The 72,089-nt window shown below is 35.4% G+C and overlaps 1 protein-coding gene and 1 pseudogene across 1 annotated transcript; one reads left to right on the top strand and one right to left on the bottom strand.

Moving 5' to 3' along the window:
- Window positions 1-20,522: 20,522 nt before the first annotated feature.
- LOC118605915 lies at window positions 20,523-20,640 on the bottom strand (annotated as a pseudogene).
- Window positions 20,641-39,411: 18,771 nt separating this feature from the next.
- Window positions 39,412-40,350, top strand: LOC107500357 (olfactory receptor 2T27-like). The gene has a single exon (XM_016125479.2). It carries the CDS (start codon window positions 39,412-39,414, stop codon window positions 40,348-40,350), a length of 939 nt encoding a protein of 312 aa, XP_015980965.1.
- The last annotated feature ends 31,739 nt before the right edge of the window (window positions 40,351-72,089 follow it).

Genomic DNA, 72,089 nt, shown 5'->3' with positions numbered 1-72,089 from the left:
TGGTGCCCTCAACTGGGGTCCTTGTATGGTCTGGGACCCCTCTCTTTTCATGGGAAACCTCTGCAGCTAAAATACCTCTCCCAATTTTTAACAACCACATGTGGGTGTGGGACCATTTTTTTCCATGTCTTTTCCATTTTTACCAGTATCTACATGGCTTCTTCTATATGTCTTTAGTAATAAATAGGACTTCTGTTCAGCTAGAATTTAGGTGGTTCTCAATAATAGCTGTTCCGTAGTTTAGTTGTAATTTTGGGGTGGTCATTGAAGGAGATGAGCACAGTATTTACCTACTTCACCAATTTGACTGAAAATCCTCTTTAAGAGTTTGTTTATTATTTTATTTTTGCATTTAAATGATCAGACACCTCATCAAATCTTTACTAGTTGTCTTCTGGTGGGAGATATATTTTGTATGTTCATATATTTGAGATTTTCTTCAACTCACCTCCTCCATATCTATTACTTTCTGTTGTGGCAGAATTTTGAAGCTTATATTACTTCTCTGGTTCTTACAACTCACCAGGCTGGCACTGGAAACCACTCTTTTATTTTCCAGAAGTAACACTATAGCTCAAGTTAAATGTTTCTCTCTTAATTAGAGAATACGGCCTGGTTTTCTGAGCACTTTTCATTTTTAGCAGTAGTTATTCTCCATGCTCTACTCAGGAATGTGCAGCAGGAACTTCCCATAGAGTGGGGTGGTCATGTGGGTTCAGCGCCTAAGGCATTGGAGATGCTGATGGCCAGGCAGAATGATCCTTGCATGAGATTCTCCTATTATCTCACAGACAGGTTTCCTGTTGGAATCCTGAGCTCACTCAGTAGGAACTGCTTCCTTTCAATGTCCTTTAATATTTTTATTTTCCTATTTTTTGATCACCTCCCTTCCTCTAGCTATGTAGGTCTTACCTCCACACTCTGAGTGCTATGAAAAAATGGGTCTCTCCAGCAGTGTTCCACAAAGCTGCTTAAGCTAAGCACTCACATACTGCTCCCCCTTTCGCCATGAGAAAAGTTGCCACTGACTAGTTTAGCCTCATGCTGTGCCACCTTAGGGGAAAGGTAGTGCTGGCAAAGTTTACCTTATCCTCTCCAATGTGTCAAAACTTGCATTTTAATTTATACTCCAAAACTGTTCTGGAACCTCTCCTTAGTAAACCTGTACTTCTGCAAGGGCTCTCTCATCCACAGGTATCTGCCCAATGTAGTACTTTCCACGTGTCCCACAACTGTGGCCAGAAAGGGCTGAGTCCCATTTATAGGCTTCTGCTGATTCCACAGCCCATACTGAGGTCTGTCTGTCTGTCACCCAACGTATAGATAAGTGCAACTACCAGAGTATCTTGGTATATAGTGCTATGTCCCACAAATCTCACAGAGGCACTCCTTTGCATAAATAGATGCTCAAATTTATCTGTTAAAAGGTGATAATTAAAGGGGAAAGAGGGATGTCATATGATGGGCCATGATGGTGATGACACTCTGCCTCCTTTCCAAGTTTGACATTTTTTTATTCTGTATGGAAATATACCATATCAGTCTTTTTGTGTCTGGATTATTTTACCAAGCATAAAATCTTGTAGGTTCAAATAGTAGGATTTCTATTTTTTTGTAGCTGAATAATAATCTATTGTGCGTATCATTTTTAAAAATTTATTTATTTGTTGATTAACACTTTGATTATTTCCATGTCTTGGCTATTTTGAATAATGTTCCGATAAACATTAGGGTTCATATTGAGATCCTGACTTTATTTCCTTTGGATATTATAAGTTATTTTGATTCCAACTAATTCCTACATGAGGCAGGGTTTACCAGACCAATAAGCAATGCTCCAACATCAGCTTGGGTAACCTGCAATTTAACTTAATTCTGACACCATATACTCAGAAAGAGAAACAGGTTAAGGATTTGTACCAACAAGAACTAACTCCCCTCCCCCCCACCACCACCCACCCACCACACATACCAAATACCATTTGCAAGCCCAGGTTATCATTGTGCTTCTGACTGGCTATAGATTGGATGTTCCAATGACCCTATCCCTGGGTTTGACTCATTTTAAAGTAGTTCGCAGAACTCTGAGAAACATTTTACTTAATAGATTCCTAATTTGTTATATAAGAATATAAGTGAAGAACAGACAGCTGGAAGAGATAAATAGGCAAGGTATGAGGAAATGACATAAAGTTTCATGCCCTTTCCAGGTGGCCAGTCTCCCACCACCTCCACATATTCACCAGCCCAGAAGCTCCCTGAACTTCATCCTTTAGGGTTTTTATGGAGACTCCACTTCATGAGCCTGACTGAGTAACTCCTTGGCCATGGTGATTGATTCAGCCTCTAACTTCTCTCCCCTTCCAAGACATCAGGGCTACAATTGAAAGTTCCATCCCTTTATTTATGGTTGGCTTTCTGATATCCAGCTGCCATCCTTAGGTGCTTTCTAAGTCACCTCATTCACATAAACCAAATTGTGGTGAAAAAATAGCTTGTTATTTATAATCTACTTCACCTTTATGGCTCTGAAGGAATTTCAGAAACTGAGGACAAAAGACCAAAGATGTTTCCATTGTTCCAAGAGGTTGGGGATTTGTTTGCCAGAAAGCACATGAGGAATATATTTTGGCCACCTGAATAATCAAATATATATTTCTTATGAATCACAATATTGCAGATGTATACCAAAAGTGGAATTATTGAATCTTATGTTAGCCTTATTTTTAATATTATGAGAAAACATATTACTGTTTTTGATAGTGGTTCTACCAATAGACATTCCCACAGTGTACAAAGGTTCGTATTTTATACACTCCACCAACACTTCTAATCTCACTCTTTTTAACAATAGCACTCTAAAATGTATGAGGTGATATCTATTTAGTACACTTTGCATCTACATGATGGCTAGTGACGTTGAATGCCATTTTATACACCTGTTGGCCATTTGTGTGTATTTTTTTGTTTTTTAAAATTAAGTTTATTGGGGTAACATTGGTTAATACAATTATGTAATTTTCAGGTGTACGCTATAATTTGACATCTATATATTCTATTGTGTGTTTACTACCCAAAGTCCAATTTTCTTCAGCTATAATATTTGATCCTCTTTACCTACATTACCCTTCTTCTCCCCCCCGCCCCCATATTTGATCCCCTTTACTCATCTTTACCTGCCATCATCCCCCACCCTTTTCCTTTGGTAACCACTAGTTTATAGTCCATGTCCATGAGTCTCTGTTTGTTTATCCTGCTTATTTGTTACTTTTAGGTTATATACCATGTGATTTTCAACTTTTTCTGTTTGGCTTATTTTGCTTAGCTTGATTATCTCGATGTCCATTTGGGTTGATGCAAATGGAAGTATTTCGTCTCTTCTTATGGCTGAATAATATTCCATTGTATATATGTACCACAGCTTCTTTATCCAACAATCTATCGTAGGACACTTTGGCTACTTCCATGTCCTGGCTACTGTGAATAATGCTGCTATGATGCTGCTATAATGCTGCTATAATGCTGCAAATATCTTTTTGAGTATTTTCAAGTCTTTGAGGTAAATACACAGTAGAGGTATTGCTAGATCATATAGTAGATCAATTCTTAGTTTTTTGAGAAACCTCCATACTGTTTTCCATAGTGGCTGTACCAATTTGCATTCCCACCATCAGTGTATTAGGATTCCTTTTTCTCTGTATCATTTCCAAAATTTGTTATTATTTGACCTGTTGATTATAGCTATTCTAACAGGTGTGAGATGATATCTCATTGTGGTTTTGATTTGCATTTCCTTAATAGCTAGTGATGTTGAGCTTCTTTTCATATATTTGTTGGCCATTTGTATGTCCTCCAGGGAGAAGTGTCTCTTCAGGTACTCAGCTCATTTTTTGATTGGATTATTTGTTTTTTTGTTGTTGTTGTTGTTGTTATTTAATTGTATGAGTCTTTTGTGTATTTTAGATATCAGGTCCTATTGGAGATGTTGCTTCCAAATATATTTTTCCATTCGGATGGTTGTCTCTTTATCAAGCTGATGATTTCTTTTGCTGAGCAGAAGCTTTTTAATTCGACATAGTCCCATTTATTTATTTTTGCTTTTGCTTCCCTTGCCTTTGAGGTCAAGTTTATAAAATCCTCTTTAAGTCCAAGGTTCTCGAGTTTAGTTCATATGTTTTTTTTCTATGCATTTTATTGTTTCAGGTCTTATATTCAGGTCCTTAATCCATTTTGAGTTAATTTTGGTGTGTGGTGATAGACAACAGTTTAGTTTCATTCTCTTACAGGTGGCTTTCCAGTTTTCCCAGCACCATTTATTGAAGAGGCTTTCCTTTCTCCACTGTATGTTTTTGGCTTTTTGTCAAAAATTATTTCTCTATGTAAACATGGGTTTACTTCTGGACTCTCAATTCTGTTCCACTGGTCTGTGTGTCTGTTTTTCTGCCAATACCATGCCATTTTGAATACTGTCTCTTCGTAGTATAATTTGAAATTGGGCAGAATGATGCCTCCGGCCTCATTCTTTTTTCACAGGATGGTTTTGGCAATTTGAATTTTTTTGTGTGTGTTTTCATACAAATCTCATGATTTTTTATTGTATTTCTTTAAAAACACTGATGGGATTTTGATGGGGATTGCATTAAATCTGTACAATGTTTTAGGTAATAATGGTCATTTTAACTATGTAGATTCTTCCAATCCAAGAACCCAGAATATCTTTTCATTTCTTTGTATCTTCTTTGATTTCTTTTAATAGGGTCTTGTAGTTTTCATTGTATAGATCCTTCACATTTCATTAAATTTATTCCTAGGTATTTTATTCTTTTTGTTGTAATTGCAAAAGAAATTATTTTTTTGACTTTTTTTCTGACACTTTATTATTAGAGTATAGAAACACTATGGATTTTTGAATGTTGATTTTGTATCAAGCTTTACTGTATTTGCTTATTGTTTCTAGTAGTGTTCTTGTGCAGTCTTTAGGGTTTTCTATATAGAGAAATATATCATCTGCAAATATTGACAGTTTGACTTCTTTGTTTCCTATTTGGATGCCTTTTGTATCTTTCTCTTGTCTGATCTTACTTGCTAGGACCTCCAATGTTATATTGAATAACAGTGGAGATAGTGGACAGCCTTGCCTTGTTATTGATCTTAGAGGGAAAGTTTTTAGTTTTTCACAGTTAAGTACAATGTTGCCTGAGGGTTTGTCATAGATAGCCGTTATTATGTTAAGGTACTTTTCTTCTATACCAATTTTGTTAAGTGTTTTGATCATAAATGGATGCTGCATCTTGTTAAAGACTTTTTCTGCATCTATCGATAAATTCATATAATTCTTATGTAGTAATCTGTTTGTGTGGTGTATCACATTAATTGATTTGCATATGTTCAACCATCTCTATGTCCCTGGGATGAAGCCCACTTGATCATGGTGTGTAATCTTTTTAACATGTTGCAGTCGGTTCACTAATATTTTATTTAGGATTTTTGCATCTGTGTTCATGAGACATGTTGGTCTGTAATTTTCTTTTTTTGTGTTATCTTTACTAGGTTTTGGTATCAGAGTAATATTGACCTCATAAATGAGTTGAGAAGTATTGTATCCTCTTTGAATTTTTGGAAGAATTTGAGGAGAATAGATAGTAAATCTTTTTCGAATGTTTGTTAGAATTCATTGTACTGGTCCAGTTGTTCTAGATTATTAAATTTGGTGTTATATAATTTTTCATAGTATTCTTGTGTGATCTATTGTATTTCTGAAGTGTCTATTGTAATTTCCCCTCTTTCATTTCTGATTTTGTTTATTTGTGTCCTTTCTCGTTTTTCTTTAGTGAGTCTAGCCAGAGGTTTTCAATTTTATTAACCTACTTAAAGAACTAGCTCTTTATTGCATTTATTTTTTTTTCTATTTTTTTTTGTTTTGATATAAATTTTATTTATTTCTGCTCTAATTTTGATGATTTCTTTTCTTTTGCTGACTTTAGACCTCATTTGTTCTTCCTTTTCTACTTTTTTAAGATGAGGCATTAGGCTGTTTATTTGGGCTTGTTCTTGCTTTTGGAGATAGGCCTGTAATGATATGAACTTTCCTCCTTACCGCTTTGCTGTGTCTTGAAAGTTTTGATATGTTGTACTATCATTATCATTCATTCCTATGTATCTCTTGATCTCTCTTTTTATTTCTTCTCTGACCCAGTTATTCTTCAGTAGCATGTTATTTAATCTCCATGTATTTGTGGTTCTGCCTGCTTTTTTTTTCTTCCAGTTGATCTCTAGTTTCAAAGTGTTATGATCAGAGAATATGGTTGGTATGATTTCAATCCTCTTTTATTTGTTGAAGCTATTTATGTGTCCCAGTATGTGGTCAATTCTTGAGAATGTTCCATGTGCACTAGAGAAAAACGCATAAGCAGCTGTTTTGGGATAGAAAGCTCTGTAAATGTCAATTATATCCAGTTGGTCTAATGTGTCATTTAAGAATGTTATGTCTTTATTGATTTTCTGTTGGATAATCTGTCCATATTCGACAGTGGGGTATTTAGGTTCCCTACTATGACACCGTTTTGGTCTGTTTCTCTCATTAGTTCTGTTAGTAAGTGCTCTATATATTTCTGAGCTTCCTGATTGGGAGCATAGATATTATAAGTGTTATGTCTTCTTGGGGCATGATTTCCTTCATCATTATAAGATGTCCCTCAGTATCTTTCTTTACCTTTTTTATGTTGAAGTCTATTTCATCTGATATTAGTACCACTATTCCTACTTTTTTCTAATGCCATTTGCTTGAAACATCATTTCCCCACCTTTCACTGTGAGTCTATATTTGTCTTTGGAACTGAGATATGTCTCCTGGGGGCCATATATAGTTGGGTTTTGTTTTTTGATCCCCTCTGAAACTCTGTGCCTTTTTATTGGTAAGTTCATTCCATTTACATTTACAGTGGTTATTGATATATGAGGTCTTCTTATAGCCATTTTATCTTTTGCTTTCTGGTAGCTCAGTGTTTCCATTGCTTCCTTTCTTTATGTGTCAATTTTCTTTATTTTGGTTGACTTTCGTGGGGTTTCCTTCTATTTTCTATTTTATGTTATATATTTTAGTTCTGAATCTTTGCTGTGTGGTTAATAGTATGAATATGTAAAGGATAGTTATATATATACAGTCGTCCATTTTCTTCTGTGTATGCCTTATTTTCATTACTCTTATTTCCATTATCCTCCCCTTTTCAGTCATTTTGTCTCAATATGTTCCTATGTATGCTGAACGTTCATTACTGTCTTGCTATAGCAATTCTCTTCGTATTATTTAAGCTTATAATGCCCTGTTCTTTGTAAGGATTGCACTCCTCTGCTTCTATTTGCCTGGTAGTCACTTTATTTGTCTTTTTATTTTAGGTGAGCTGACCCCTTTCAGTATTTCCTCTGCTTCTATTTGCCTGGTAGTCACTTTATTTGTCTTTTTATTTTAGGTGAGCTGACCCCTTTCAGTATTTCCTATAGTGCAGGCCTTGTGGTAGAGAATTCCTTCAATTTTTGTATGTCTGGAAAGATCTTAATTTCTCCTTCATATCTAAAGGAGAGCTTAGCTGGATATATTATTCTACGCTGGTAGTTCCTTTCATTTAATAGTTTAAATATTTGATTCCATTTCTTTCTGGCTTGTAAAGTTTGCACTGAGAAGTCTGTTGATAATCTAATGAGTTTTCTTTTATAAGTTTTTGTTTTCTTCTCTGCGGCTGCCCTGAGATTTCTCTTTGCAGTCAATTTTTGATAATTTTAATACAATATTTCTTGGTGAAGGCCTTTTTGGGTTGAGATAATTGGGTGTTCTGTTGACTTCTTGAATTCCAAACTACATCTTCTTCCTTAGATTTGGAAAATTCTCATCAACTATTTGTCTGAAAGTGCTTTCCAGTCCCTGTTTCTTTTCCTCCCCTTCGAGAATGCCCATTATTCTTATGTTTCTTCTTTTGATGGTGTCAGTTAGTTTTTCTTTTATTTCTCTTTTATTATTTTTCATTCTTAGATTTCTCTCTTCTTCCTTCTGATTTATTTCTAGATTTCTTCTTCGATATCACTGATCCTTTCCTCCATTTGTTCAACTCTATTTCCCAAACTTTCGATTTCATTTTTCATCTCTTGCAGTGTGTTCTTTTCCTCAAGAAGTTCTATTTGGTTCTTTTTGAGGGTTTTGATCTCCTTGCTCTGTTCATCTAGTTATTTTTTCAGTTTATGAAATTGCTGATATAATTTATTTTGGACCTCAGTGAGTTTTTTTCAGAAGTATTATCCTGACTTCTGTCATTTAAGCCTCATATTTCTATGTCTGTAAGCTTAATTTCTGGAGATTTTTTTCTCTTTCTTTCTGAGATGGCTTGTAACCTTGGTTATTCATGGTGTTTAATGGACTATTTCTCTGCCTGGGCATCAATAGAAGTATATTCTGCTGTTTTTCCAGAAAGAAGATTTATTATATAAAGGTCTCTCTTTAGCCTGCTGCAAAGAAGGTGCTTTTCTTTTGGTTTCCAGTAGGTGGCGTCTATGCCTCTTTGACCTCTGCTTTATATAAAGCCTTAATAATGCCTTTTTATTTTCTTGTAGCTATTTACTCACACTCACTATTCTCAGTTTCAGTCCTTGTCAGTGTCAGTGACACTCTCATCAGTGTTTGCTCAGATTCCCCTGGGGCTCTGTGGTGATTGGTCTCAGAAAGTATGGGGTGAGGGGCCCCCTTGGTTAGAAGTTGGGGCTGTGGCTCAGCCTCAATTTTGCAACTGTGGCTGGCAAAAGTCAACTATTGCTCCTCTGCTTCCTGTCGTGCTTCTCTGCTTTCTGCCCTCATGACTGGTCCCTGCCACTGGCTGCGTGGAACTCACAACATTCCCAGACAGGGCTGTTCAGGGAACTAATCACACTTCTACCCTTCTGCTCCTTCTACAGAGAGCTCTGGTGGTTGTGAGAGGCATCTTCTTTCTCTCTCCCAGTCTGCCACCTGACACCCAGGATTCTGACCTGTGGTAGCTCGTATGTGCAGATACCATGCTCTGACGTGCAAGTGTGGAGTTTGGTTGTTTTTTGTTGTTGTTGAGTTTTAAATGTTTAGCTTATTGTTGTTTCAAGGGATGTCTCACTCTGCCATCTTTCTCTACTGTATCTGTATGTATTTTTGAAAAAAGATGTCTATTCAGGTCATTTATCATATTTTATTCAGGTTATTGGTTTTAGTGATATTTGGTTGTATAAATTCCTTTTAGATTTTGGATATTAAATTGCTAATTAGTTTTTTAATGTGTGAATTGTTTTATCCAATTAATATGCTGCTTATTTATTCTATTTATCATTTTCTTTGTTGTGCAGAAATGTTTTAGTGTTATGTTGTCCCATTTTCTAACTCTTGTTTTTTACCTGTGTGTTAGGTGTTATAACTAAATACCAATGTCAAGGAGTTTTCTTCCTAGGAGTTCTATACTTTCAGGTCTTGCATTTAAGTCTTTAAATTCCTTAAAGCTAATTTTGGCACATGATGAAGGTTAAGGTTTTTATTTCCTTATTTCTTTTTGTTTTGCATGTGGATATCTAGTTTTCCCAACACCAATATTGAAGGGACTGTCCTTTACTGATTGTACATTGTTGTCAAAATTAGCTTACTGTACTCTTCAATAAGTGCTGCTGGAAAAATTGGAGAGATATATAAAAAAAAGAAGAAACTGGACCACTTTCTTATACCATGTACAATAATAGCCTCCAAATGGATTAAACACTTAAATGGAAGACCTAAAATCATAAAACTTCTAGAAGAAAACAGAGGCAGTAAACTATTTGATATTGCTAACAGAAAGGTTTTTTTTTGGATATATATCTTCAGGCAAGGAAACAAAATAAAAAATGAAAAAACAAAACTACATCAAACTAAAAAATTTTTGTACAGCAAAGAAAACCATCAACAAAACAAACAAACAAAAAACCCACAACTGATTGAATGGGAGAGGATATTTGCTTATGATACATCTGATAAGAGGTTAATATCCAAAATATATAAAGAACTCATTCAATTCAACAAGAAAAAAAACCAAACAACCCAATTTAAAAATGGGCAGAAGATTTTAACAGATATTTCCCCAAAGATGAAATACAGATGGCCAATAGACATATGAAAAGATGCTCAAGGTCACTAATCATCAAAGAAATGCCAATTAAAACCACAATGGCATATCACCTCACACCTGTCAGAATGGCCATCATCAATAAATCAAAGAACAAGTGTTGGTGAGAATGTGGAGCAAAGGGGACCCTCATACACTGTTGGTGGGATTGCAAATTAATGCAGCCACTGTGGAAAACAATCTGGAGGATTCTCAAAAAAAAAAATGGATATCCTTTTTGACCCAGTAATTGCACTTCTGGGTATTTATTCAAAGAAAACCCAAACAGTAATTTTTAAAGATATGCACACCCCTGTGTTCTTGGCAGCACAATTTACAATAGCCAAAATATGGAAGCAAACTACATGTCCATCATCAGATGATTGGATAAAAAAGTTGTGGTTCATATTTAAAATGAAATAATACCAAGCCATTAAAAAATGAAATCCTACCATTTGCAACAACATGGATGGACCTAGAGGTTATTATGCTGAGTGAAATAAGTCAGACAGAGAAAAATACATACCACATATTTTCACTTATATACAGAATCTAAGGAACAAAAAAAAAACAACCCCAAACTAATCAAAAACAGACTCACAAATATAGAAAACAATCTGGTGATGGCCAGAGGGAAGGGGTGTTGAGGGGCTGGGAGCATGGGCTGAAGGGTTAAAAAAGTACAAATTAGTAGTTGATAAATGGTTGTAGAGATGGGGAGCTTGGTGTAGGGAATATATATATATATATAATGGCTAGGTGGAGAGCCAGAGGAGAGAAAGAGGAATTAGGGGGATCATTTTATAAATTATATAAATGTCTAACCAATGTAACTAATAATAAAATAAGATTAAAAAATAAATAAAATGAGTTGTAAAACCAAAATAATTAGTTTACTGTATATGCTTTTGCTTATTTCTGGGAGGGCTATTGTTTTATTCCTCTATGTGTTTGTTTTTATTACAGTCCCATGCTGTTTTGAATACTATAACTTTTACTATAGTTTGAACTAAGGAATTGTTGTGCCGCCAGCTTTATTATTTTTCAAGATTGCTCTGGTTATTTGGGATTCTCAAAATCTATCTGGCTATTTTGTGGTACCCTGTGAATTTTAGGATGGCTTTTTTATGTCTGTGAAAAATGCAATTGGAATTTTGACAGGGACTACATTGACTCTGGAGATCATTTTTGTCCTATAGCTATATTAAAATTATTATTTCTTATGATACATAAATCTGAGATATTTTTTCATTTATTTGTGTCTTATTCAATGTCTTATAGTTTTCATTGTACAAATATTTATTCTCCTTGGTTAAATTTATTCCAAATATTTTATTTTTGTTGATGCTATTGGAAATAAGACTGTTTTCACAATGTTTTTCAGATAGTTTATTTTTAGAGTATAAAAAACAAATATTTTTGTATATCAATTTTGTATCTTGAAAATTTACCATATTTATTGATTATTTCTCACTTTTTTTTTTGCTGGTGTATTTAGGGTTTTCTATATATAAGATTATGTCATTTGCCAACAGAGAAAATTTTACTTCTACTCTCTTTTTCTTGACTAATTACTCTGAACAGAATTTCAGCACTATGGTGAATAGAAGGAAAGAGTGGCAACCCTTGAAGTTTTCCTGATCTTGGAGAAAAAGCTTTAAACTTGTCATTGTTGAATATGATATTAGTTTTTGTTTTGTTAGATAGGATTTATTTAGTTATATGTTTTCTATACCTAATTTATTGAGAATATTTACATAATAAAAAAGCCATTGAATTTTGTTAAATGCTTTTTATGCCTCTAATAAGATGACTGTATAAAATTTATTTTTTAATTTGTTAGCAAGGTGTACAATTTTTATTGATTTGTACATAATAAACCATCCTCGCATCACAAGAATAAATTTCACTCTATTCTGTTAATATACTGCTGAATTTTGTTTGCTAGTATGTTGTTGATGATTATTGCATCTATGCTCATCTGAGATATTTTCTTGTAATAATTGTTGTAGTGTCCTCATTCGGTTTTGCCTCAGTATAATGCTCTTTACATAACATAGGTTTGAAAGTGTTTCCTCCTCTTCAATTGTTTTTGAATAATTTGAGAAGGATTGGTAGTAATTCATTTTTAAATGTCTAGTAAACTTACCCATGAAGCCATCTTTTTTGTGTGTGTGCCATTTCTTCACTCTTAGCTTATGTGTACTGTTAAATTTATAGTACATCTCTTGTAGTCAATATATTATTAGATTTTTTTTTAAAATTCCACCACATTGTGTCTTGTATTGAAGGATTTAATCAATTTATATTTAGAATAATTATTGGTAGGTAAAGACTAATGGCATTTTAGGTTGTTTTCTGGCTGTTTTATAGTTATTTTGTTTTTTTTCTTCCTCTATTGCAGTCCTTTGTTATATAATGATCTTCTAAGTAATATTATGCTTTGATTCTTTTTTGTTGTTGTTCTTTTGTGGATATCCTAGATGTTTTTTTTCTTTCTGGTAACTTGAGAATTATTTAAAACACCATATAGTTTAATGGTCTACTTTAGGCTGATAGCAACTTAAATTTATTGGCTATAGAAACTCTACCATTTAGCTTTCTTCCTTCATACTTATGCTATTTATGTTACACTTTTTATCTGTTTATATTGTTTGCATTTACTATATATTTAGCTATCATAATTTTAAATATTTTTTTACCTTTTGTACTAAAGGATAACAAAAGAAAAACCTCTTCTTATCAGCCTGCTAAAGAGAGTACCTCTAAATAATAATTTAAAAATTTAAAACAGAGTACATTCCCATAAATGCTTAGCAGGAAAAACAATCTATCAAATACCATGAACAACCAAGGAACAAGGCAGCTCAGAAAGAAAATTAAAAAATCTCCAGAAAATAAACTTAAAAGAAATAGAAATATGTGATTTAAATGACAGAGAATTCAAAATTGCAGTTTTGAAAAAAACTCAACAATGCAAGAAAATTCAGATAGACAGTTTAATGAAATCAGAAAGAAAATTAATGAATGACAGGTATACTTTACCAGAGAGATTGAAACTTTACCAAAAAAAAGACAAAATAGAACTTCTGGAGCTAACGAACTCAATTAAAAATGAAGAATGAAATAGCGAGCTTTGGAAAAGGAGTTGATGAGTTGGAGAAAAGACTAGTAATATAGAAGACATCTGGAAATGACACACATGGAAGAAAGAGACTTGAGAATGATTAAAAAAACACTTTACAAGAACTATCTGACACTATTAGAAAGAGCTATATCAGAATAATGAGTATACCAGAAAAAAGAGGGAAAAGGGAACAAAGAGCATATTCAAACAGTTGATGAGAATTTCCCAAACCTAGGAAAGAACTGGGTCCTCAAATCCAGCAAGCAAACAGAACACCTAATTATCTCAATATAAGAAGGACTTCTCCAAGACACATTATATTTAAACTATCAAAAATTAATAACAAAGAAAGAATTTTCAAGGCAGCCATGGAAAAGAAGACAGTAACCTATAACGGATATCATTGAACTTTAAAGCAGAAACTTTACAAGCTGGGAGGGTGTGGCATTACTCAAACTATTGAAAGAGAGGGATTTCCAGCCAAGAATAATATATCCAGCGAAGCTCTCCTTTAGATATGAAGGAGAAATAGAAACTCTTCCAGACACTGAAGCTGAGGAATTTTTTGTTTTTCACAGTAGTTATACCAATTGACATTCCCATAAGCAGTGTATGAGGATTTTTTTTTTTTTTTTTTTTGCCTACAAGCTTTCCAACCTTTGTCATTACTTGTCTTGTTGATGATAGCCATTGTAACAGGTGTGAGGTGGTATCTCCTTGTGGTTTTGATTTGCATTTCTCTAATAGCTAGTGAAGTTGAGCAATTTTTCATATGTTTGTTGGTCATTTGTATGTCTTCTAGGGAGAAATGTCTGTTCAGGTCTCCTGCCCATTTTTTAATTGGATTGCATTTTAATTATTGAGTTGTATGAGTTCTTTGTATATTTTGGATATTAGCCCCTTATTCGAGGCATTGTTTGCAAATATCTTTTCCATTCAGGTGGTTATCTCTTGTTATGTTGATGGTTTCTTTTTCTGTGAAGAAGCTTTTTAGTTTGATATAGTCCCATTTATTTATTTATTTTCACTTTTATTTCCATCACCTTTGAGGTCAAATTCATATAACTCTAAGACCAAGTTCAATGATTTTAGTACTCATGTTTTCTTCTATGGAATTTAATGTTTCAGGTCTTATATTTAGGTCTTCGATACATTTGAGTTAATTTTGGGGTATGGTGACAGATAGCAGTATAATTTTATTCTTTTGCATGTGGCTTTACAGTTTTTCCAGCACCGTTTATTGAAGAGGCTTTACTTTTTTCATTGTATTGTTTCTGACACTTTCATTGAAAATTATTTGCCCATACATATGGGAGTTTATTCTGGGATTTCAATTCTGTTTCATTGAGATGTGAGTTTGTTTTTCTGCCAATATCATACTGTTTTGATTATTGTCTCTTTGTAGTATAATTTGAAGTCAGACAGACTAATACCTTTGGCCTTCATATTTTTTCCATCAGGATTCTTTGGCTACTTGAGGTCTTTTATAAATCAGTGCAAATATGTTGATTATTGTTCTATTTCTTTAAAACATGTCATTTAGATTTTGATGGGCATTGCATTAAATCTGTATATTCCTTTGGGTATTATGGCCTTTTAAACTATGTTGAAATAGAAACTATGCTTCCAATTCACGAACATGGAATGTCTCCAATTTTTGTGTCCTCAATTTCTTTTGATAATGTCTTATAGTTTTCAATGTATAAGATCTTCACATGCTTCCTTATATTTCTTCCTAAGTTTTTATCCTTTTCATTGCAATTGGAAAAGGAATGTTTTTTTCATTCTTCTGAAAAATTTTTTTAGTGTATGAGAACACTATGAATTTTTGTATGTTGTTTTAGTATCTTGAAACTTTATTGTATTTGTTTATTTCTAATAGTTTTTTAGTGGAAACCTTAAAGTTTTCAACATAGAGAATCTTGTCACTTACAAAAGTGACAATTAACCTCTTCATTTCCAATGTGAATGTCTTTTACTTTCTTCTTTTCTCTGATTGCTCTAGTTAGGACTTCCAACACTATGTTGAATAAAAGTGGTAAGAGTGGGGAGCCTTGTCTTGTACCTGATCTTGGAATGTTTTTAGTTTTTCACCATTAAGTATGATATTAGCTGAGGGTTTATCATATATGACCTTCATTATGCTGAGGTACTTTCCTTCTACACTCAATTTATTAAGTGTTTTAATCATAAATAGATGCTATATCTTCTCAGGTGCTATTATGTATTTATTGATATGATCATACGGTTTTTATCCTTCATTTTGTTTATGTAGTTTATTATATTACTGAATTTACATATGTTGAACCATCCTTGTGCCCCTGGAATACAGAGATATTGATCTGGGGTGTGTGTGTGTGTGTGTGTGTGTGTGTGTGTGCGCGCGCGCGTGGGCGCGCAAGTGCGCATGCGCCCACGCGCCCACGTGTGTATTCTATTGTTACTAGGTTTACATATCAGGGTAAAGATGGACTCATAAAATGAGTTAGGAAATATTGCCTCTTCTTCAGTTTTTGGAAAAGCTTGAGAAGAACAAGTATTAAATCACCTTTCAATGTTAGGTAAAATTTACTACTGAAGTTATCTTGTTCTGGACTTTTACTATTTGAAAAATTTTTAATAATTGTTTCAATTTCCTTAATATTGATAGGGCTATTTAGCTTTTTCCAATGTTTTGTGATTCAGTCTAAGAAGGCTGTATATTTCTAAAGACTTATCCATTTTTTAAATATTTATTTGGTGGCATAGTCTTTCATATGTTCTTGTATAATCTTTCTAAAAATTGTATGTATGTATGTATGTATGTATGTATGTATGTATGTATGTATGTATTTATTTTGGTGACACTGGTTAATGAACTCCAGTAAGTTTCAAGTGTACAATTTAATAGCATTATGTGTTCCCCTTCCATAGATTTCCATTTATCACCACATATTTGATACCTTTTACCCATCTACTTTCCTCCTCTCGCCTTACTCCCCTACCCTCTGGTAACCAGTAGTCTATTGGCCATGACCATGAATCTTTATTTGTTTGTCCTTTTTGTTTGTTGCTTTTAGGTTTATATCCCACATATAAGTGACATCATGTGATTTTCAACTTTTTCTGTCTGGGTTATTTCACTTAGGACGATTATCTTGAGGTCAATCCATGTTGTCACAAATGGCAGTATTTCATCTCTTCTTATATGTGTACCATACTTCTTTAGTATGGCTGAGTAATATTCTATTGTATATATGTACTACAGCTTCTTTGGCCAATCATCTATTGTAGGACACTTTGGTTACTTCCATGTCCTGGCCACCGCGAATAATGCTGCTATGAACATCGGTATGCAAATATATTTTTGGATGTGAGTTTTCAAGCCTTTGGGGTAAATAACCAGTAGTGGGATTGCTGGATCATATGGTAGATCAATTCTTAGTTTTTTGAGGAAACTCCGTAGTGTTTTTCATAGCGGCTGTACCAATTCTCAGTTCCACCAGCAGTGTATGAGGGTTCCTTTTTCTCAGTATCCTCTCCAACATTTGCTATTATTTGTCTTGTTGATACCAGCTATTCTAAAAGGTGTGAGATAATACCTCATTGTAGTTTTTATTTGCGTTTCTCTAATAGCTAGTGATGATGAACACCTTTTCTTATGCTTGTTGGCCATTCGTATGTCTTCTTGGGAGAAGTGTTTGTTCAGGTACTCTGTCCATTTTTGATTGAGTTGTTTTTGTTGTCGTTGTTGTTATTATTGAGTTGTATGATTTCTTTGTATATTTTGGATATTAGGCCCTTATCGGATGTGTTGCTTGCAAATATATTTTCACATTCAGGTGATTGTCTCTTTATTTTGTCAATGGTTACTTTTGCTGTGCAGAGCTTTCAAGTTTGATGTAGTCCTACTCATTTATTTTTGCTTTTACTCCCCTTGTGTTTGAGGTCAAATTCATAAAATCCTCTTTAAGTCCAAGGTTCCTGAGATTATTTCCTATGTTTTCTTCTATATGCTTTATTATTTCAAGTGTTATATCCAGGTCCTTAATCTATTTTGAGTTAATTCTGGCGTGTGAGGATAAATAACAATCTAGTTGCATTCTTTTGAAGATGAGTTTCCAGTTTTCCCAGGACCTTTTATTGAAGAGGATTTTCTTTTTCCACTATATGTTTTTGACTTTTTTGTCAAAAATTATTTGCCCATATAAACATGGGTTTACTTCTGGACTCTCAATTTATTCCACTGGTCTGGATGTCTGTTTTTCTGCCAATACTATGCCATTTTGAATATTGTCGCTTTGTAGTATAATTTGAAGTCAGATAGAGTGACGCCTCCAGCTTTGTTCTTTTTTTCTCAGGATGACTTTGGCAATTCTGAGTCTTTGGTGCTTCCATACAAAGCTGATGATATTTTGTTCTATTTTTTTAAAAAAATCCCAATGAAATTTGAATGGGAGTACATTAAATCTGTATAATGCTTTAGGTAATATGGTTATTTTAACTATGTTGATTCTTCCAATCCAAGAACTTGGAATATCTTTCCATTTCTTTGTATCTTCTTCAATTTCTTTTAATAGGGTCTTATAGTTTTCATTATATAGGTCCTTCACATGTTTCATTAAGTTTATTCCTAGGTATTTTATTCTTTTTGTTGCAATTACAAAAGGAATGATTTCTTCCACTTCTTTTTCTGACTCTTCGTTATTAGAGTACAGGAATGCTATGGATTTTTGAATATCGATTTTGTATTCAGAAACTTTACTGCATTTGCTTATTGTTTCTAGTAGTGTTCTTGTGGAGTCTTCAGGGTTTTCTATATAATCATGTATTCAGCAAATAGTGACAGTTTGACTTCTTTGTTTCCTATTTGGATGCCTTTTATATCTTTCTCTTGTCTGATTGCACTTGCTAGGATCTTCGATGTCATACTGAAGAATAGTGGCGATAGTGGACAGCCTTGCCTTGTTCCTGTTCACCATTAAGTATAATGTTGGCTGAGGGTTTGTCATATACGGCATTTATTATGTTAAGGTACTTTCCTTCTATACCGATTTTGTTAAGTGTTTTGATCACAAATGGATGCTGTATCTTGTTGAAGGCTTTTTATGCTTCTATTGATATGATCATATGATTCTTATTTTTAAATTTGTTTATGTGGTGTATCACATTAATCGACTTGTGTTTGTTGAACCATCCCTGTGCCCCTGGAATGAAGCTTACTTGATCATGGCGTGTAATCGTTTTAAAATGTTTTTATATTCGGTTTGCTAATATGTTATTTAGGATTTTTGCATGTGTTCACCTTGGTTGTTCATGGTGTTTAAAGGACTATTTCTCTACCTGGTCATTAATGGAAAGTATTCTGCTTTTTTTTTCCCAGAAAGAAGATCTAGCGTATAAAGGTCTCCAGCCTGCTGCAAAAAAAAAGGCATTTTTCTTTTGGTATCTAGTAGATGGTGTCTAAGCTTCTTGGATCCCTGTTTTACATAAAGTATTAATTATGCTTTTTTTTTCTTACAGATATTGTCATGCTCACATTTCTCAGTCTCAGTCCTGTCAGTGTTAGGGACAGTTTTGGTAGTTTTGCTCAGATTCACCTGGAGCTCCGTGGTGTTTGGATATGGTGAGGAGGGGCCCTTTGGATTGGGGATGGAGGCTGCAGCTTAGCCTCACATTTTGCAACCAGGGTGATAATAATCAACTGTTGTTTCTCTTCTGTCCCTGCTTCTCCATCCACAGTTTTCTGCTTTCTGCTTTGAACCTGGGCACTGATGCTGGCCCTGTGGAACTCACAATTCTGCCAGGTAGGGCTATTCAAGGAACCTGCCACACTTTCATCCCTCCCCTCCTTTAGCAGGGAGCTCCAGCTTTGAGAGGCAGCTTTTTTGTTTCTTCCAGTCTACTGCCAGATTTCTGGCGTTCTGACGTGTGGTAGCTCTTATACTCAGACCCCACGCTCAGATGTGCTGGTCTGCAATTTGGGTGTTTTTTTGTTTTAGATGTCCAGCTTATGGTTTCAAAGAGAGAGATCTTGGGATGTCTCACTCTGTTTCTGATGTCACTTCTAGCATAATATTTTGCATTTGAGTGTTATCTGTTTTAACTTCATTCTCATTTCTGATTTTGTTTATTTATGTTCTTTCTCTCTTTTTCTTAATGCATATAGCCAGAAGTTTGTCAATTTTATTGATCTTTTTAAAGAATCAGCTCTTCATCGCATTAATTTTTTTGTCTTGTCTTTTTGTTCTCAATTTCATTGTGTTCTGTTCTAATTTTTATTATTTTCTTCCTACTGATAACCTTGGGGTTTTTTGCTCCTCTTTTTCTAGTTTTTAACATGCAATGTTAGGTTGTAATCTTTGAAGATAGGCTTGTGATGATATAAGCTTTACTCTTTTACAGCTTTTACTATATTTCATAACTTTTTGATAATTATAATTTCATTGTCATTTGTTTCTATGTTTCTTTATTTTTATTTTAAATGTCTTTTAACTTCTAATCGACATACAATATTATATTACTTTCAGCTGTACGAGCACAGTGATTAAATGTTTATATAACTTATAAAGTGATCACCCTGATAAATCCAGTACCCATCTGACCCCATACATAGTTATTACAATACTGCTCACTGTATTGCAAATGCTATATTCTACATCCCCATGACTACTTTGTAATTACCAATTTGTACCTCTTAATCTCATCCCTTTCTTCACCCATCCTTCTGCCCTAATCTGATAACAATCAAAATCTCCTTATAGACGACCTTGTTTCTGTTGCTTGTTTATCCTATTCATCAGATTCACAAATGACACTTGCCTTTCTCTGTCCAAATTACTCCATTCAGCATAATAATCCCTGTGTCCATATTCATGTTATTGCAGGTGGCAAGACTGCATTTTTTTTATGGTTGAGTAATATTCTATTGTATATAACCCACCTCTTTTTTATTCATTCTTCCATTGATGGACACCCAGGATGCCTCCATATCTTGGTTATTATAAATAATATTTCGATAAACATATGGATTCTCATGCCCCATCAAGGTAGTGTTTTGGGTTTCTTCAAATAAATATTCAGAAGTGGGATAACTGAGTTCTTCTTTGTCTCTTATTATAGCCTTTATTTTAAAGTTACAGCTTTTTTTGTCCTATTTTTTCAGGTATAAGTATTGCTACCCCAGCTTTTCTTGTGTGTTTTTCCATTTTCATAAAACAAAAAATTTTTTAAATCATTTATTTCCAGTATGTGTGTCTTTTTTTTTTTTTTTACACTTATAGCACCTGGTCTTCCTAGGTGGTCCTCCATCCAAGTACTACCCAGGCCCAACCCTGCTTAGTTTCCAAGATCAGATGAGATTGGGTGTGTCAGGGCGGCATGGCCATAGACTATGTGTGTCTTTTGATCTGATGTGAGTCTCTTATAGGCAGCATATGTAATGGTCTTGTTTTCTTATTCACTCAGCCACCCTATGTCTTTTAATTGGAACATTTAATTCATTTACATTTACAGTAATTGTTGACAGACAATGGACTAGTGGTTACCATGGGGAAGGGGGAGAGAGGAGGAGAAAAAAGTAAATAAAATAAAATGTTTAAAAAATAAAGAAATTGTCAATAGATATTATTGCTATTTTATTATTTATATTTTTAAATCTTTTTTCTTTTTCTTAAAGAAGTCCCTCTAACAATTACCATAATATTGGCTTTGTGATGATAAACTCAGAATTTTCTTGTCTGTGAAGCTCTTTGTCCTTTGATTCTAAAAGATAGCTTTGCTGTGTACAGTATTCTTGGTTGTAGGTCCTTGCTTTTCATCATTTTGCATATTTCACACCTAGCTCTTTTGGCTTGCAAAGTTTCTCTTGAGAAATCAGCTGACAGTCTTATGAAAGTTCTCCTGCTCCCATTTTGTTTCATTCTTTTTCTGGAGCTTTGCTTTGTTCTTTTATTTGGGACATATTTCTTTGTCTTCCCATTTTGGCTGCCTACTTGTGTTTGTTTCTATGTATTAGGTGGGGCTGCTATTTCTCCTGGCCTAGTAGAGTGGCCTTATATAGTAGGTGTGCTGTGGGACCCAGTGGTACAGACTTTCTGTTCACTGAACTGAACGCTCCCGATATGTCTTTTGTTTGAATTGTTTGTGCCCTCCTGTTGTAGTTGAGACTTGATTGCTGTTTACTCATCAATGGAAGGGATTGACCATTGGGCTGATTGATTGTGATAAGTGGCTGTCACCAGTGGAGGAGCTATTGTGCAGGAAATGATGCTACAGAACAGGATTCACTTTAGCATGACTTTGCTGCCTGCCCTATCTTCCCTTTCGGTGTGTCACTCTCAAATGTGGTCCTGAGTTGTGCTCTGACTCAGACCATATTCAGCCATCAGGCAATACAGTCTGGGGCTCCCTGAGAGGGGCTCAGCCACAGACCAAATTCAGTCATAGCATGTGTCCAGCCCAGGGCCACTTCATATGGTCCACCAAGCAATCCACAAATGGTTATCACCCACACTGGATTCAGAAGTGCCTCATTAGGCCAAGTTGCAAAACAAAGTTGGTTGCCACTAGTGCCCAGCTTGGAGTTGCTCAGCAAGAGGTATGGACACACTGAAGCCAGATGGTGATTGTGATTTGTTATGATTGAGAGGTTTTAGGAAGGTCCACAGCATGAGTGAAGGCAAATTGTTTGTATGGAAAAGCCACTAGAGGCAGCCTGGTTGGTCCTGCACACCGATAAGGGAGGGATCTCAAGAGATCACTAGGGTGAAGTGAATGATTTCAACCAGGTTGATGGAGACTCAGGCTTGGTGCCTACCTGGGTCTGCAAGCCAAGCTCAACAATGGAACAATGGCTTTTGCCAGCACTTCTGTCAGGAACAAAGTTGTCCCTACACTCCTTTTCCTGAAGCTAGATAATTCAGTTCTTCCCTGTATGTCCCTGGTGCCTTTTGAGCTGATACCCCAGAGCTGGAGCTAGGAGTGAGTGAGTTCATCGGTGAGTAAGTCCACATGTGGGCCCCTTAAGAAAAACGTTTGCTTTTCTCTCGGTCCTCTGTTTCATTCAGACACAATCTCTGCTGGTTTTCACAGCCAGAATTTGTTGGGACACCTCTTTCTGGCACTGGAACCCTGGGCTGGGGAGCCCAGTGTGGAGCCAGGACCCCTCGCTTTTCTAACAAAACATCCGCAGCTGAGATATTTCTCCCAACTCTCAATTGCCATACTCTGATGTGGGACCAGCCTGTTTTGTATCTCCACTCTTCCAATCAGTCTTGAGGTGGCCTCTTCTGTGTGTCCCCAGTTATAGGATTTCTCAGGCAAATCTCAATGATGGCTGTCATGTTGCTTAGTTGTGATTTTGATATGGTTGTGAGAGGAGGTGAGCACAGAGTTTACCTACACACTCTGCTATAATGACAGGAATCTCTTGTTGTTGTTTTTTTATCTGAAGTTTGTTTCATCAGATATAAGTATGCCTACACCCACTTTTCTTTGACTGCCATTTGGTTGGAGTATATTTTTCCACTTTTTCACTTTGAGTCTATATTTGTCCTTGCAGCTGAGATGTGTCCCTTGAAGGTTTTTTTTGTTTGTTTGCTTGTTTGTTTGTTTTTGATTTGTTCTGCTACTCTGTGCCTTTTTATTTGTAAGTTAAGTCCATTTACATTTATGGTGTTTATTGAAATATGAAGTTTTTCCACAGCCATTATATTTTTGTTTTCTGGTAGCTTGGTGTTTTATCATTTCTTTACTTTTGTGTTTCTGTGTGTTATTTTAGTTTGGTGGTATTATATCATTTTTCTCTCTGTTCCCTTTCGTTTTATGTTATATGTTTCAGATGAGGATTTTTATTTGTGTGATTACAATTATGTTCATGTAAATGAAAGTTTCATATATATAGTAGTTTTTTTATATTTAGCTTGTATCTCTTTCAAATTCTCTTTCAAATTCAGACCTTTACTCTCTCCTGTTTTCTGTTTTTCTTGGCTCAAATTATTTCAATTATGCTGTGAGTTTACTTCTGAGTTGTAATAGCTATTGTTTTCTCTTTCTCTTTTACAAATGTTTTTGTTTTTTAACCATTATGTAACATTTGAGTTTCTAACACCCTGTTCTTAATAAGGTTTGCAATTTCCTGATTCTGTCTGCCTATTAGCCATCTTACTCACAGTTTTGTATCATTTTGCTTTGTGTTTTAGATAGAATGACCCTTTTCCTATAAGGCAGTCTTTGTGGTAGAAAATTTCTTCAGCTGCTGTGTGTCTGAAAATGCCTTTATTTCTCCTTCACATTTAAAGGAGAACTTTGCTGGATATATCATAATTTTTCCCTTTAAATAGTTTGAATATTTGCCTTCACTTCCTTCTAGTTTGCAAAGTTTCTGCTGAAAAGCCAGAAGATAATCTAATAAGTTTTCTTTATTACTATCTTTTTCTTGGTTGCCTTGAGAATTCTTACTTTCTAATTAATTTTTGACAGTTTTAATATAATGTGCCTTGGAAAAGACCTTCTTGGATTGAGATAATTAGGTGTCCTGTTTGCTTTTTGGAGTCAAGAATCAAGTCCATTTCATATGTTTTGAAAATTCTCAGTTGTTTGAATAGGTTCTCTGGTCTCTTCTCTCTCTTCTATTTTTCCGATATACTCATTATTTTTATACTTTTTTTCTGATGGTGTCAGATAGTTCTTGTAGAGTTCTTTTATTATTTTTTTCACCCTCGTCTCTCTTCTTCCAACTGTGTCATTTCCAGATTTCTGTCTTTGATATCACTAATTCTTTCCTCTACATAGTCAGCTCTATTTCTTAAATTCATTATTTCATTCTTCATTTTTTTTTTATTGAATAATTCAGTTCCATGAGTTGTACCTGGTTTTATTTAGAGTTTCAATATCTTTGGTAAAGTACTTCTGACTTTAGTGATTATGTTTTTGAGTTTATTAAACTGCCTATCAATTTTTTTTTGTATCTCATTGAGTTTTTTTCAGAACTTCAATCTTGCTTTATTTTTCATATAAATCACATATGTTTATACCTTTAAATTTATTTTCTTAACATTTATTTATTTTTTCTGAGATACCTTTTCACCTTGGTTGTTCATGCTAATTTCTTTTTAAAATTAAGTTTATTGGGGTAACATTGGTTAACACTACTATATAATTTTCAGGAATACATTATAATTCGACATCTGTATATCCTATTGTGTTTTTACCATCCAAAGTCCCGTTTCCTTCAGTGACCATATATTTGATCTTCTTTACCTTACTTCATCCTCCCCCCACCTTCCTATATTTGATTCCCTTTAACCATCTACCTACCACCTCCTTCCCCAACCCCTACCCTCTGGTAACCACTAGTCTATAGTCCATGTCCATAAGTCTCTGTTTGTTTGTCTTGTACATTTGTTGCTTTTAGGTTAATATCCCACATATAAGTGATATCATGTGATTTTCTACTTTTTCTGCCTGGATTATTTTGCTTAGCATGATTATCTCGAGGTCCATCCATGTTGTCGCAAATGGCAGTATTTCATCTCTTCCTATGGCTGAGTAATATCCTTTGTATGTACCACAGCTTCTTTAGCCAATCATTTATTGTAGGACACTTCAGTTGCTTCCATGTCCTGGCCACCATGAATAATGCGGCTATGAACAGCATTGTGCAAATATCTTTTTGGATATGGGTTTTTAAGTCTTTGGGGTAAACACCCAGTAGAGAGATTGCTGGATCATATGGTAGATCAATTCTTAGTTTTTTGAGGAAACTCCACACTGTTTTCTGCAGTAGCTGTACCAATTCTCAGTCCCACCAGCAGTGTATGAGGGTTCCTTTTTCTCCACATCCACTCCAGCATTTGTTATTACTTGACCTGTTGATTATTGCTATTCTAACAGGTGTGAGATGGTACCTCATAGTGGTTTTGATTTCCATTTCCCTAATAACTAGCAATGTTGATCATCATTTCAAATATTTGTTGGCCATTTGTATGTCTTCTTGGGAGAAGTGTCTGTTCAGGTACTCTACCGATTTTTTTATTAGATCATTTGTTTTTTTGTTGTTGTTGTTATTGAGTAGTATGAGTTCTTTATATATTGTGGATATTAGATCCTTATTGGAGGTGTTGCTTGCAAATATATTTTGCCATTCAAATGATTTTCTCTTTACCTTGTTGATGATTTCTTTTGCTGAACAGAAGCTTTTTAGTTTGATGTAGTCCCATCTATTTAGTTTAGCTTTTACTCCCCTTGCTTTTGAGGTCAAATTCATAAAATCCTCTTTAAGTACTTGAGTTTAGTTTCTATGTTTTCTTCTATGCACTTTATTGTTTAAGGTCTTATACTCAGGTCCTTAATCCATTTTGAGTTAATTTTGGTGTGTGGTGATAGATAACAGTCCAGTTGAATTCTTTTGCAGGTGGCTTTCCAGTTTTCCCAGCACCATTTATTGAAGAGGCTTTGCTTTCTCCACTGTATGTTTTTGGCTTTTTTGTCAAAAATTATTTGCCCACATAAATATGGCTTTACTTCTGGACTCTTGATTCTGTTCCACTGGTTTGTGTGTCTGTTTTGTTGCCTATTCTATACCGTTTTGATTCCTTTTACTTTATAGTATAATTTGAAGTCAGGCAGAGTGATGCCTCCAGCTGCCCCCCCCCTTTTTTTCCCCTCAAGATGACCTTGGCAATTCAGGGTCTTTCATGCTTCTCTACAAATCTGATGATTTTTTATTGTATTTCTTTAAAAAATGCCAATGAGATTTTGATAGGGATTGCATTAAATCTGTATAATGCTTAGGTAATATGATCATTTTAACTATGTTGACTTTTCCAATCCAAGAACATGGAATATATTTCCATTTCTTTGTATCTTCCTCAATTTCTTTTAATACAATCTTGTAGTTTTCATTATATAGGTCCTTCACATGTTTCATTAAATTTATTCCTAGGTATTTTATTCTTTTTGTGTAATTGCAAAAGTAATTATCTTCCACTTCTTTTTCTGACACTTAATTATTAGAGTATATGAAAGCTATGGATTTTTGAACATTGATTTTGTATCCAGAAACTCCTTTTTTTGCTTATTTTTTTCTAGTAGTTTTCTTGTGAAATCTTTAGGGTTTTCTATATAGAGAATCATGTCATCTGCAAATAATGACAGTTTGACTTCTTTGTTTCCTATTTGGATGACTTTTATATCTTTTTCTTATCTGATTGCACTTGCTAGGACCTCCAATGATATATTGAATAACAGTGGAGATAGTAGACAGTCTTGCCTTGTTCCTGCTCACCATTAAGTATAATGTTGGCTGAGGGTTTGTCATATATGACATTTATTATGTTAAGGTACTTTCTTTCTATACCGATTTTGTTAAGTGTTTTGATCACAAATGGATGCTGTATCTTGTCGAAGGCTTTTTATGCTTCTATTGACATGATCATATAATTCTTATGTAGTAATTTGTTTGTGTGGTGTATCACATTAATCAATTTACGTATGTCAAACCATCCCTTTGCTTCTGGGATGAAGCCCAGTTGATCGTGATGTATAACCTTTTTAATGCGTTGCTGTATTCTGTTCGCTAGTATTTCATTTAGGATATTTGCATGTGTGTTCATGAGAGATATTGGTCTAAAATTTTCTTTTTTTGTGTTATCTTTACCAGGTTTTGCTATCAGAGTGACATTGGCTTCATAAGATCAATTGAAAAGTATTGCCTTCTCTTCAATTTTTTGGAAGAATTTGAGAATAGGTATTAAATGTTCATTGAATGTTAGGTAGAACACACTGGTAAAGCCATCTGGTCCCAGACTTTTACTTTTTGGTAGGTTTTTGATGATTGTTTCAATTTTCATGCTACTGATCGGTCTACTTAGATTTTCCAGATCTTCTTGATTCAGTCAAGGAAGGTTGTATTTTATTATGAACTGGTCCATTTCTTCTAGATTATTAAATTTCATGTTATATACTTTTTCATAGTATTCTTGTATGACCCTTTGTATTTCTGTGATGTCAGTTGTAATTTCCCCTTTTTCTTCCCTGATTTTGTTTATTTGTGTCTTTTCTCTTTTTTCTTTAGTGAGTCTAGCCAGAGGTTTATTAATGGTATTGACCGTCTTAAAAAACTTGCTCTCCTTTGCATTTCTTATATTTTTTTTATTTGTTTGTTTTAAATTTCATTTATTTCTGCTCTATTTGGATTTCTTTCTTTTTGCTGAGTTTAGGCTTCATTTGTTCTTCCTTTTCTAGTATTTAAGTTCTTGTTTCTGGAGATAAGCCTGTAATTATATGAACTTTCCTCTTAGTACTGCTTTGGTGTGTTCCAAAAGTTTTGTTATGTTGTACTATCATAATCATTTGTATCTATGTATCTCTTTATGTCTCTTTTTATTTCTTCCCTGACCCGGATATTCTTCAGGAACATGTTGTTTAATCTCCATGTACTTGTGGTCCCTCCTGCTTTCTTTTTGCAGTTGATCTCTAGTTTTAAAGCATTATGATCAGGGAATGTGTTTGGTATGATTTCACCCCTTGTATATTTGTTGGGGCTATCTCTGTGTCCCAGTATGTGGTCGATTCTTGAGAATGTTCCATGTGCACTAGAGAAGAATGGATAAGCAACTGTTTCGGGATGGAAGGCTTTGTAAATGTCAGTTATATCCAGTTGGTCTAATGTGTCATTTAAGGATATTATGTTCTTATTGATTTTTCCTTTTGGATGATCTGTCCATATCCGACAGTGAGGTATTTAGGTATCCTACTACCATAGTGTTTGGGTCTGTTTCTCCCTTTAGTTCTGTTAGTAATTTCTTTATATATTTTGGGGCTCCCTTATTGGGAGCATAGATATTAATAAGTGTTATGTCTTCTTGATATATGATTCCCTTTATCATTAAGAAGTGTCCCTCCGTATCTTTCTTTACCTTTTTTATTTTGAAGTCAATTTCTTCTGATATTAGTACCATTACTCCTGTAGTAGAAATAAATGGCATTCATTTCTCTGAATGCCATTTGCTTGAAATATCATTTTCCACCCTTTCATTTTGAATCTATGTTTGCCTTTGAAGCTGAAATGTGTCTCCTGGAGGCAGCATGTGGTTGGCTTTTGCTTTTCGATTCATTCTGTAACTTTGTGCCTTTATTAGTGAGTTCAGTCCATTTACATTTAGGGTGATTATTGAAATATGAGGTCTTCTTATAACAATTTTATCATTTGCTTTCTGGTATCTTGGTGTTTCCATTGCTTCCTCATCCTTGTGTTTCTGTTTTTTTAATTTTGGTTGGCTTTTGTAGGTTTTGCCTCTGGTTCTTCTTGTTTCATGTCATAGACTTAAGTTCTGAATCTTCTCTGTGTCATTATTATTACAAATATGTAAAGGATAGTTATATATATACAGTTCTACATTTTCTTTTGCATGTTACTTATCTTCATTTCTCTTTGTGAATTTGGATCTTTCCATTTACCCCTTTTCAGTTATTATTATCTCAAGTTGTCCCTGTGTATGCTGTATGTTCATTGCTATCTTGCTTTATTAATTCTCTTCTTATTATTTAAGCTTAATGCCCTGTTCTTAGTAAGTGTTACTCTCCTCTGATTCTGTTTGCCTGGTAGTCACTTTACTCCTAATTATGTTTTTTTGTTCGTTTGTTTTTTTGTTTTAGGTGAATTGACCCCTTTCAGTATTTCCTGTGGTACATGCCTCATAGTGGAGAATTCCCTCAATTTTTGTATGTCTGGAAAGGTCTAAATTTCTCCTTCATATATAAAGAAGAGCTTAGGTGGATATGTTATTTTAGGCTGGTAGTTCCTTTCACTTAGCAGTTTAAACATTTGATTCCATTTTTTTCTGGCTTGCAAGGTTTGCGTTGAGAAGTTCGAGGATAATCTAATGAGTTTTACTTTACAAGTTACCGGGTTTTTTCTCCCTTGCTGCCCTGAGAATACTGTCTTTTTCATTGATTTTTGATTATTTTAATACAATGGGTCTTGGAGAAGGCCTTTTTGGGTTGAGAAAATTGGGTGTTCTGTTGACTTCTTGAATTCCAAGTTCCAGTTCCTTTCTTAAATTTGGGAAATTCTTGTCCACTATTTGAAAATGCTTTTTAGTCCCTGCTCCTTTTCTTCACCTTTGGTAATGTCCATTATTCTTATGTTTCCTCTCTTGATGATATCTGCTATTTCTTGAATTTCTATTTCATTAATTTTCATTCTTCAGTTTCTCTCTTCTTCCTTTGATTTATTTCTAGATTTCTGTCTTTGATATCACTGATCCTATCCTCCATTTGGTTGACTCTATTCCTAAGCTTGCTATTTCATTTTTCAATTCTTGCAGTGATGTTTCCTCTCCAGAAGTTCTATTTGATTCTTTTTGAGGTTTTCAATCTCCTTTCTCTGCTCATCTAGGTGTTTTTTCAATTCCCGAAATTGTTGCTATGACTCATTTTTGGAGTCACTAAGTTTTTTTAGAAGCACACTATCCTTAATTCTCTGTCATTTTAGTTGCATATTTCTATGTCTGTAAGCTTATTTTCTGGAGATTTTCTCTTTCTTTCTGAGATGCCTTGTCACCTTGGTTATTCATGGTGTTTAATGGACTATATCTCTGCCTGGGCATTAATAGAAGTGTAGTCTGCTGTTTTTCCAGAATGAAGATTTATTATATAAAGGTCTCTCTTTGGCCTGCTGCAAAGAATGCACTTTTCTTTTGGTTTCCAGTATGTGGTGCCTAAGCCTCTTGGATCCCTGCTTTACATAAAGTCTTAAAAATGCTTTTCTATTTTGTTGTAGATATTAAATCACACTTTCTACCCTCACTTTCCGTCCCTGTCAGTATTAGCAACAGTTTCGGTAGTGTTTGCTCGGATTTCCCTGGGGCTCCGCAGTGTTCTGTCTTGGAAGGTATTGGGGGGAAGAGCCCTCAGGGTTGGGTGTCAGGGGTTGTAGCTTAGCCTCAGTTTTGCAGCTGTTGGTGGTAAAAATCAACTTGTTTTTTTGCTGTCCAGCTTCTTCGCGTTCTGTCCTGATAACAGGGCCCTACCACCAGCAGTGGGGAGCTCACAGTTTTTCCAGGTGTGCCTGTTCAGGAAACTCACCATTCATTCTCCCTCCCCCTCCTATAGCTAGCTCTGGTGGCTGTGAGAGGAAACTTCTTTATTTCTCCCAGTCCACCCTCTGACATCCAAGGTTCTGACCTGAGGTAGCTCTTATGCACAGATCCCATGCTCAGACGTGCTGGTGTGCAGTTTGGGTGTTTTTTGTTGAGTTTTATATATTCGGCTTATTTTGTTCGAGGGGAAAAATTTGAGGATGTCTCTCACTCTGCCATGTTTTCAAAGATTCCCCTGTTCATAGTATTTGATATATTATTTATTTGTCTAAGCATTTGTGAAAATTTACTCTGCTTAAAATTTATTTTTATTATTATTAAGAGTGATCCTTTTTAGCAGATTAACAAGAAGAGGTTCTTCTTTTGTTTTCCAGTAAGAATCTCTGCTCATCACTGGTACTGGCTGCAGTGTATGTTTTAGTTATGGTTGCACAGATTCTCTTATGGAGAGCATGGATGTGGAGGGTATGTTCTGGGATGATGGAGGAGGTGGCCAGACTTTATGACTCAGCTTTCTACCTGGCAATAGCTATTGCTAGAGCATAGCTGTCACACCTCTGCATTCTCTTTGTACCTGGTCTTTACCCTGACCACTGGGTTCTGTTGTAGTAAATACTGACCACTCAGGCAAGAATGACAGGGGTACAGAGAGTTCACTCTGTCCCTTAATTTCTTCCATCTTTTTGTGTTTTGCAGGGAGCTCCTGGCTTTGTTTGCAGCACTAATCTCCACTTCTCTCCCTCTCCTCCTCCCTTGCTCACTTGATTCACCGTCTTTCAGATGCTCTGATGCACAGCTCTCTTAGACTTATTTGTGTATTAGGCTGGGCATATTTTGTTGGATTATAGCTTTTTAATTTGTTGAAATTTTAGAGGAGAAATCAAGGGAACCCCACACACCACCGTGCTTCTGATGTCACTCAGGATTTCTTAGTTATAACATTAAAAGTTGATTTATAAAATAAAAAACTAATAAATTTGACTTTTTCAAAATCAAAAATTGCTCTATAGAAGACACATGTTTCCCAGTCATTCCAATCCTAGGTCTTTGCCTAAGAGAAACAAAATCACATGCTTATACTAATTATAGTGATTGATAATTTTATTGGGGAAAACCATCAATTTCTCAAACAGCTAATTTAACAGTTTTAGGTGTAATAGCCCCAACTAGAAACAACTTATATGTTCATCTAGAGTGAAATGGATAAGCACATTGTGGTGTATTGATGCCGTGGAATCCAACTCAGTGTTAAAAAAAAATGAACTATTAATACATACAACAACAAGAATAAATCTTAAAATAATTATTCTTAGTGAATGAAATCAAACAAAAAAGAGTACATACATTATAATTCCATTTATTTAAAATTTTACAAAATAGAAAAGAGTCTAATAACAGAATGCAAATTAGCATTTGCTAGAGAAGGCAGACAGGAAGGAGCAAGAGGGGAAATAGTGTAAAGGCAGGTGAAAACTTCAGGAGCAGTGTGTATAACTCCTTTGATTGCTATGACAGTTTTACAGGGTGGAATTATGTCAAAGCTATCAAGTTGTGCACTTTATAAATATTTGCACTTAGTTGTATATTAATTATATCTCAATAGAGCTATTAAAATAAATTTAGAAATTTAAAGTCTGATGAAGCAGTTTCTTGGTTTAATTTTTGTAATAATGCTGTCTGTCTCAAAGATTAAATCACAAGTGGAGAAAGAAGAGTGAGTGAGAAGGTAAAGGCTGTCAGTTTAGATTTAAATCAATTGAGATCAACATGTAAGAGTCTACGAATTCAGATTTCAGTAGGGTTTGGAAGCATATGGCATATTATTTCTGGAGAATAAAGTTTGAGTCACTGCACTCCTAGAATATCTTGTCTTGGGAAAACTTCTTAGTGATGATTCATTTTATTACTATATAGTGAATTGTTTGTTTTTATTGTACAGACTTATAATTTAAATGGGAAGAAAAGCATTGTGTTCACAAAGCTAATTTCACAGTGTATTAAGGGAATCCATTGGTCTCTTACTCATTAGCAAGTAACAAGACTCTAGAGAATCTGAAAGAGACAACTGGCTTGTAGTCCCAAGGGAGTGAGACAGTAAGCATATTCCAGGGTCCTGTGGGAAGAAGTGGCTGTTCTCCTTTGGAGACACTTTTGAAAAAATTCTGACAGTTCAAGTGAGTGAAAGATTCTGTTAATTAAGTAAAAGGCAAACTTCCCACAGGACATTTGAAATGAGGCTCTGCAGCCCTGCTGTCACTAACATGAGGTGTTTTCCTTTAGAGAGTGCTATCTTTGGTCCCCCAACCGCAGCTCACATTAAGTTTGCAAGTTATATTGGAGCCACACACTGGCCTAAGGGCCTTGCATGCTGAACAGTGAAAGTGAAGCTAGGTTAATTTGTCAATGTCACATAGATACGTGCATTTTCATTCCTTAGAGAGAGTTGCCAGTATCTCCTTGTGAGAATAATCACCATTTACTGAAAAGATTTTTGGAAACCAGCATTTACAAGAAAAACAGATAGGCTGGCCTTGAATAGGCATAAGAGGTTATCAGCTTACCTGAACAATTGCCTAAGGGTGGTTATGTTTTCTCGGAATTTTCTAACCATAGGAAGCATTCTTTGATATGTAAAATTTTAATCACTGAACATAAATGATGGAATTGCGCCTTGGAGACAGAGGTGAGAATGTGTGAATGGTGCAATAGCAGTAAATTCTCCTGGACTTTATTTCCAGCCTTGTCTCTAAGTAACTATACCTTACTCCTCCAAGAAAATAATTGCACTTTCTGTTAGAGCATCTTCAGAAGTAAAGATCTAGAAGACTACAGAGTTCACCTAGCCCATCTTTTTCCTGTGCTTTATTTTATAGCACAGTGACAGTGAGTCATGTGAGGTCACCTTAACAGCAAAAGTAAACTTTGAGCCAAACTTCTGGTCTTTCCATTATCTGTTCACTGTTTTAGAAATAGAGAAGAAACATTGAATCATGACAAAGAATAGACTAGGGGACTAGGATATATCATGTACTTGTGAAAACTCATGCAGTTTTCTGAACATTTCAATATTGGTTTCCCTGTCTGAAAAGTAGAGATAGTATTTTTTTTATAGAGTCATAGTTTATTTTTTAAGTCATTCATAGAACCTTCAGTGTTCCAGGAATAATACTAAATGTGGGGGTTATCAAGATAAATGAGACATGGTTGCAGCACTCAAAAACCCATGGGCTAGCAGTGGAGACAGATGCATCGATAAAAGTTTAAATTCAAAGAGATGAGTATGACAAAACATTACAAAGCACTGCTTAAAAGTTGTTAATATCTTCATAAATGCTAAGTAATTAATGATTCCTCACATCAGCAATCCCAATCACCCTTTCCTCGGCCATTTCTAGAGATCCTTTATCTATATTTCTGTAGTCTCTCTTATTTTACTCCTGTCTCACTTTAGGGCTGTGCTCATTTTCACCTTCCTCTCCCTGCCCTGCCGACCCTGCTCATCACTGTTGATCTCTACTATTTCTAACCAGTCTGTAACACACTCCACCTCAGCACCTCGATTCCTCGCCCTCTTATCTTTAGCATATAGGTGTCTCTACTTATTGTGGGCACTCATGAAAGCAAGTTTTTAGAAGAAAAGCATTCCTAAACTCTACAGAATTTGAAAAGCAGCAGAGCCTGGTTATAGAGCTATACACAGTCCTAGCCGGAAACCTGACTCTGCTCCCTGATAGCCATATGGGGAATTCCATAACCTCGGTGTGCCTCAGTGTCATTTCTGCAGAATGGAGATAATGCAAATATTGTGAATATTTCTTGAATTAATATTTGTAGCATTCTTAGTAAAAGCTACTTAAAATTTGGCAAGTGAATCCTTGTCATTTTCTCTTTTGTGTCTGTTGCTGCAAAAATTATCTTATTTGGTGGGATGACTTACACAATTCCTGGAAATGCTGTATGTCTCATCCATTTTATGTTCCCGTTAGGTCTCTGGAGCACCAGGATCCAGGGGCTCATTCTACGTGATGATATAGTGAAAGGAGTAATCTCCCTTTATCATTCCACTCTGCTTTCCCTCCAGCAGAGATTAAGATGACTTGGAGAAGAATTTATCTCTTAATGAGATTCAGGGTACAATTCTAAATATGTTTTCTTCCAGAAGGAGGAAGGTGACAACTGGCCTAAGATTCTATAGAGAGAACACAAAGGTCACTGATACTAGGAATAACATTTCCTAGTCTTCAGTTTCTGTCAGAGTTTCTGACAGAATTAGGATGCTAGGGGTGGTAAGTGTGGGTGGGTGTAGCAGTGAGAATTCCAAAGAAGCTGCACTTTAAAGCCCACATTCCCCTCCCCACCCTTACCAGCACTGTCATTCCCTTACTCCTCCGTCTTGAACGTGCCCATCCTCATGTTTTCATTTGTCTATAACATCAAATGACCAACAGCACCTAATCTCAATTGAAGAGCAGTGATCCAAGGACAGGAGCTTATTTCGTTTTATATTTGTTGGTAATAAATGACCATTGGTTTCAATAACACATTCTAGTTCTATAAAGATCTGCAAACTAATATCACATCTACTGCTTTTGAAAATACAAAATTCCAAGATTAAGACCAATTTTAGTGCCAAGCTTGGAACCAGACTGCCAGTTGGAATGGAACTGATAAAGTCATAACTATCAGCAAATTTGAAGATTTGACTGTATGTATTTATCTAGCTGAGCACTAGCTTCACCTTTCATAGAAAGCTGAGATTTCTTGGTGAAAAGGCATACTTAGACCATGAAGGGTAGTAAAATTTTGTTGTAGCTTGAGTTCTGATTCTATAACTTAATTACTTTTGTAAATTTGAGAAAATCGCTTATTCTCTAAAACTAGTTCACTCTCATATATAGTAAAAGAAACATGTTTCTTTTTTCCTCTGAATATATTTTTTTTGCCATAAACATAGGTTTTGATTTTTTTTTCTCTTGTGTACTGGGCATGTGATTCCTTAAAAAAGAGTAGATCTCAACACATATTTGTTAAAAAATTATGGACTACTTCTCCTGATGTTCTTTATTTTTATCTTTTCTTGTCTTTTATTACTGTAGATACACATAAGACCTTTTAGAGTTTTATTTCAACCATGACTTGTATGCTATTCTTCTAATTGTTTTTAAATGAGTACTGTACTGGGATGTTGATTGAGCAGTATGTACAAAGATGATATATCAAAAGATATTATTATCAATTTAAATTTAAACAGGGATGAATAATGCTTAGTGTCCTTGTTAAAATAAATTACAAACTTTTTTTTAAAACTATACATTATTGCACTTAGGTTACTTCCATATCTTGGCTATTGTATACAACGCTGCAGTGAACACTGGGGTGAATATGTCTTTTCTAATTAGTGTTTTGGTTTCCTTTGGATACATACCCAGAAGTGCAAACGCTGGAACATAAGGTACTTATCTTTTAAATTTTTTGAGACACCTCCAAATGGTTTTTGGACATTGTGGTCCATATATACAATGGAATATTACTCAGCCATAACAAATAAAATCATACCATTTGTAATGACATGGATAAACCTAAAGGGTATTACGCTGAGTGAAATGAGTCAGACAGAGAAAGACAAATACCATATGATCTTACTTATATGTAGAATTCAAAGAACAGAGTAAATGAACAAACAAAACAGAAACATACTATTAGATACAGAGAATATTTTGATGATTGTCAGATTGGAGGGGAGCTTAGGGGAGTGGGTGAAAATGGTGAAGGTATTAAGAAGTACAAATTGGCAGTTACAAAATAGTCACAGGGATGCGAAGTAAAGCATAAGGAATATAGTCAGTAATATTGTAACAACTATGTGTAATACCAGGTGAATACTAGACTCATCAGATATTCTATAAATGTCTAACCACTATGCTGTACACCTAAGAGTAATATAAAATAATATTGAATGTCAACTCTGATCAAAAAATAAAAATACAAAACTACTTTATTATGACAAAGAACCATAAGAACAGTTTGTTAAAACAAAAAATCAATTATCCAGTTGATTGCTTTACATAAATAATTACTGACAAGTGATCAGAGGAACCTTAGTATTTCAAAGTCTCCAAAGTGGCCCTTACACAGAGCTTTAATAATATTAATATCTATGTGATATGCTGACAATATCATACAAGAATAAAATTGGGAAGCATTTCAGTTGACAATTTTCTTTTTTATTCTCTACTTTTTCTAACATCTTTTTCCTCTTATTCCATCTCCTTTTCTCTGTCCTACCAATTCTCTTTCTCCTCCCAATTCTCAGTTAATTTATGATCTTTCAACTACTTTTTTCATAAATCATTTTAGTACTAGAGTTGAATGACCTCTGATAGCTGGTAGACATAGCTCTGGAGAATTGAGTTTGTCAAAGTAAACAATTCTTTTATTTTGATGAGTCATCTTCACCAAAGTGAATCATAGTAGAGATATAGCAATCTTGAAGTGTCTACATACTGACAATTTCTAATACATTCATCCATTTTATGATGTGCTATACTATACTGAGAGAGAACTATAAAATAGCATTATGAAAAATATATATCATAATTACATTTTGACTAAAAGTGTTGCAATTCAAGGAAAATTAAATATTTAAAGAAGAAGGTAAAATATGTTATGTGCTGATGGTAAGACAAAGTAATATGTGTTGTCAAAATTTAGAGAAAGAAGAGATTAATTTATTATTTTTAATAATAAATTGTTTTTCAATTATATTTGCCATAAAATGTTATATTAGTTTCAGGTGCACTACATAATGATTAGACATTTATATAACTTATGAAATGATCACATCAACAAATCTAGTACCCATTTGACACCATACGTAATTATTAAAATATTATTGACTATATTCCTTGTGCTATAGTTTACATCCTCATGACTATTTTGTAACTACCAATTTGTACTTCTTAATCTCTTCCCTTTCTTTATCCATACTTTCATCTCCCATCCAATCTGGCTATCTTCAAAATGTTTTCTGTATCTATGAGTTTATTTCTGTTTCATTTGTCTATTTTGTTCTTTAGATTCCACATGTAAGGGTTATCATATGGCATTTATCTTTGTCTGATTTATTCCACTCAGCATAACTTTCAGGTTTATTCCTATTGTGGCAAATGACAAGATTTTATTCTTTTTTATGGCTAATATTCTATTGCATATACATACTACCTCTTCTTTATTCAACAGTCTATTGGTTTTTTATTTGGCAGGAAATGGGAAAACTTTTTAGAAGTCTTCAGAAATATGCTGGTGAGATCAGGAAATTAAGTGATGGGTAGGATTTGATAAAGTTTGTATTCAAGAAAGGTTGGTTTAGGTAAAAAGAAAACTGCATAACTAAATATATGGAGAAAGAAAAGCATGGATACCTCTCAGAAGACTGTAGTTTAAGTTGTTATAGGAAAAAAGTTATTGTAATGAAAAAAATCAGCCAGGTAAATTAACAGCAAACTTGTTGTTCAGTAGTTTATGGAGGACATTTAAAAATATTCCCTAGAGAGGAATTTGATTATAGATATGTTTTAAAATGATTGTGGTTTGAAGAATAAGTATACTTGACAATCAGGAGAAGAGATATTAAAATCTTCGAATCGAGTGTAATAATAGGTTTGGAAAGGAGGGACATGTCCAAAAGATATTGATAGTTTAATATGGTTGGGCTGAAGAACCAATTAAATATAGAATGAAAAAAAATCAAAGGTGGCCTCAAGAGTATAAGACTTAATGTTTGTGGTAATGAAGTGGTGATGGTAAAAACAACAAAATGGTAAGAGATGTGCCCTGATTTTGGCATGATAAATTAGAAGTGTTGGCAGGATATCTGGTGAAAGTGTTTAAGATTTTGTTGAACTTTACATACTTGTGACATTTTATAACTACAAATTTATACTTTTTAATTTCCTCACTGTTTTTTACCTTACTCCCTAACCCCTCCCATTTGGTAGTTATTAGTTTGTTCTCTGTATCTATGAGTTTATTGTTTTGTTTGTTCATTATTATTTTTAGATTACACATATAAATGAAATAATGTGGTATTTGTCTTTGACTTATTTTACTTAGCATATAGTCAATGATATTGTAATAACTATAAATAGTGTTGGGGGGTACTAAACTTATTGGGGGGATTACATTTACATGTTATATAAATGTCCAACCAGTATGATGTACACATGAAACCAATAAGATATTACATGTCAACTGTAAGTGAAAAAAAAGTTGTTGGAAATACAGAAATGAGCTCAAAAGAGGCCAGACAGATCAATATATTGCTGTGAAAGATTGAACCCGTGGATTCACTGCTGTCATACGGCATCCTTGTTTAGAGTGCCCCATGACTGGTTTAACACCCTGATGTTACTGTTTTGGAACTTCCAATGATTTTGAACACAGTGACCCATATTTTCATTTGCCATACAAAATATGTGGTTGCTCCTACAAGAGCTATTAAGGAGACAAAGAGAAAATAGACAAGAAGAGAGGGTCTACATGAGACAGTTTGGGGAAATGGTTTCACTGACAAGTCAGTAATTACACAGAGACCAAGAAATATGGAGGCACATTGTCTCAGGAAATTCCAAATGATGGGCTTTAAATTCTTGGGTGAGAATTGTAATTATGTAGATATGAAGCAATTTTTAAATAGCGGAGTAAAATGATCAACATTTATTTATCAAACAAGTATAAGACTTGAAAATTGTAAGATTTTAAAAATTGAATGAGCAGTTTATTATAAAAGAATATAATAAGGGAAACCGATGAACATTCAGATTGAAGAGAGGTTCTATGCCCTCTCCAAGGGTGCCACTTCCCCCTCTTCTCCATAATTTCCCTGACCTGAAAGCTCAAGATGTTTTAAAAGCCACATGGGTCTGCTAAGATGTAGGAAAAAGGATGAATAGGAAAGAGGCAATTCTAAAATAAAAGGCTCATAACTGAACATAAGATTTAACAGGTGCCCTATGTTTTTCTCCAACCACACAATAGCTGCAACAGACAAGGCTGAGATATGGCCAAACGAAATGGCACATCCACTGCAGACTTCATTCTCTTGGGCCTCTTCCCTGAGTTCCAATATACCAGCCTCCTGGTCTACCTCATCCTCCTGGCCTACCTTGTTGCCCTCATAGGGAACACCATCCTCCTCCTTCTGATCTGTGTGGATGCCCACCTGCATACCCCAATGTACTTCTTGCTCAGTCAGCTCTCCCTCATTGATTTATTCTACATCTCCAGCTCAGTCCCTAATATGGTCTTCAACTATGCCTCAGGAAAGCACAGCATCTCCTTCATTGGTTGTGGTGTCCAGATGTTCTTCTGCCTGGCCCTAGGTGGTGCTGAGTGTCTCCTCCTGACCCTTATGTCTTATGATCGAGTTGTGGCTGTTTGTGACCCCCTGCGCTACACAGTCATCATGAACCCCAAGGTTTGCTGGCTAATGGCTGTGGCACCGTGGACTGGGGGTGCTGTAAATTCACTCATCCAAACTATTTACACCATGCATTTCCCTGTATGTGGTCTGAGGGAAATAAATCACTTTTTTTGTGAGATGCCTGCCATCCTGAAGCTCTCCTGTGAGGACACCTCAGAGTATGAGATGGTGGTGTTCATGGTAAGTATCATATTCATCCTCATCCCTTTTAGTCTCATAATGGCGTCCTACAGTAGAATCTTCCTCACTGTGCTCAGGATGAACTCACCTGAGGGGAAGAACAAAGCCCTGGCCACGTGTTCTTCTCACCTGACTGTGGTGAGTCTCTACCTGGGGTCAGGCATCGTGGTGTACATGACACCTGGCTCCTCCCATACTCCGGCACTGGATCAAGGTCTCTCTGTGTTCTACACTGTCCTTGCCCCAATGCTGAACCCCCTCATCTATAGCTTGAGGAACAAGGAGGTGCTGGGGTCTCTGAGGAAAGTCTTGTGGAAAAACCTCTTATTGAAATAGTTTAAGAAATATCCCTGTCCTAAAGATCTAAAACCAGTTCCATGTGAAAAATCAAAGCCCTGGCTTGTATCTTTCTTCCAGAATACAGAATTTCTGTTTAGGAAAAAAGTTGTTTTAGTAATAGATTGTTGAACCCCCAGTTACCTTATTGTGTTTGAAACAAAGGGGTTGAGTTCAGCAAAGAGCTGTTTTTATATTAATGTTAGGAGAAAATGGCTTCGGTAGCATATAAATGAAAGCGTAGCTACTCCTTTTCTAATTCATTCACAAGCAAGATGAGGACTCCTGTCATTTTTTTTTTTTGTCATCATAGAGACAGAGAAAGCTGTGACTGCTTATTCCAGTTTATAACTGAGTATCACTGTGGTCTGAGAGGAAAACAAAACAGGAGACAAGGACATTTATTTTTTTCCAGGAAAACTGTTTTCTCCAGGTTAAAGTGTTTTTGTTTGTGTATTTGCTTTGATTGAGTAAAAACCATATTCATTATTTTAGCAACCATTAAATAACTAATTATCTTTTAATTTTTAAATATTTTTTGTTCAAGCCAATAAAATTTTATTCTGATCTTTACTTACATTAGAATTAGAACAGTTCTGTTGATATCCTACCTAGAGCTTGACTCTATTACTCCTCTGACCTCATCTCCTATTTTTTCACACTTTCCCTCCGCTCCTGCCAAGTGAACACAGGATGCACTAAGTGTATAACACTATCGCACTTCTTTCTGCCTGTGCCCTTATTCTAGAATGCTCTTCCCCTCACCTCCTTTTAATCTGCATTTAAAAGTCCAGGCCACCAAACCTAAAATTTCAATACTTCTCCAATATTTTTACATCTCTATTTCCTGACAATTTTATTCTTCTTAGTAATTATTACCACCTAATAAATATAGTGTTGATGGTTTAGGCATTATATTTATCTGTGTCTCTACTACAAAGCAAGCCCCACCAGGCCAAGGATTTTTTCTGTTTTGTTCATTTTTGTATCCCCAGTGCCTAAAAAAGAGTGTGACACATAGTCTGCACTGTATAAATATATATTAAATGAATGAATAATTACCTGTTATAGACTCAGCCATTTACAGATATACTAGAACTTGGCTTTAGAAGGGTGAATATTTTCTTTCAGTGCAATTTTGCTACTGTTCTGGGCAGTAGGACATCATATGACAGTCTTCAGTTGAACATGAGGGAAGAGAATTCTCATTCGTGATGTGTAGACTGCTTCCACACCCCGCCCCACATTGGTACCACGGCATTATGGAGATGTAAATTGGTCAACACATGCCAATAATGCTGAGATAAAGGATAGAAGTAACCAATATATTTTTGAGAAAGAAGATTTGAGGAGAGATAAATTGGCCATTCTATTTCACCTTTTATGGAAAAATGTTCAAGGTGATAGTGGGGGAGAAACAGAGGAGAGATAAGCAGAGCAGTGTTGCATTAGTAGATTGTACCCTGGAAGGATCTTGTGGATCTAACAATATTACAAAGAAACTGTGTCTTGCTTTGCAGGGAAAAAATTGGCAGTATTTCTTCAAGACCTCAGAAAGAATGAGTATTAAAGTAATGCTTTTTGCCGTAACAGATACTCCACTCAAATCCTGGTGTCTTAACACATTAAACTTTTATATTTTGTTCATAAAAGTCCAACGTGTAGGAAGTAGGTGGGGTATGCGGTCCTGTTTTTTGCAGTGATGCAGATTGACAGAGGTTCTCTATCCCCAACATGTGACTGCTGACATTAGTGGGGCATTGATGGAGCACAGTGTGAGAGGTGATAGTGTCACACCCACTATATACCATTTGTAAGAACTTATGCCACGCCTTACTGAAAGGGAAACTGGGAACCATCATCTAACTCTGCCCCAAGAGGAAAAGAAAACAGGTTTACAGAGCCCTCAGCTAATGGCTTTGTATGTGTCTTGGCACATGTAGTCGATAACACAGTCACTTGCCTGGCAGAAGAGTAAAGCAACAGAATAACATGTACACTCTCGAGTGTTGAGTGCAGCTTCTAAAGGGGACATGGCCACAGGAACAAGATGCAATGGAGGAAATTACATAAACTACCAAAAAACATTTTTATACCCAGTCGGCAACCAGATTTCAACCAATTCATTCATTTCCCATGGGAAAAAAAAATTAAGATGTCAATCAATGTTTACTTTTCCTCAACTATGCTATCATTTCACAAAAGTAATTTTAAAACACGTTATTTGTAGACAGCATAACAGTAATACTCTGTCTTATCCTTGATGTATTTATAAGCTTAGAAAGTTGCAAACTTGCTCTATTTAGAACCCAAATAACATCTAATATGTGGCTCTCTAGAATAGTGACTTGATAGCAAACACTAACCATGTTAATTGCCAGGCTTAAATAAAGATAATGAGGACTAAGATCTATTTATCGCCTAAGCTATTGTTATTTTTAAAGATTTATCATTCCTGGAAAAAGTTTAAAAAATTTTTAAAACTTTATTAAATTTATTGTGGTGGTATTGGTTAATAAAATTATATAGGTTTCAGGTATACAATTCTATAACACGTCATATGTATTTTGCATTCTGTCACCATATACTTGACACCCTTTACCTATGTCTACCCACCTTCCCACCACTTTCCACCTGGTCACCAATAAACTGCTGTCTGTGTCTACGAGTTTTTGATTGCCTTATTTGTTTGTTGCTTTCAGTTTTATACACATGAGTAAAATCATATGGTTCTCAATTTTTTCTGTCTGACATTTTGCTTAGCATGATAATCTCAAGATCCATTCATGTTGTTGCAAATAACAGTACTTCATCTTTTCTTAGGGTTGAGTAATATTCCATTGCATATATGTACCATATGTCCTTTATCCATTATCTATTGAAGGACAGTTTGGTTGTTTCCATGTCTTGGCCATGGTGTGAATGATGCTGCTATGAACATTGAGTGCATATATCTTTACGAATAAATGTTTTCAAATTTTGGGGATAGATATCCAGAAGAAGGATTGCTGAGTCATATGGTAATTTTATTTTTATTTTTATGAGGAAACTCCATACTCTTTTCCACAGTGATTATACAACTTCACCTTCCCACCAGCAATGTATAACCTCTCCAGCACCTGCTACTCCTTGTCCTTCTAACATGTGTGAGATGGTATTTCATTGTGGTTTTGATTTGCAATTCCCTAATAGCTAGTGAAGTTGAACATATTTTCATATATCAGTTGGTCATTTGTATGTCTTCTTGGGAGAAGTGTCTGTTCAGGTCCTCAGACATTTTTTCTTTTTGGCTTTATTGAAATATAATAGAAAATTAGTTGTTTATATTTAATTGTACAGTTCAATGATTTTTTTCAATTATAGTTGGCATACAATAATATATTAGTTTCAGTTGTACAATATAGTGATTACAGATCTATATAATTCACAAGGTGATCACCCACTAAATCTAGTACCCCTCTTTCTCCTTACATATTTATTACATTAACTATTTCCTTATGCTACATTTTATATCTCCAAGTCTATTTTGTAACTACCCATTGTACTTCTTAATCCCTTTGCCCTTTTTCGCCATCCACTCAACCCCCCTCCGACCTAGTAGCCATCAAAATATTCTCTGTATCTATGAGTTTATTTTTATTTTTTTGTTGTCATTGTTTATTTTATTTTTTAGATTCCACATGTACATTAATTATGCAATATTTATCTCTCTAGCTGACTTATTTCATTCAGCATAACACCCTCTAGGTCCATCAAGGCAATATCATTTCCCATTCTCCTCTTCTTAGATTGTGTCTTTTCATCTGGAGTGTCTCATAGGCAGCATAGGTAGGGGTCTTGATTTCTTATCCATTCAGCCACTCTATCTTTTAGTTGGAGCACTTAATTCATTTCCATTTGAGGTACTTGTTGATAGAAATGTAGTTATTATTATTCTTTATTTCTGTTTTTGATACATATTTTTTTCTTCTTAAAGAAGTCACTCCAACATTTCCTATAATACTGGCTTGATGTTGATGAATTCCTTTAGCTTATTTTTGACTGGGAAGCTCTTTATCTGTCCTTTAACTCTAAATGATAGATTTTCTGGATAAAATATTTTTGGTTGTAAATCTGGGGTCTTCATCACATGAAATATTTTGTGCTAAGCCTTTCTGTCCTGAATAGTTTCTTTTGAGGAATCCATTGCTAGTCTTATGAGTGCTCCCTTGTAGGTAACTAACTGTTTTTCTCTTGCTGCTTTTAAAATTCTCTCCTTTGTATTTAACCCTTGGCATTTTAATTATGATGTATCTTGATGTGGGCTTCATTGAGTTCATTTTTTGACAATTCTCTAGGCTTCCTGGGGTTGTATATCTATTTCCTTCAAGAGGTTAGGAAAGTTTTCCATCATTATATCTTCAAATAGCTCATGAACTTCTTGTTTTCCTTTAGGTACCCCTATGACACAGATATTTATACATTTAATTGTGTCCTATAGGTTTCTTAAACTATTATTATAGTCTTGGCTTCTTTTTTCTTATTGGTTTCATCGAGTGTCTTTGACTTCTACATCCTCTATATTAGTGATTCTATCCTCTTCTTTATCTACTCTGTTGATTCCCTCTAATATCTTCTTCATCTCAGATAATGTATTCTTCATTTCTGACTGGTTCCCTTTTATAATTTCCATTTCCACTTTTATGGTTTTTATCTCCTCATTCAAGTTCTCCATGAGTTCATATGCTCTTCCCCTAAGTTCATTGAGTATCATAATAACCAGTGTTTTGAACTCTGAATCTGTTAGATTGCTTGATTCTATTATTTCTGGATCTTTGTTCTGTTCTTTCAGATGGTTTCTGCTTCTTTGTCTTCCCATCTGCTGCCTTTCTGTGTCTGTTTCTAAGTACTAGGCAAAGCTCCTAAGCCTGCTAGTCTTATTAGTGTGGTTTTGTGTAGGAGGTGTCCAGCAGCACAGTCCTGAGAGGGGTTCAGCTGCAGGTCAAGTTTAGCGCTAGCCTGTGTCCCTCTAGGGCCACCTGTTAAGATTCAGCAAGCAATTCACAGATACTTTACTTATAATTGCCTCAAGAAGTCATGCCAGAAACTGAGGTAAGCTGCCACTACTGTGGGCTTTGGGGCTGCTCAGCAAGTGGCACAGGACTTGCCAAGGACACAACTATATGTAGCTTGGGTAGTGCTGCAATTTGAGGGAGGCAAAGTTTCATGGAGTCTTCTAGGTGGAGCAACCTCTGTCATCTTGCCTCCATACATTGCCTATTGTAAACAATGCTGCAATGAATATACGGATTCACATGTCCCTTTGAATCTGAAGTAGTGTTTTGGGTTTTTGGGATAAAAACCCAGAAGTGAGATTATTGGGTTATTCTTTGTCTCTTGTTATAGCCTGTATTTTAAAATCTATTTTATCTGGTATAAGTAATGCTACCATAGCTGTTTGTTTTGTTTTTATTTTCATGAAATGTCTTTTTTTTCCCATCCATTTCCTTTCAGGCTGTGTGTGTCTTTCAATCTGAAATGAATCTCTTGAAGGCAACATATGTTAGGTCTTGTTTCCTTACCCATTCAGCCACCCTAGTTTTTGCTTGGAGGATTTAATCCATTTACATCTAATGTAATTGTTGATAGATCTGTAGTTATTGCCATTTTATTATTCATATTTTTTATCTTACCTTTTTCTTCTTAAAAAAGTCTCTCCACCTTTTCCTGTAATACTTAATTGGTGTAGATGAACTCCTTTAGTTTTTTCTTGTCTTGACTCTGGCACCCTTATAACCAGTGTTTTGAACTCTGTGTCTGCTATGTTGTTTGTCTCCATTTTGTTGAGTTCTTTTTCTGGAGCCTTGTGTTATTTGATTTAAGACATGTTTTTTTGTATCCCTTTTTTTCTGCTTCTCTGTATTTGTTTCTACATGTTAAGTAGGGCTGCTATGTCTTCCTATCTTAGTATAATGGCCTTATGTATTAGGTGTCCTATGGGGCCCAGTGGTGCACTCCCTTTGGTCACCTGAGCCAGATGCTCCAGTATATCTCTTGTGTTGGTTGTGTGTGCTCTCCTGTTGTCATTGAGCCTTGATTGCTGTTTACTCATTAATGGGAAGTATTGACCCTTAAGCTGATTGGTTGTGAAGACTAGCTGTGACTACAGTGGCAGAGCTGTTGTGCAGGGACTGATCCTACAGAGCAGGATTCACATTAGCAAGACCCTGGTGCCTGCCCAGGCTGCCTTTGGATGTGTTGTTCTTGGATACACCCCTAAATGGTGATCCAGCTTGGATTGAAACTGGCCATCAGGTAAGCTTGTCCTGGGGCCTCCTGGAAGAGACCTTACCAGAGGATAAGTTCAGTTGCAGACTGTGCCCTATCCAAGGCCACCTGGCAAAAATCACCAAGAAACTCACAGATAGTCACTGAATTGGTGTTGATGAACTCCTTAAGTTTTTTCTTGTCTGGGAAGCTCTTTACCTGTCCTTTGATTCTAAATGATAGCTGGGCTTGAAGGTGCCTTGAAAGGTTAAGTTGTGAATAGAGGAGAGTTGCCACTAGTGCTGGGCTTGGGGCTGCTTAGCAAGAGGTACAGGGCACACTGAGGCAAGATGTCGCTTGTTTGGGTTTTGTGAACCTTTGAGAGTTGTCAAGAAAGTCCGCAGCATGAGCCAAGATAGGCCATTTGTATGGAAAATCCATTGGAAATGGCTTGGTTGGCCCAAATGTTGAGTGAGTGGGGTCTCGGAAAATTATCAGGGAAGGGCAATCAGTATTGTCCTGGTTTATAAAGACTTAGATATGGTGACCGCTAGTGTCTGCATGCTGTGTGGAGGGAGGGCTCAAGACCTTTCGTATGGGAGAATGCTGTCCCTCTAGCCCTTGCCCTGAAGCTAGACAACGTAATTTCTCCCCAAATGCCCATGGCACCTTTTGAGGTGCTGCCTCAGAGCTGGAGTTCTGAGTGAGTGAGTTCATCAGTAGGCCCTTTAAGGTAAATGTTTGGGACTCCATGCCCCTCCATCTTACAGCCTCAATCCCTGCTTGTTTTCACAAGCAGAAGTTGTGGGGACTTCTCTTCCTGGCACTGGAACCCTGGCTAGGATTCCCCTGAAGGGCTGAGACTCCTTGCTGTTTCAGGGGACCTCTATAGCCAAGATATCCCTCCCAATTTTAAACCGCCACACCCAGGCGTGAGCCTAGCCAATTCCACATTTCCACCCCTCCTACCCTCCTATCAATCTTAAGATGGCCTCTTCTGTGTGTCCCCAGTTGTAGGACTTCTGTTAAGCTAGACTTCAGATAACCCAGTTATGGTTGTTCTGTAATCAGTTGTAATTTTGATGTGGTTGTGAGAGGAGGCCAACACAGTGTTTACCTACTCTGCCATTTTGACTGACAACCTCAACATCACTTTTATCTTTGATAGTTTTCCCTTGTATCACCTCCACTCACTGTCATCCTATCTACTAATCTGGATGTAAATGGTAATTATAGATTTTTTATATCATAGTTCACAATTTCTTCTCTGGTAACACTTAAAATTCTATGTTTGTAATTGTATTAATTTATAAATTTTTTCTTTGACATATTTAGGTATTTTATTTTGTTAACCATTGTTATCTCCAGGTTACTGATAAATGTAAAGGATCAATCAATCTTTGTTGATATAAATCACACAGTGTCTCTCATTAATATTTAGAATTCCAAATGATGTTTAGCCACACCATTAAATGGGAATTACATTTACTATGACACTATTAATTTTTCCATTGTCACCACAGTTTTTGGTTATCATATTGCTTGATCGATAAAATTAAAATAATCGACCCTTGATGCTCTTTTTCCCTATTACAGTTGGAATTTAATATTATTTTATATTAGTTTCAGGTGTACATCATAACGGTGATCCTCAATGCCCTCCAAAATGATTTATTTAGGCTTATGGGACTACATGCTATCTAGTTTTCTTATTATCTATTTTATCTCTTCTCATCAGTGCCATTGCTGGGCCCTTATTAACACCCTGATAGCTAAACTTTCGAACACTCCGGAGATCTATTCTTGGATATTTTCTAATTCACTATCTATGCCAAATTATTTTATCTCATTTTAGTTTTTAAAAAACATACTATCTATTTGACAATAACTCTCAAAAAATCGATAAAATTCTTCATCTATATAATATGATTCTCAAATGTATTCATCTAGTCTAGATAATCTTATAAAAATCCAAACTGTAATATCCAATAACTTACCCAAAATTTAAAGTTAGGGTATTTCAAAGCTACTATGTCTCAAACTGAGTTCAGGATCTTTTTCACAAACCTGCACGAAGTACATTAAATGCAAATCTCAATTTCCCAATTGCTCAGGCTAAAAACTGTGTAGTCAACTATGGCTTTTCTCTTTCTCTATTACCTGACACAAAATCAACCAGAAAATCTGTTGGCACTGTTTTAAAACATATTTAAAATGACTACCTGTCATCCATATTCTACTTCACCATAATCTCATCTGGATTATTAAAAATTCTCCTAAATCATGATGCTTGTTTTTCTATTGCTGCTTCCCTCATAATCAGACTCACAAATTTGATAAGAGCATCCAAATAATAGATGGAAAACATCATATATATGTATATACATATACATTTATTTATTTATTTATTTATTTGTTTGTTTGTTTGTTTGTTTATTCTATTCTAAGTTGAAGCTCATAACCACAGTTACTCTATTTCATTTTTTTCATCAAATATTTTCTCAAAATTGCCCTTGTTTAAGTGACTGAACTGATTAGTCCATAACCTTGGCATTTAGGCACAGCACGCGTACAAGAAAGAGATTGTACATGCAATATTCATGTCAGCAAAACATGACTATGTTCTGGTCTCTCTCTCTCTCTCTCTCTCTCTGTCTCTCTCTGTCTCTCTGTCTCTCTCTCTCTCTCTCTCTCTCTCTCTCTCTCTCTCTCACACACACACATATTATCTATTTATCATCTATCTATCATCTCTTATTGTTTATGGGTTGCTTTCTCTTTGTAAAACCAATATCATCTGGATCCCCTTCTCAAAATTATGGGTCTTCTTAGTGGGAGACACTAAACTTCTATGGAAGACTGATTATTGTTCATCTATACTGTTGACTCTCGGTCCTCTCCAGCCCTCCTGGATTCCCACAGATATGTGCACACATGTTTATCCTCAATGTCTGACACGGAATTATGGACTAAGGTGATAGTATGTGTAGCTGTTGTGAAGTACTTATACGGAATGCTTTTAGAAAATGTCTTCCCTCGACATTAATTATATTTTATTTCTATAATTGACACATACTCCTCTCTCCTCCAAATATTTCTTGATAATAATTATAATTATTTCTCATGGGACATATTGAGAAACAATCCATCCCTCTGGAATTAAAACTACAAATCTTTTACCAAACTCCCTTAGTAGAGATAGAATTCGTAACCAGAGATCAACTTAATAAGGATTTTCCCACATTTTAGAAATTATGAGAGACACTTAACTCAGTACATTTAGGAAGCAATTAACTACATAAATTTTGAAGACAATTTGAAAATTTTTTGATAAAATTTTTTTAAATGTGCATTTTAGTCACTTCTGAGTATATAATTTAATGACGCTAATGACATTTACACTGCTATGCAACCATCTCCACTATCTATTTTCAGAACTTCATTACTACAAATAGAAACTCTGCACCTGTTATGTAATAATTCCCCATTCTCCAGCCCCCAGTACATGGTAAATTCCAATCTAATTTCCATCCCTATGAACTTACCTATTTCAGGTATTTTTAAAAATATATTTTAAAGATATTTTAAAGGTGAAATTATATAAATTTTACCTTTTATGTCTAACTTATTTTACATAGCATAAGGTTTGCATGGTTCACCCATGTTGAAGCATGTATCAAGCTTTTCTTTTTAAGACTGACTAGTGTTCCATTGTATATTTATTTCACATTTTGTTTATTCATTTATCTAATAGTGATGGACAATTGAGTTACTTCCACTTTTTGTCTACTGTGAATGATACTGTTATGAATATGTGTTCACAATATCTCTTCAGAACCCTGATTTAAATTTTTGGAATTAATTTTATTTTTTGCATTACTATTTTAAATATTTTGAAGAAAAATATTATTTTAATAGTGGAAAAACTATTTTGAATTTCTTTTAGTAGTGCACAACCAAAAGGGGGAAAGGATCAGTGATACTGAAGACAGAAATCTGGAAATAACTCAGAATAAGAAGAGAGAAACTGAAGAAAAATAATGTAAGAGAAATACAAGAACTAGCTGATATCATCAGGAGAGTACACATTAGAATAATGGATATTCTCAAAGAGGAGAAAAAGAAGAAGAGATTAGAAAGCATTTTCAGACAAATAGTTATGAGAATTTCCTAAATCTAACTAATGAACTAGAGCTTGGAATTCAGGAAGTCAACAGAACACCCATTATCTCAACTCAAAAAAGACCTTCTCCAAGACACATGTATTAAAATTATCAAAAATCAATGACAAAGACAGAATTTTTAGGACAGACAGAGAAAAGAAGACAGTAACCTATAAAGGAAAATTCATTAGACTATTTTTGGAATTTTCAAAACAAACCTTATAAGCAAGAAAGGAGTGGAACTGAAAACTGAAACTATTAAAAAAGAAATTACCAGCCAAGAATTATGTATCCAGCAAAGCTCTCCTTTAGTTATGAAGGAGATATAAAGACCTTTACAGACATATAAAATTTGAGGAAATTCACCACTACGATGCCTATATTACAGAAAATAATGAAAGAGGTCACTCCACCTGAAACAAAATGACAAAAAAAAATGTAACTATGAGTTAGATGATTAACAGGCAGACAGGAGCAGGATAGTGCAACCCTTATTAAGGACAAGGTATTACAAATGTGAGCAATAAGAGAATTGCTATTAAAAGTTAGAAAGCAACATTTTGCATATATAGGAACAATTTGAGGTAACAATAACAGAAAAGGGGAAGAATCAAAAACCCAATTTGCAAAGTGGAATGGAGATAACACAAATGCAATAGGTTTCAAGAAAGCAAATAGAAGCAGAGGAGTGCAACCCTTACTAAGAATAGGGCATTATAAGCTTAACCAATAATAGAGATTTGCTATAGCAATATAGTAATGAGTGTTCAGCATACATAGAGACAAATTGAGACAACAATAACTAAAAAGAGGATTCAAAGATCTCAATAGTAAAGGAGAGTGGAGACAAGGCATGCACAGAAGAAAATGAACAACTGTATATAACTATCGTTTACATCTTTTCATTGGTAACCACACACCAAAGATTCAGAACTAAAGTGAATAACATAAAACAAGAAGGACCAGAGAGAAAACCCACAAAAGTCAGTCGAATTAAAGAAAACAGAAACACACATACAAGAAAGTAATGGAAAGATTGAGCTATCAGAGGGCAAAGGATAAAAGGCCATAAGAAGACCTCATACTTCAATAATCACCCTAAATGTAAATAGACTGAACTCACCAATAAAAAGGCGCACAGTTGTAGATTGGATCAAAAAACAAAACCAACCATATACTGCCTCCAGGAGACACATCTCTGCTCCAAAGACAAATATAGACTCAAAGTGAGAGAGTGAAAAAAGATATTTCAAGCAAATGGCATTCAGATAAGCTGGGAGTAGTGGCACTAATATTGAACAAAATAGATTTTGAAATAAAAAAAAGTAAAGATACTGAGGAACACTTCATAATGATAAAAGGAATCATGCAGCAAGAAGACATAACACATTAATATCTATGCTCTCAATCAGGGAGCCCCAAAATATATAAAGAAATTACTAACAGAACTAAAGGGAGAAACAGATGAAAACACTATCATTGTAGGGGATCTAAATACTTCACTGTTGGATATGGATAGATCATCCAAACAGAAAATTAATAAGGAAATAACATTTTTAAATGACACATTAGACAAACATAATTGGACATAATTGACATTTACAGAGCTTTCCATCCCAAAAGGGCTGCTTATACATTCTTCTCTAGTGTACATGGAACATTCTCAAGAATTGATCACATACTGGGACACAGATATAGTCTCGACAAATATAAAAGGATTGAAATCATACCAATCATATTCTATGATCATAATGCTTTGAAACTAGAGATTAACTGCAGAAAGAAATCAGGAAGAACCATAAATACATGGAGATTAAACAGCATACTACTGAAGAATAATTGGGTCAGAGAAGAAATAAAAAGAGGGATCAAGAAATATTTAGAAACAAATGATAATGATAGTATAACATATTAAAACTTTTAGGACATGGCAAAAGAGGACATAAGAGAAAAGTTCTTATCATTACAGAACTATCTCCAAACACAAAAATGAGTTTAAATATGAATCCTAATGCTTCATCTTACAAAACTAAAAAAGGAAGAACAAATGAACCCTAAAGTCAGCAGAAGAAAAGAATCATCAATATTACAGCAGAAATAAATGAAATTGCAAAAATTAAAAAAAAAGCAATAGGTAAATAAATGAAACAAAGAGCTGATTATTTGAGAAGGTTAATAAAATTGACAAAGCCCTGGCTAGACTTAAAAAGAGAGAGAGAGAGAGAGAGAGAGAGAGAGAGCATAAACAAAATCAGGGATGAAAGAATGAAAATTATGACTGATATCGAAGAAATACAAAGGTTCATACAAGAACACTATAAAAAACTATATAACATGAAATTTAATAACCTAGAAGAAATGGACCAGTACCTAAAAAAATACAGTCTTCCTAGACAGAATCAAGAAGACCTGGAATATCTAAATAGACCAATCTGTAGCTTGGAAATTGAAACAATCATCAAAAACCTACCAAAAAGTAAAAGCTCAAGACCAGATGGCTTCACCAGTGAATTCTGCCAAACATTCAAAAAAGATTTAATGCCTATTCTCCTTAAAATCTTCCAAAAAATCGAAGAGAAGGCAATACTCTGATACCAAAACCTGATAAAGCAACACAAAAGAGAAAACTACAAACCAATATCTCTCAAAAACACATAAATTCTAAATAAGATACTAGAGAACCCAATACAACAACATGTTAAAAAGATTACACACCACAATCAAGTGGGCTTCATCCCAGAGGCACAGGGATAATTCAACATACACAAATCGATTAATGTGATACACCACATAAACAAATTAAAAATTAAGAATCATATATCAATAGATGCAGAAAAAACCTTTGACAAGTTTTTTTTCAGGTTTACATTATCATTTATTATCATGCATTTATTATCAAAACACTTAAAAAAATCAGTATAGAAGGAAAATACCTTAACATAATAAAGGCCATATATGACAAACCCTCAGCCAACATTATACTGAATAGTGAAAACCTAAAAACCTTCCCTCTAAGATCAGGAAAAAGGTGAGGCTGTCCACTATCGCCACTGTTATTCGATATAACATTGGAGGTCCTAGCAAGTGCAATCAGACAAGAGAAATATATAAAATGCATCCAAAAAGGAAACAAAGAAGTAGATCTTTCCTTATTTGTGGATTACATGATTCTCTATATAGGAAACCCTAAAGACTCTACAAGAACATTACTGGAAACAATAAGCAAATACAGTAAAGTTTCTTGGTACAAAAGCAATGTTCAAAAATCCATAGCTTTCCTACACTCTAATAATAAAGTGTCAGAAAAAGAAATGGAGAAATAATTCCTTTTGCAATTGCAACGAAAAGAATAAAATGCCTAGGAATAAATTTAATGAAATATGTGAAGGACTTATGTAATGAAAACTACAAGACCCTATTAAAAGAAATCAAAAAAGATACAAAGAAATGGAAATGTATTCCATGTTCTTGGATTGGAAGAATCAACATAGTTTAAATGACCATATTACCTAAAGCTTTATACAGATTTAATGCAATCCCCGTCAAAATCTCATGGATATTTTTTAAAGAAATACAATAAAAAATCATCAGATTTGTATGGAAGCACAATAGACCTCAAATTGTCAAGGCAACCCTGAGAAAAAGAACGAGGCTGGAAGCATCACTCTGCATAACTTGAAATTATACTACAAAGCGACAATAATCAAAACAGCATGGTATTGGCAGCAAAACAGACACACAAACCAGTGGAACAGAATTGAGAGTCCAGAAGTAAACTCATATTTATTTATATGGGCAAATAACTTTTGACAAAACAGCCAAAAACATACAGTGGAGAAAGCAAAGCCTCTTCAATAAATGGTGCTGGGAAAACTGGAAAGCCACTTGCAAAAGAATTAAACTGGACTGTTATCTATCACCACACACCAAAATTAACTCAAAATGGATTAAGGACCTGAATATAAGACCTGAAACAAAAAAATGCATAGAAGAAAACATAGGAACTAAGCTCAAGTACCTTGGTCTTAAAGAGGATTTTATGAATTTGACCTCTAAAGCAAGGGAAGTAAAAGCAAAAATAAATGAATGGGACTACATCAAACAAAAAAGCTTCTGCACAGCAAAAGAAATCATCAACAAGGTAAAGAAACAATCATCTGAACGAGAAAATACATTTTCAAGCAACACCTCGGATAAGGGCCTAATATCCAAAATATACAAAGAATTTATACAACTCGATAATAATAAAAAACAAATAATCTAAACAAAAAATGGGCAGAGGACCTGAACAAACATTTCTCCTTAGAGGACATAGAAATGGCCAAGAAATATATGTAAAAATGCTCAACATCTCTAGCTATTAGGGAAATGCAAATCGAAACCACAATGAGGTACCATCTCACACCTGTTAGAATAGCTATAATCAACAGGACTAATAATAACAAATGTTGGGAGGATGTGGAAAAAAAGGAACCTTCATACACTTCTTGTGGGATTGCAAATTGGTACAGCCACTGTGGAAAACAGTATGGAGTTTCCTCAAAGAACTAAGAATTGAACTACCATATGATTCAGCAAACCCACTGCTGGATATTTACCCCAAGATTTGAGAACCTATGTCAGAAAAAATATTTGCACACCGATGTTCATAGCAGCATTATTCACGATGGCCAGGACATGGAAGCAACTGAAGTGTCTTACAATAGACGATTGGCTAAAGAAGCTGTAGTACATATATACAATGAAATATTAGCCATAAGAAAAGATGAAATATTGCATTTTGGGACAACATGGATGGACCTCAAGATAATCATGCTAAGTGAAATAAGCCAGACAGAAAAAGTAGAAAATCACATGATATCATTTATATGTGAGATATAAACCTAAAAGCAACAAATGAGTAGGATAAACAAACAGATATTCATGGGCATGGACTATAGTCAAGTGGTTACCAGAGGACTATAGAATAGTGCTTACTAGCTGGGTGGAAGAGGACAGGGGAGGTAGATGGGGTAACAGGGGTCAAATATAGGAGATTAGAGTGAGGGTGAATTGGGTAAAGAGGATCAAATATATGGTAGCTGAAGGAAACTGGACTTTGGGTGGTAACACACAATAGAATATGCAGATGTCAGATGATAATGTACACCTGAAAATTATATAATTGTATTCACCAATATTACTCCAATAAACTGAATTTAAAAAAAAAGAATTATTGGAAATATAATTACATTACTGTGCAGTGTTTTTCAGGTTTGGATTAATGTAAGGTTAATGCTGATTCCGATCAGAACTGGTTTCTGTTGTATAGGCCCATCTGAAGTTTGTTTTTTTTTATGTGAGATGATTTTGTCAGGCATAAAAGCTGAATCTGAGTATAATTCCAAAGTTTGATGAAACAGAGACCACTTTACAAATACTGACATATAGGTCTCTGGGCCAAGAATTATAGAATTTTACCTGATGTCTCAGGTAAGAGACACTGTGTATGAAACCTTTGAAATAGTTTTAGTTTATGTTGTTGTTTTTTGTTTTAACACAAAAGTCTCCAGAAGAGGAGCACAGCTTTGAGAAATTTTGGAGAGCTAGACCAAAGCCTGGTCTAGCTGCTTCCTCTTTCCATGGAGGTGGCAGCCACAGTAGAATCACCTCGTGCTGCAACTTTAAGGTGTTGATAAGCCATAGAGGCCTGGGGAGGCCCCAAGAGTGAACTGAGGCCAGCCTAGTCAGGACAGTAGGACAAACTTTCCATAGTAGACATCAGGTTGGTGGTGTTGCTGTGTGTAGTAGAGCAATTTCCAGTGTCATTCCAGAGGCAGTAAAGGGTGACCCTTCTGGTCCATTGGGACAGCCAAGTGGTAGTTGCATTTTCATACTTGTTCATATGCAATGGCAAAAAACACCCATCAATAGGAGAATATACAATCTGATGGCACATTATGGTCATTTAAAATGAGTCAACTTTTATTCACAAAAACAATGTTGTCAAAACTAAATAGATTCAGTAGATCTATTGTGGTTTTACTGGATCCCATGTAGTAATATCTCTTTTCCTCACTCATAACTACACTCCTGCTACTAGTAATAATTATAGTATATGTATATATGTATTATATATTTAAATGTATAATTTTTTTAATACTGAGAGTGACCTTATGTAATAGATGCCACTATCATAGCTATATTGCAAATGAAAAATATAATACGCCTTGGTGGGTTAAAAATTTTTGCAAAATCATAAAACTGCTAAGTTATAGAGATACAATTTAGACCCAGACAGAGATGTTTGTGGTCAAGATGGCAGGGAAGATAAACAATGTGTTCACCTCCTCTCACAACCACACCAAAATTATAACTAAACTACTGAACAGCCATCATTGAGAACTGCCTGAACAGAAGTCCTACAACTAAGAACATATGGAAGAAATTACCTCAAGATTGGTACAAGAGACAGAGATGTGGAGTGTGCTGGTCCCACACCCATGTGTAGTATTTAAATATCATGAGTGATATCTTGGCTACAGAGGTCCCCCCAAAGAAGCAAGAGTCCTAGCCCCATACCAAGCTCCTTAACCCAGGGTTACAATGCCAGGAAGAGAAGTCTCAATAACTTTGGCCCATGAAAACCAGGGGAGATGGTGGCTGAGTGAGATGAAATGTGGCTAGAGTTCCAGGTGCTCCTCTTAAAGGAACCATACACACTTACTTGCTGATGGACTCACTCACCCTTTGCTCCAGTGCTGGGGCAGCAGCTTAAAAGATGAAAGAACATATGTGGATGAACTAAATTCTCTGGCCTTAGGGTGAGGCCTGGAGAGGCAGATTTCTCCCAGAAAAAAAGTGTTAGCAGAGCCATTGTTTCTGTGTTGAACCCTCCCCCCTGCCAGTCTGCATGCACAGGCAAGCTCCATGTCTGAGTCTCCATCAACCTGACTCATATCATTTATCCAACCCTAGTGATTCCCTGAGACTTGACTCCGTCCAAATTACAGACCCACTCAAGCCATTTTCAGTGGTTTTCACATACAAATGGCCTCTCTTGGCTTATGCTTTGACTTTACTAAAATCTCTCAGAGGTTCACAAACCCCAGAGAGCAGCATTTGGTCTTGGCGTGCTTCATACTTCTTGCTAATTAGCCTCAAGTTCGCCTTGTGGCAGCCGGTTTCAGTTCACAGTTTAGCTTCTCCCAGGCACCTCCAAATCCAACACAAGTGGCAACTATGTGTAGGTCACTTTGTAGCTCACACCAAGTGGCCCCTGACAGGGCACAGACAGTAGATGATCTTGATCTCCACCAAAGCCCCTCCCAAGAGGCCCCAAAAGTAAGGCAGTTAGAGGCCAAATTAATACCGAACCAGAGAACCATGCAACAACTTCCACAAACACATAACTAATGGGCAGACCTGGCAGGCACCAGAGACCTGTTAAGGTGAATCTTGCTCCACAGGGTCAGCCCCTGTACAATGGCTACTCTATTGCAGTCATGGCCAGTTCTTACAACCAATCAGCCTGAGGGTCAATCCCTTCCATTAATGTGCAAACAGTACAGAAGGGCACACACATCCTACAGGGACATACCAGGAGCACCCTTCTGAAGTGACCAGGGAGACTGTGTCACTGGTTTCTACAGGACACCTATTACATAAGCCTACTCCACCAAGACTGGGAGACATAACAGCTCTACCTAAGACATGAAAACAAACATGAAGAGGCAACCAAAATAAGGAAACAAATAAACATGTTCCAAATGAAAAAGCAGAACACAACTCCAGAATAAGAACTAAACAAAATGGAGACAAGCAATCTACCAGATGCAGAGTTCAAAACACTAGTATAAAGATGCTCAATGAACTTAGAGGAAGAGTAGATGAACTCAGTGAGAACTTTAACAAGGTGTTAGAAAATAAAAAGTGGAGCTAAAAAATAATTTTTAAAAAGTCAGAAATGAGAGGAGGGAAGATGGTGGACCAGGTAAAAGCAGGGTTCATCTCCTCCCAGGTCTGCATTGAAATTACAACCAAAGTACAAAATAATCAATATGAAGTATTATCTGAAGTCCAACTGACCATAACACCTATGTCTGATAATATAAAGGAGCCACATAGAAGCTGCGGGAATGCCCTGGTACAGAAGATGCAGCAAATGAGGCTGTATTGACTGGATGGACCTTGTCTCCCTGAGATCCCACTTCACCCAAGCCACAAAGTGCCTGCATCCCATTGACAAGCAGCCTCCTTTGCCCTGCTTGGCTTTTGGGTTGTGCAGTCAGTGCAGGCAACAGACATTGGCTACTGCAGTGAGAACATTTCAAGGAAAACAGTTGTGGAGAGACCACAGCTGTGGTACAAGCTGCAATATCTCTTTAGGGGATTGCAGGGGTCTGTTTTAGCCTAACAGCCCTGGACTCCCTGAGCTCTTGCCCCACCCAAAACAGAAAGTGCCCACTGAACATTGATAGGAAATTGCCCCTTCCTTGAGGTATTGCATTTAGATCCAGGGCGGGCAGCAGCTGACCTTGCTATAAGTGGAAACTTATACAGGGAGGCACAGAGACAGTATTGGCACATAAACTGACACTGCAGTGGCAGGGAGAAATTTACTCAATAGACCCAGGAGACTCCCAGGATTCCTGTCTCACCCAACAAGCATATCACCCAGCAAGCATATCACCCAGAGGCTCATCCAGTTTCAGAGACTTAAAGGCAACTGACAGGCAGTGTCAGCCCTTGACAAGTACTGATCCCTTTGCTAAACTGCCATAGGTCAGGAACGGGGGATTACCAACCACTGCCTACAGCGTTATCTTTTCCAGCATAGGCAAGAACCATCTGTGGATTACTTTGTAGTTCTCACTGGGTAGCCCTGAGCAATCAAAAGCAGTGGCTAACTTTGCCCTATGGGGAACCCCTCTCAAGGGGCCATAAAACCAACGCATCTGGAGACTGGCACCAGACCACAATGGAGCAACCCTTGACTAATTCCATTAGTGATACACATAAAGGATGGTTGCAATAAGTACACAAGCCTATTAGGGTAAATCCTATTCAGTGGAGTCAGCCTCCACACAACTCTTACCCAGTGGGTGCAGCCAGTTCCCACAATTAGTCAGCCTAAGCTTTAATCCCATCCACTAATGTACTAACAACAATAAAGGGTTGGCAACAACAGAAGATCACACACAATCCACACAAAGATTATGTCCAGAGCCCTTGCCATAAGGGATCAGGGAGAGTGTGCCACTGGGCCACACAGGACACTTTCCACACTAGGCCATCTGGCCAAGGTTAAGAGATGAAACAAATATTCCTAACACATAGAAATGAACACAGAGAGGTTAATAAAATGAGAAAACAAAGAAACATTCCACAAGTGAAACAACAGGAGAAAACTCCAGAAAATGAGCTAAATGAAATGGAGGCAAGCAACCTACCAGAAGCAGAGGTCAAAATAATGGTTATAAGAATGCTCAATGAACTTATGGGGAGAATGGTGAGCACAATGAAATAATCAACAGAGATATGATAAGTATATATATACCATAAAAAAGAACCAGACACAAATGAGAAATACAAAAACTGAAATAAAGTATACACTAGAAGGATTCAATAGAAGATTGGATGAAGTAGAAGATCAAATCAGTGAACTGGAAGGCAAGGTAGCAGAGTACACCCAATCAAAACAACAACAACAACAAAAAATTTAAAAAAAATGAAGATAGTTTAAGAAACCTCTTGGACAACATGAAGCATAAAAATACCTGGATCATAGGGGTACCTGAAGAGGAAGAGAGAGAGCAAGGAATTGAGAATCTATTTGAAGAAATAATGAGAGAAAACTTCCCTGACCTGGCAAAGGGAATTAGACATACAAGTTCAGGAAGCACAAAGAGACCCAAACAAGAGGAATTCAAACAGACCTACACCAAGACACATCATAATCAAAATGCTAAAGGTCAAAGACAAGGAGAGAATCTTAAAAGCAACAAGATAAAGGGAGCTAGTTACTTACAAGAGTACTCCCGTAAGAATGTCTGCTGACTTTTCAATGGAAACTTTGCAGACAAGAAGGGAATAGCAAGAAACATTCGAAGTCATGAAGAACAAGAATCTACCACCATGAATACTCTACCCAGCAAGGCTTTTGATTAAAATGGAAAGTGAGATAGAGAGCTTCCCAGGAAAAAAGCTTAAGGAATTCATCAACAACAGCAAGCATCACAAGAAATGTTAATGGGTCTTCCCTAAAAGGAGAATAGGTAAAAAAGAAAGCAGAAATAACAAATACAAATAATAAAATTGCAATAACAATATACCTATCGCTAATCACTTTAAATTTAAATTCAAAAGACATAGGGTAACTGAATGGATAAGAAAACAAGGCACATGCATATGCTGTCTACAAGAGTCCTACTTTAGATCAAATGACACTCAGACTGAATGTAAAGGAATAGAAAAAGATATTTCATTCAAACAGAAATGAAAAAAAAAAATCCGGGTAGCAATACTTATATCGGATAAAATAGACTTTAAAACAAAATCTATAATAAGAGACAAAAAGGGCATTGCATAATGATAAAGGGATCAATAAATCAAGAGAACATAACCATAGTAAACATATACACACCCAACATAGGTGCACCAACATAAATAAACAAAGCAATTATTGACTGACATAAAAGGAGAGATCAGTAGTAATACACTCATAGTAAGAGACTTAAACACCCCATTGACACCAACGGACATATCTTCCAGGCAAAGAATCTACAAGGAAACAATAGGCCTAAAAGACACTCCAGAACAGATGGATTTAATAGATATTTTCAGAGCATTTTGCCCCAAAGCAGCAAAATGTACTTTCTTCTCAAGTGCACATGGAATATTTTCCAGGATAGACCACATGTTAGGACACAAATCAAATCTCAATAAATTTAAGAAGATTGAAATCATATCAACCATCTTCTCTGACCACAATGGTATGAAATTAGATGCCAAGTACAAGGGAAAAAAACTGGAAAATACACAAACACATAGAGGCTAAATAACACATTTCTAAATAATGAATGGGATATTGATGAGATCAAGGAAGAAATCAAAAGACACCTAGAGACAAATGAAAATGAAAACACAATGTCTCAAAATTTATGGGACACAATGAAAGCAGTCCTAAGAGAGAAATTCATAGCAATACAAGCTTACTTCAAGAAACAAGAAAAAGCTCAAATAAACAATCTAAACTTACACTTAAAAGAACTAGAAAAAGAACAGCAAAGAAAGTCCAAAGTGAGTAGAAGTAAGGAAATAATAAATATCAGGGTGGTAATAAATGGAATAGAGTCTAGAAAAATAATACAAACAATTAATGAAACCAAGAGCTGGTTCTTTGAAAGGATAAACAAAATTGACATACCCTTAGCCAGACTCATCAAAGAAAAAAGAGAGAAGACTCAAATAAATAAAATAAGAAATAAAAGAAGAGAAATAACCATGGACTCCACAGAAATACAATGGATCATGAGAAATTACTAAAAGCAATTATATGCCAATCTATTGGACATTCTGGAAGATATGGACACATTCCTAGAAGCATACAATCTCCCAAGACTGAGTCAAGAAGAAACAGAAAATATGAACCACATGATTACCGCCAATGAAATAGAATCCATAATGGAAAACATCCCCACAATCAAAAGTCCTGGACCAGACGGCCTCATAGGTGAATTTTACCAAACATTCAAAGGAGAATTATCACCTATTCTTCTGAAACTATTCCAAAAAATTCAAGAAAGAGAAGGCTTCCTAACTCCTCTTATGAGGCCACCATTACCTTAATTCCAAAACCAAAGACATTACGAAAAAAGAAAACTATAGGCTGCTATATCTTATGAACATTGATGCAAAAATCTTCAACAAAATATTAGCAAACCAAATTCAACAATGCATTAAAAATATTGTACACCATGATGAAGTTGGATTTATTCCTGGGATACAAGGTTGATTCAATATCCTCAAATCAATTAATGTGATACAGCACATTAACAAATCAAAAGATAAAAACTGTATGGTCATATCAATAGATCCAGAAAAAGTGTTCCGCAAAATCTAGCATCCATTTATGATAAAACTCTCAGTAAAGTGGGGATAAAGGGGACATACCTCAACATAATAAAGGCCATATATGACAAACCTACAGCTAACGTCATACTCAGTGGGGAAAGGCTACAAGTATTTTCCTTAATATCAGGAACAAGACAAAGATGCCCACTTTTAACACTCCTCTTCAACATTGTATTGGAAATCTTACCACAGCCATAAGATAAGAAAGAGAAATAAAAGGCATCCAAATTGGAAGGAAGAAGTAAAACTCTCATTATTTGCTGATGGCATGTTACTATATATAGAGAACCCTAAAGATTCCACCCAAAACCTGTTAAAACTGATCAATGAATTCAGTAAAGTAGCAAGTTACAAAATAAATATTTAGAAGTCAATGGCATTTTTATACACCAATGATGAACTTTCAGAAAGAGAAATTAAGAAACACATTTACATCAAAAACTATAAAATACCTGGGAATCAAATTAACCAAGAAGGTACAAGATTTGTTTTCAGAAAATTACGTCATTACAAAAAGAAACTGAAGAAGATACAAACAAATGGAAGCATATACCATGTTCATGGGTAAGAAGAATCAACATCTTTAAAATGACCATACTACCCAAAGCAATCTATAGATTCAATGCAATCCCTATCAAAATATCAATGACATTTTTCAGAGAGCTAGAACAAATAATCCTAAAATTTATATAGAGCCATAAAAAACTCCGAATAGCCACAACAATCTTGAGAAAGAAGAATAAAGTTGGAGGTGTCACACTACCTCATGTCAAACTATATTACAAGGCTACAGTAATCAAAATAGCATGGTACTAGCATAAGAACAGATACATTGATCAATGGAACAGAATACAGAGCCCAGAAATAAATCCGTGCCTATATGCTCGCTTAATATATGATAAAGGAAGTAAGAATATACAATGGAGTAAAGACAGTCACTTCAATAAATGGTGTTTAAAAAATTGGACAGATACATGGGTATTTATCCAAAGAAAACCAAAACAATAATTCATAAAGATCTATGCACTCCAATATTCATGGCAGCACTATTTATAATAGCCAAGATATGGAAGCAACATAAATGCCCATCAACAGACAATTGGATAAAAAAATATGGTTCATATATATAATGGAATATTACTCAGCCATTAAAAATAATGAAATCTTATCATTTGCAATGACATGACTGGACTTAGAGGTTATTATGCTGAGTGAAATAAGTCAGATAGAGAAAGATAAATACCTTATGATTTCACTTATATGTAGAATCTAAGGAACAAAAAGAACAAACTAATCAAAAACAGATTCACAAATATAGTGGACAATTTGGTGATGGACAGAGGAGAGGGGGGTTGGGGGGCTGGGAGAATGGAGTAAAGGGTTAAAGAAGTATAAATTAGCAGTTGATAGTTGGTCATGTGGATGGGGATCATGGCAGAGCAAATACAGTTAGTATTAATATGATGGCTAGGTGGAGGGCCAGGGGAGAGAGGGAGCAGTTGGGGAGATCATTTTATGAACAATATAGACATCTAAACAATGTACTGTATATTTGAAACTAATTTAAATAAATAAATTGTTTTTAAAAATTAAAAAAAATCAGAAATGAAGAATACAATCATTGCAATAAAGAATACATTAAAGGGAATCAAGAGTAGATTAGATAATGTGGAGGATTGAATCAGTGATTTAGCAGATAAAGAAAACACCCAATCAGAATAGCAACAAGAGTTAAAAAAAATGAGGATAGTCTAAGGGGCCTGTGGGATAACATCAAGCATAGTAAGATTCACATGATAGGGATACCAGAAGGAAAAGAGAGATAGTAAGCAATTGAGACCCTATTTGAAGAAATAATGATGGAAAAATTTTATAACCTGGTGAAGGAAATAGACATACAAGTCCAGGATGCACAGAGAGTCCTAAACAAGATGAACCCAAAGAGGTCCACACCAACATCATCACTAAAATGCCAAAGCAGCAAGAAAAAAAGCAGTTACCTACAAGGGAGCTCTCATAGGACTGTCAGATAATTTCTCAATAGAAATTTAGCAAGCCAGAAGGGATTAGCCCAAAATATTCAAAGTGGTGAAAAGCAAGGACCTATAACAAAAAGTACCAGAAAAGCTATCACAAATAAAAGATTAAGAGCTTCCAAGGCACTAAAAACCTAAAGCTAGTATCACAGGAAGTGTTAGAGGGACTTCTTTAAGAAGAAGAATCAAAAAAGATTAAAAAAAATTGAATAATAAAGTATAGTATAAGGAATATAGTCAATAATATTGTAATAACTATGTATGGTGTCAGATGAGTACTAGACTTATCAGGGTGATCACTTCACCCTATGCTGTTCACCTGAAACTAATTTAATATTGTATATCAACTGTAATTAAAAACTAAAAAAATATTTAAAAATAAATTAGAAATAAACCCAGACAGTCTGTCTTCGGTACTCATTAAAAAAAATTAGCCCACTTTTTTTTTTCTTTGAGATGAGCTAAAATAAATGAATGAATAACTAAGTGAATTAATCAATGGACAAATAAAAAATATCAAAAAGAATCACAGATTTTAGACAGAATTTCTTTTTTTCTTTAAACCACAGATTTTACACAGAATTTTTTTATTATAAAGATTGTTATATTTATATAATGACTAAAAAATAAATGTAATATGGCATTGAAGATTATTTAATTAAATGTAAATTTCTCCCAACTTTTCTCTCTGAAAACTTTTACTCTTAGCCATATAATCCATTTCCTACCTTTGAGAAAAATGACATTTTGAAATAAAAATCTTGTGACTATACCTTTTTCTGTTTAATACTTCAGTGATTTTCTGGTTTTCTTGAAGAATGTTCAGTTTTTTTGGACAATTTTGTTTCTTGGACCACACTAAAAGTCCTACCTCATAGCCTTTCCTGGTTTCTGATGCAGAGTCACCTGGCTAACATTTCCGCTTTGATGGAACCATGGGGTGGCTCTTCCCAGATATTAGTGCATGCTGTGCTCCCTGCCTTGCTAACGCTGGTCCTCTACATGACCTACTTGTCTCCTTCATCTCAGCAGTCATTGCTTTCTCATGAAGTGCACAATCCATGACCAAACCCAAATCACTATTATACATTTTCATGACACCACGAACTCTCTTCCTTAACACTTATTAGAACATTTGTTTTGCATTTATTTTATACATGCAAAGCATACCTCTATCCCATGATAGAACATTTCTAAAGGCAGGGAATCATTTCTCCTATTGTTTCCTTAGCATTGACTGTGGAAGAGACAGTCAATTACTATATGCACAAAAGATGCTCTCACTGGTGGGTCAGATCCAAGACCTTGGAGTCCCAGTTCAAGCATACCACAAATGAAGACATCTTATCCTTCTCCATTTATGCCTAAAACCTTCCCCATCCTATGAATACCACTACTTCCTTTTTTAAAAGTTGCAGAAAGATATTTTAATTGTCTCTAAACATTTTTTTAGGTTGTCAATAGGGTATATGGATTTTGGCTTTGTTATAATAAAAAAACTTTGGGTATGAAATGTTCAAACATTGCTTAAGTCAAAAATAAATATCACTTACCATTTTCTTTCTCTATTTCCTCTGTATAAAGAAATAAAACACAACAAAACAAAAGTGTGTTAGTAAGTGCTCTCCTGTCTCTACCCATAGAACATCCACCCCAGAACTTGGTCCGCGCTTAACAGCAGACATCCTGAGGTGAACCATCGAATGTCTAGCATTTACAACACAAAGGTGAACTCCTCTTGTCTGAGTGAAAAGAAATCGCAATTCAAATGGACAACTATTTTTTGATTGATAAATGTGTTTATATAGAAATGGAACAGAGTATTAAATGATGAGGTCTTGTAGATGAGATCTGAAAGCTGATAAAATAGGTGACAATTACCTACAAACTCTAAACAATCTTCTCAGGACCTTCAAAGAGGGTGGTCTAAAACTAGCTCTCATATTCTCACTTTATCACAAGATTATTTACAAGACCTGGCAAATGATCTGTAGAAATTTAAAAAAAAAGAAAAAGAAAAGAAATTTCCTTAGAGGGAGAAGAGTCACTGGACAGGGGGTTTTGACAGGAGGCTAGATCACTTTAACTGGAGCCAGTGAGGTGGTGAATTTTGCAGTGTCAACCTGAGCAATAGAATCTTTAGTTTTATAACAGAACTTAGCCATGTCCCCTGAAGTTTAGAAATAGACTGTTACTTTTCTGAGCCACCCCTTAAAATGTTCCAAACTGTAGGTTGCTTAGCTTCTCTACAGCTTTGGGAACCTGTCACACTTGGTCTTGTGTTGATCCAAACCTCACACTGATTCAGACCTAAGAATGAACTCTGCATGGCAGCAGACTGAGGGGCAACGGCAATTCCACAGTGGTCCCCCTAATCACTTCAACTGACTCACGCTTTTGAGTATTTCAAATAAGAAGAGCCCAGAAACATCATAAGAAGTTTCTTAAGTAGATAATAATCTCGTATATTTCTTGGACAGTGGCAAATTCATCTCAATAAATACATTTGCAAAATAGCTATTTATTAAATATTGCACAAAATATGACTGACGCACTGTTATATTTGCCTTTGTAACTGCTTCACAGAGAAACCTGGGAATCATTACGTTTAGGTAAGAAGCAATCTCATTTAATTTTACTATTAGCCTTTCGAATAATCAAAAGGGGACTGACTACTAAGAATACTCTTAGGTACCCCTCCCTTCACACAATTTTGAGGTCACATGTAATCTTGCTAAAAGCCCATGAATAGGTTCATTTCTCATGAGGTTCACATCAATATAAGGTTAAGTCAATCTAACAGATTAATCATAAGATATAAGAGATCAGGTGTTATATGATGTTTAAACTCTATATCAAAAAAAAAAGCAGAATTCATATTACTCTTGTCCTACATGATATCAAAAATAAGAAGCAAAACAAACACAGAAGAAAAAAATCATAAATAAGAATCATTTTCTACTCAGTAGGCATTTGTGAACTGGTGGTCTGATCTCTGAGAAGGCCACTGACTATGAGTGAATAAAGATACATGTCCAGACCTGGTGCACATGCACAGAGGAACATGGAATGCCATGATGAGGGGACACAGGCTGTGGTGTCCCAGAGAGCACTCAGGTCCCTCTTTGAACAAGTGAGGTTTACCAGGACCCCACAGAGGAAATAGGGTTAATCAGGAAATTACTAAGGAAGCAAAGATTCCAGGGATTAAGAAAAGTAGATGTCAACACTCAGAGATCAAATCACTAGAAAAGCACTCCCTGAAAGAAAGTTGAAAGTGAACTAAAAAACGAATCAAAACAAACAAAAAATACAAAACAGACACAGCATATCAAAGCTTGTGCATATAATATTTTAACAATTTAAAATATATAAAAGTATCAAAGCCTTTTAAAGAGCTGAATGTTGGTGTCAACACATTTGGTTGGCATCTCATCATACAAAATACAAATTAATATTAATTATTTTTAATAATAAAGCACTCGAGAGTTAGAAGAAAATAGAGGTGAAAATAAAAATTCAGGTGCTGTACCACACCTTCTTTATCCAATTGTCTACTGATGGTCATTAGGTTTCTTCCATATCTTGGCCATTGTAAATAATATGGCAGTGATCATAAGGTTGAGTGTACCTTTCTAATTAGTGTTTTAAATTTCCTTGGGTAAATACCCAGAAATGGAATTGCTGGGTCATGGAAAATAATAAAATCTTACCATTTGCGGCAATGTAGATAAATCTAGAAGGTATTGTGCTAAGTGAAATAAGTCAGAGAAAAGCAAATACCATATACATGTGAAATCTAAAGAATGATAGAAATAAACAAAATAGAAACAAACTCATAGATAAAGAGAACAAACTGGTGATTACCAGGTAGGAGGGGAGTTAGGGGTGGATGAAAAAGGTGAAAGGCTTAAGAAGTACAAATTGGCAGTTACAAAATAGTCACGGGGATGTAAACTACAAGATGGGGAATATAGTCAATAATATTGTAATAACTACATATGGTGCCAGGTAAGTACTAGACTTCTCAAGGGGATCACTTTGTAAGGCATATAAATATCTAATCACCATGCTGCGCACCTTAAACTAGTATAATATTGAATGTCAACTATAGTTGAAAAATAAAAGTTAAAAAAGCAACAACAACAAAATTCAGGTGTTGATTTCTAAACTTAGAAGTCATAATAGTAAAGACCATGAAGAAATATCCAAATATCTTATGTGGTTTTTAAAAATTAAAACACATCTGATAAACAAGGAAATATTCCAACAAAGATGCCTTGAAAATAGGTCATTGTAAATATGCTTATTACTTCTTAGGTAATGACAGATTGTTTTAAAACAAAGTACTAATAAAGTATTTAGATTTTTGCTTTTCAAGAAAAAAGATGCTTCAGTGTGACTATATTCAAATGCAAAAAATTATGTAATCTATAATTTATAATATAAAAGTATAACATAATTTCAGCTGATAACTAATCATTGTCATGAATCGACAATTGTCATGTATAGACAATTAAGAAGAAGTAATACTTTATGGTATTAAAATCAATTATTAGTAGATCAAAATATTTTATATGATACATTTGCCTTTAAAATATAAACAAATACATTCACTTTTCTGTTTAATTAGGAGTTCTGTGTAAAAAAAAGATATTATAATAAAAATAAGTCCACAGTCATCAAACTTTGGAAGAATTTCTAGGGAAGCAATCTTGACTTAAATCTCTCAAGTTATGATCTGGTAAAATATTAGCTGAGCATAAAATCTGGGATGGAGCGGGGTTGGTGGGCGGAAGGGAAATGGCATTTCATGTATGACTTGGGTGGTTTCTAAGAGACGCTAAAAGGCCACATGCTCCGTTATCGAGAGTCTCATTGCATTTAAATCCTCCTGCTGATCATGTGGATTATTCCCAAAAGAAGATCATCTTGTATCCATGGGTCTGAGACCCAAGTTGCTGGGCCAGACACAGTGAGCTTTGGGCAGTGGTGAGTGCTTAGGAGTCAGGAACAACCTGAAGCAGTCAACTAGCTGCACTACTCTGTTCCCAAAGACATCCTGGGAATTACGATATACAAATTTGCCTCGAATGCTTTGTAAGGAGCATAATCTGGTCATAACACAAACACTACTTCCTATCTTGGAAACTGGTGTGCAGCATGTGGCCAAGCATTCCTCCAGTTGAGGATATCATGGTGTGTTAGAGAGAACCCTGCAAACACCAGCAGGCTTTGCAAATGCAAAGGAAGGTGATGCTCCAAGTGCATGTCACACTGCTTTCCTCTTCTCAATCCAGTGACAGTTGGTCAGCAAGCTAGATAAACAAAGCAAACAAAAAGAGTGAGAACAGAGAACAGCAGGGGAGCTTTTGATGGTGGAGCAGGCTGTGCTCTGAATTTGAACTGAACACCAAGGGCCTATTCAGGATTTACTGCAGGGTTTACTGCAAGCCTTCATTTGGTACTTAATGCAGGTATTAGACAGTTTCTCTTTCATGTAGAACCAAAGTATACTGCTTACAGACTTGAAGGGATTATAGAGACAAGGATCCAACAAAGTTCAAGGGTTCTTGAACATGTTAGTTAGGACGAAGAGGAGGGAATGTAACATGTGATATCCCAAGCTGATCTACATTCCTTAATATCTACACAGACTTTTCCTCTTCTAAAATCTCTCCCTCAAAATCACCTGACCTTTTAAATTATGACCAAGTCCTTAAACAAGGGAAGAAATTAAAGACTTACCATGTTGTTCTCGGAGCTCACATTTAAAAACAAAACCACAAAAAGGTTACAGGGCAAAGGTCTAAAAATTCTGATGGTTCATTGCTCTGTGAAGTCAGTACAACCTGTGATGAGTGTGAACCTGTGTGCAAACTGCCTATTTGATGTGTGTGAGCCAACAGTTGTATAATAAGGTTGGGATTAAGCATCAGTTACACCCACACAGGAAAGAGAAGATTCTTGGTTCACTGTTGAGATCTTGTGCCATGATTCAGAATGGTATTTGACAAGGCCTTCCCACTGCGATCCTCCAAACACTGTATGCCCAATGATCTGGATCTATGTTTTAACAAAATCCCCTCCCCCATGATTCTGATGCTCACTCAAGTTTGAGAACCTCTGCTCTATTCAGCTCTTAGAAATACTTCAATGAGCACAATCACAGTGTCTGAAACTGAAAAACACAGCAACATACACAACAAACTGAATAGGACACTAGGCTTTACTTAAGCTTTCACCTTAATCTCTCTGTTTTAACATGGACAAGTTGAGTTTCATGGGGATGTTCCAAGAACATACACTTCCTGTAACCTTTTCTGCTGTATGTTCATCATCTGCATCTGTGGCTTTCTCTTCTAAGTGGAAGAATGAAGTCCTCTGAGTTAAAACTAAAGCAACTCACCATGATTCTCATTGAGTGAACCTAAAACACAGACGTAAAAGCTTTCATTAGTATGACTCCTCTAGGGTCTAGTTGAGCTATCTTTCAGCTCAAAGGAAGATGCTTTCCCAATCCTTTGGACAGAATCAGGTACGCAAATGTCTTCCTCCTAATGGCTGAAGGGACTGTAAAGAGCCTATGCACATGTACACACCTTTCCTATCCAAAGACAGTAGAATGTAGAGGGAAAGTATCAACCACATGAGTATTTCGGCTTTCTAAGTAATTATTAGCTTTTCTTGTTTGTTTGTTTTTTAATGCTTGGACTATTTTCAAAATGCCTCTAAGGGAATAGTATTGTGAGTTTCTATTTAGGTAAGAATGAGATAAAATTTTACTCTATGACCAGATTACGTTTTATTATGGACAGTCATCAGCATAGGCTATGTTTTTCTCATACATTTTCATAAGAATGCATGCTAAATTTTTAGAAGGGTAGTATGTGATGGGAGATAACAATTAACATTTATCAAACACATTGTGAATATAAGACTATTGATACATATGATCTCAATTAATGTCAAAATCTTGGTGGAGAGATAGATATGTACTGAGGACCATCTAAGGGGCTAACCACACTCTCCTCAAAGGAACAAGAGTCACACCTATATTGCACCAGGCATATACTCAACAGCTAGCAGAGTTCCAACACACACTAGTGCTCAATAAATGTATTAAATAAATGAACAGATAAGTATATACCTTAGCATGGAGGTGTGCAGATGTCTTTCA

Source organism: Rousettus aegyptiacus, unplaced genomic scaffold (assembly GCF_014176215.1).
Source record: "Rousettus aegyptiacus isolate mRouAeg1 unplaced genomic scaffold, mRouAeg1.p scaffold_m13_p_7, whole genome shotgun sequence".
Lineage (NCBI taxonomy): Eukaryota > Metazoa > Chordata > Mammalia > Chiroptera > Pteropodidae > Rousettus > Rousettus aegyptiacus.
Note: the sequence above shows the minus strand (reverse complement) of the source record. Positions and strands in the feature narration are given on the sequence as shown.

Coding starts and splice junctions, on each gene's coding strand:
- LOC107500357 (XM_016125479.2), top strand. CDS start 39,412: ATGGCCAAACGAAATGGCACATCCACTGCAGACTTCATTCTCTTGGGC.